We start from the raw sequence: 72,089 nt of genomic DNA, 5'->3' as shown, positions 1-72,089 counted from the left end.
CATTTCAAAGGCCCTCGGGTTCTCAGATAGATGCCATCTGACACCTCAAAAAGCTGAGGTATCCCCTAGGTTCTTCCAGTCCCATTAGGATGCTTTGAGTATCCCAGGGCATTTCAGATGACCCTCACTTAGAGTCTTAAAAGATGGAAAAAGTGTGGGGTTTTTTGTTTGGTTTGTGGGGGGGTTTTTTGTTTGTTTTTTTTTTGTTTGTTTGTTTTTTTTAAATCTAGCATTTCCAGCTTATTTGGTAAGTTGTGTAGTACAACTATAATGTGAAGGGAGACAACGAAAGGAAATAATTGCAGTAATCCAGCCTTACTTTCCCATGAACTGGGGCAAGTCTAATAACTGTCATAAGTTATTAGCATCTTACGGCTGTTTTTTTTAAATTCCAGTGGTCTGTGTTCTGATTCATGGGATATCTACTCTATTCCAGAAAATAATTTATTAAAAAAAAAAAAAAAAAGTTTTGGAGCAACATAGCAGCTTGATGACACCTGAGAATTTATTTCAGAAGGATTTACAAATCCTGTTTTTATAGCTGCTTCATGCCTTTGGGCATATCAAAACAGTTAGGAACATGCAAAGTATCTGGCCCTTACAGTTCAAAGATGTTTATTTTAGCCTTGCTTATTTTAACCTTAGGAAGTTCTACTATTGTGGTACTAACTGTTGTTGCAAAAGGCACTCTTATATTATTCTAGGCTCATTTAAAAATAAATGATAGTGATTCACTGAATGAATTATTCATACTTTGCTGAAGTGGCAACATGTTACTGTACCAAGATACAGGAAAATATAAAATTATATTTGTTCTTTAGCTTTGGACACAATGGTAGTTTTCAAAAAATCAAATACTAATGTGTACTTTGGCACAAGATCTTTAGCATTTGTGCCTCCGTCTGATAAAAGGTGATGCAAGAGCGTTCATCCAGCCTCTGTGCATACAAGGACATTGCTTCAGAGGAATGCCAGACAATGTAGTAGCTCTTCTGTAGTAGCCAGGAAAAACATTGCTTACAGTTAGCTGCTAAGTAACCTTGTTTTTATTCTCTTTCCTTTTTAAGTACCCAATTCTGCTCTCATCAAGGTAAATGAGAGCTTTTGCAGGAAATTTGCTTTTGTTTCATAGAAATTTACGGGAAGGAAATGGTCCTTCAGGAAGACTTCAGTCCTGAGCCTTTATGAATTTTCTATAGCAAGGTTCACAGCAACAGCATTTCCACCACATCTACCTGCAACTCAGAAATAACCTTAAACTCGCATTGCTGTCAACTATGTATATGTGTGATTAGCTGTCTAAAAATCAAGACTGACATTTATAAGATCCTCCTATGGCCTTACAAAACTAACTTTATGTGCTTTCATAAAATCCAAAAAACCTTCTGTCTTTTTGTATCCATTGCCACTCCTTGATGAAATACCTGGTGCTGAGGTGCTGTACATCAGATGCCTCTTCTAGTTTGCTCTCATAAAGGGAAACTGGACAGTTTGTATCATTGTGATTGTGTGCTACTATGAGAGAAAATTAGATTACACCTTGCACTTTGAAACAAAAACAGGAGAGAGTTGTAGCAGATTTTACATTCTACAAGAGATAGGAGTTGTGGAGGGATTACTCAAAAAATGCAAGCAATCATTACACTCACTTTTGCTTGCTTTGTTTTGTGAAAACAGCAGAGAGCAGTTGTGGTTCTGCATCTTTTCTTGGTTATCGTGGACGTAATCAATCACAGATTTGGAGGCAGGTATTCCAAATCTTGAACTCTGCATGACATTCAATACAAACTAAACATATAGTGGTTTATTGTTCTGAAAACCCAACTTTGAGCACTTGCCTATGAATATTCTAGCTGTGGTGCACATAGTGCACATATTCTAGTTAGCAATGTCTGTTGGGATTGTGTTTGTGTCCTGAATATTGCCAGACTTCTGTACAGAAGACACGAAGAATGAAAGAAGTCTAGTCACCACTTAGTGGGGTTTTTTCCTATTCATGCTGTTGGGAACTAAGCCGGTCATTTAGTATTGGGGCCATCGATAGACTCTGACCCACTGACATTATTGCCCTAATCATTTGGTTTTGCACAGAAAGTTTTGGTTTTGTTTTGTTTTTTTTTTTTCTCCTTCTAGTATAGGTATTTAATCTAAGTCTTTCAGATTTAAGAGCTCTTAGAGTGCGGCTTTGAGAAATGATCACAGAAACCAATTCGAACGGTGTTTACAAACACAGGCACTAAATATAATTACTCGCCTTTAGTGGCAACAGTACTAATAGTGAAATGAATTAGCAACTTGACCTATTGGATATATTAATTTGCCAGCTAGATTTGGACGAAAGTAGTGTAAGAGCGTGTGGTATCAGCCTCTTTATTCTAAAAGAGGATACCAGCACTGATTTCCTGAGTACTGACTGATTCACTATTATTCTCTTTCACATATGAATCACTACATTTTGCAGTAATAAATGTCAGGTATAATATTTAGAAACAGCAGACTAACAAGTTACAGCAAAGATCCATACTGCTTTTTCCTTTGCTAAATCTGAACTTTGTATCGGTTATCTCTACCCTGGTGATAAGTAGCCTTCTCAGAATTAGTAGAGGCTGATTCTGTGACATATCCCTAGACTCCCATTACAAAAATATCTCTCCTATTTAAGCAGTACCTTTGTTTCTGATTCAGAAAAAAAAAAAAAAGACTGAAAAGCCATCTTTTTTCCTCTCAGCTCTGTTCTTGTAGGCATCTGGTTCGGATGGAGTTAAGGGTTTTCTAGTTCATTCAAACATCTGGTGCTATAAATATTCATGCCTTGGTAGGATTCCAGATTTTTTGTGTCCATTGGCTTCTTTTTCTAAAAATATATATGAGGAGTTTATATGAGGGGAGCTTTCCTACATCTGAGTACTTGCTCAGAGTTATGACTGTATTTCAAAAAACTGCTGAAGGAGAAAGAAAACTGAGGTTGTATAAAAGCAGTATAACTATACTGAGTCAGACCAAAAAACCCACAGACATTTAGACCAGCATCTCTCTGACACCGATCAACAACACATGACACCGATCAACAACACATGACACATTCAACAGTGATTATACACTGAGTTCCTCAACACTTCATTAAGCCTTGTCTAAAGTTAGCAGAGAAGGCCTTCTTACAGCCAACAGAAAGAATGGAGTAAATGTGGACTCCAGTTGAAACAGATCCTCCATCTTTGGAGATACAGCCAGGTTGGATGGGGCTTTGGGCAACCTAGTGGAGGGTGTCCCTGCCCATGGTAGGGGGGGGTGGAACTAGATGATCTTTGAGATCCCTTCCAACCCAAACCATTCTATGATTCTATGGTTATACCCAAAATTTGACCGGGAAAGGCCTGAGTAACCTGATCTAACTAGGCCAGCTGGGAGCAGAGAGTTGGACTAGCTGACCTCCGCATCTCCCTTGCAACCTACATGATTCTGTGACTCTTGTATTTAGCATCCATGAATCCACTGCTAATCCCTTGGTAGGAGAAAAGCAAATCCTTCTTATGCTTATCTGGGATCTTTTCAGTTAAAACTAAACACACATTTGGTAGCTTTTTGAAGGCACACAGGGTATAGCTAGATGCCCACATATGAGCTAGATGCCCAAGCTTCCATTACAGTCAGTGGAAATCAAATCAATAAAGCCGATAGTTGCACTAAATTTTAAGAATCTGGGGTGCCCACACTCTCCACAAACTTGTTGCTAATTTGTTGCATTTAAATTACAGCTTAGGTCACCCCTGCCAATTTGGTACACTACAGCTTGTGCAGTTTATGTGGGTCACACAAGTTTTATGCAGAACTGGGAATTGACTGGTAGTCTAATTAAAGTCTTGACAGTCTAATCAAAGAATTATTATTAGTCTGGGTACAATGGTACTAACAATTGTAATTCAAATTATCCAAACATTATGGCTCATCCCAATAATGATACAGTGAAAAATAAGATATCCAAACTTTATAGTAATTTTCCCTTTCTCTGGTATTATTCTCATCCTTCCACTGTCACTGGTGACACAGAGATCATGTCCTAAGGTTGATGGCTTCTATCTAGGGGGAGGGTGTCATGGCGAGCCATCCATGGAAGAGGTATGATGTTGGGGGGGGGGCGGGTTTCTTCCTTCTCTTTTCTGGAAATATGATGTTGGTGTTGATGGTTTCTTCCTCCTTACTCTTGGGTCTGCTTAGTGTCGTTACTATGTACTTGCTAAGGCAGTCCACTTGCTCCTTATTCATTGGTTCGCAATTCCGTATTACATCCAAATCTACTATGTACTATGTACGGTATGTTTTACATGTATCAGATACTTGTTGTTTGCTCTTTTTATTACCCCTAAATTGTTTTACCCAGCTCCCAAGGTTGCATTCCTTTGGCAGCCAGTAACTGACTACTGCTGAGTTGTTTATGACCCAGGGCCCTCTGTTATCATCCCATGTCTGCACTTTCAAGGCTCCAGTTATCATCCTACGCCTGTACTTCTCTACACTGCATTTTTATTCTAGCGTCATAGATAGATCACTAGAGAAAGAAAAACTACATGTTGTGTCTACTACTTATAAAAACGTATATTACTATAAGCCTTACACCATTCAAACCAAGGCTGAAACAAATCAGGTAGCAGTCACTTGGTTATCAGACAACTGCTGTTAGAACTAAACAAACTAAACCCAACCTCCAGGCGGGTCAAGACAAGTGCAGATGAATCCTGACCTGTCCTAATGACTCTGTTGTCAGCTTAATGCAGAGCCTGCAGCCCGCTATTCGCAATGATAGCACTGTATGCGCTGGGTTGTAAGGCTGAAGAGTCTGGAGAGCTATTGAGCTCACCCTGTAACAGCTGCCTCCATTTGGAGAACTCAGTCCCACTTATAGTGTCCTGAATGTGTTTTGAATCCTGGTGATGCATTCCTTGATTTTCAAGGAGAGTAAATTATTAACATTTTCTTTACCTAGTTCTGATAGTGCTAAGATCAAATAATGTTTTTAAAAGTCATCCTGAAAAGCACATGCTTGGCAAAATTGTTTGGAAATGCAAATACCATGGTCTTATCTACACATGCTTTACCTCTTTGAGAGCTCATACATCAGCAACTGGTACATTACACATTTGGAACCAGCTTTTCTATCACTCTGATGTCCGAATGAGCCCAACAAAGACCACGCTTCCTTCACGACTGGGACATTTGCTTTAGAGTAGAAATAGCCGAGATCAGCATGTCCTTCCAAGTGGACATTTGTGTGCTGAGTTGATCAACAATCTGTGTTGCTTTTTGACACCTGAGTTGCAGTCATATTCCTGTAGTACTTGCTGACTTGTCACTATACCTGCTACACGTAGATTCACTTTTGTTGGGATTCTTGCACAAGACCCAGATCTTTATCTCCAGTTGTAGATGTCAGAAAAAATTGCTGGAAAACACTATGGGTCCAATTCAGCCTGCAACTCTGGGCTTTGTTTCTGCTGAAACTTGCTATGGTATATATCAAAGGCTTGGAAATTTAAAATGATGCATGTCTGAGTCTGTTCTTCAAATGGAGTTGGCATATGGTCAGTAGAAACAGGACCTAAGAAAGCAATTTTAGATCCATAAGTATAGGGAGCAAAGGACTATTTCTTGTTCCAGTCAAACTCGAAAGTATCAGCCAGCATCTTAGGCAATATGATTTCTCACATCTGTTGGTTCCTAAGTTTGCAAAGGTTCTTGCAAATCTTTTTTCACCTATCTCCCCTCCTGTTGGGTGCCTTCTGTTCTTTCTGAGATTTAACATTGCCTGCAGATTTTACAGAGGTTCCCGTTTTCAATTCCTACTATCTTGCTTCTTATTATATTTGTCAGTGCAAACAGCTTAATAGCAGTATTGTCAGCACATGATTCGGCACTCCTGGAAGCTCTCACTGCACTGTATTCCAAATGACAAGGAAATAAACTTACTTAATTCTTACTCAATGTAATTATTAAGTTATAGACTTATGGATGGAACATGCCATGGTTCTGATCCTCAGTCACTCATTCTCCTTTCTGAGATAGGCATCTGTTGGGTTTTTTTCTCTTATGGCCACATTGCGGAACTAGCACGGTGGTTGATGCCCACGTGGTTTTCACCTCCAAAAGAACATGGCTGGCATGTGAACACAGTTCCAGAAGTACAGGAGACTAGTCTCCTATGCCTGGAATTAACCTCTTCAATATCCTTTCCCTCTTTTGTCTTCTCCCCCTTATTCTGTAATGAGCAAAATTAGCCCTTAAGTGGCCTTTCCCTCAACTTTTCAGTGAGAAAAGGGCTAATCAATGAGATATCCTAAAAAAAAAAAAAAAAAAAGCTCCAACACTGAGATTAAGTACCTTCAGATTAAGTACCTTCTGCTATTCTTCTGAGAAGCACACCCTTATTAAAGATACACTGCACATGCCATGGGTCACCTGCCAGCTTCCTCATCTCGTGTATTTCTTTTTTATGTCTGAATTCATTTAGGACCTCCTCGCTCACCCAGGCAGGACTCCTGCTGCCTTTAATTTCCTACTTGGTGGGATGGACCTTTCTTGAGCTTGGAGGAGGTGATCTTTGACTATCAACCAGCTCTCCTGGACCCCTCTTCTTTCCATGGTCATATCCTATGGGATTCTTCCAAGCAGATCTCTGAAGAGGTTGAAGTCTGCTCTCCTGAAATGTAGGCTTGTGGACCTGCTTTTTGCCTTGCTTCCTCCTCTTAGGATCCTCCTGGATCCTCACACGGCCACTGCAGCCAAGGCTGCCTCCAACTTTCATATCCCTGACCAGTTCTTCCTTGTTTGTAAGTATCAAGTCCAGGAAAGCACCTTTCCTTGTTGACTCCTCAAGGCCAAGAGAGCTGGGATTGTTCGGCATGGAGAAGAGAAGGCTGAGGGTGATTCCACACATGTGTATAAATAGGTGAAGGAGGGAATGAAGAAAAGGCAGACAGACGTTTTTCAGTGGTGCCCAGTGACAGGACTATCTATCTTAGAATGAGATGAATTGCATCATGGAAGTGCCCTTTTTTCTCCACTCACTATAAAAAACATCCAGATATCTAGATCTGATGCAGACATCTGTAACAGAAACATCTAAATTTAGGTAAGCCAACCACACTGTAGTGGAATAAATCTGGGCAACACAGCTGACGAATATTTCAAGGTCAGTGTTCTTCCTTCTGTTTAGCTGAACTCACATAACGACGTGCAGGATCAAACCCTTACTGCACTGCTGAGTTTAAAGCACTTCTGTACATTCCCAGCAGCATATAAGACACTCAAGCACAGCGCTGTCTTTTTTGCCTCTAAACTGATATGAATGCTGAAATATCATGCCTGAAGCTATATACATGCACCGCACAACTGAACAAAAGCCACCTTCAATGGAAATTGTCACTGAAGACTATTCTCAAAAATCATCTTTATTTTCATCCACTGCAGTTCTAGGTCAGCTCAGATGTTAATGGATACTCCCACTCAAGTCCAGCAAACTAGGCATTTTTTCCAGAAAGCTACATGCTTTTGAAAACAAGAGTATGGAAAAGACTTGAGCAACTTTAATTACAGTTGTGACTATGTGTTTGCATATTACTAGTTCCTGAGGTGTGTCTGGATAAAATTTGGGTGACTGCCTCTATTTAGCCGAAATAGTACAGTGTATTCTGACAGAGGGATACATGTTGTTTGACCGTTACCATGCTAGTCCGGTGAAAAAGAATATTCTTCTCCATGTTTAACAAGTTATCTTTTGAGGAAAGCAGTCATATTCAAATCGTTTTAACTGCCACCTAAGCTCATGCGTTTAGCTAATAGGTAAAAACTGTGCATGTCAGAAATCCTCTGAAAGTTATTTGAAGGGCTTTGCAAGATACAGAATGCTGACTCAACAGGAAACTTGAGGCATGGGGCCTTAGACAGAATTTAGGCTGAGTTAGCGTTGCAGCTGGCTAGGTTTGGTTGACGATATGGTGGTTAATGGCATGGCAATGCTCTATTTTTGTTTATATTAGACTTAGCTTCAAAGGGGACTAAGCTAGCATTACAAGGAGCCACTTTAACAGCGCAGCACTATGTGGTTTTTAATGCAGTTGTATTACAAACACAGAATAAAAGGGTAGTTCCTAATCCAAGAGGTTTATAATTTCTGCAGAGCTCTATTTTAGAAGAGAAGAAAATCAATTTGGGCATAAAGCCTGCTCAAGAGCTGTAGATGTGGGAAACACATAATGATGAACAGACTGAAAGTTATTTAGAACAAAACTATCATCAGTACTGTGCAGAACAGCGTGTCACAGCACATCTAAATTGAATGATCATTTTGATACTGAAAAGATCATTTTCACTTTATAGCTTTTTCAAATAGATTCTTATATTGTGTTATAAGTGCTAGCAGAAATTCCAATACATTAGACTTACTGACCTAGCAGTAACTTACTCAGCTTCCCTCTGTTCCTGTAGGACTTTGCATTCATTCTTCATAGCAACATCCAGTTTGTGCCACATTATGTGGAAATAAAACTTTCTAAGAATAATCCTCTCTCAGAGACAAGCACACACTGCCTCAGCCTTTATTTATGGCCTTGATACCATTTCCTCTGGATTCATAACTTACTCCACAAAAGTGGCTAAGCAACTGTGTTGGGTTTGCGTGGCAAGGTTTTGGTAGTGGGTGAGGGCTACAGGGGTGGCTTCTGTGAGAAGCTGCTAGAAGCTTCCCCTGTGTCTGACAGAGCCAATGCCAGCCGGCTCCAAGACGGACCCGCCGCTGGCCAAGGCCAAGCCAATCAGCGCCTCTGTGATAACATAGTTAAGAAGAAAAAAAAGCAGTTGGGGGAAACTTTTGCAGCCAGAGAGAGAAGTGTGAAGATGTAAGAAACTCTGCAGACACCAAGGTCAGTGCAGAAGGAGGGGCAGGAGGTGCTCCAGGCACCAGAGCAGAGATTCCCCTGCAGCCCGTGGTGAAGACCATGGTGAAGCAGGCTGTCCCCCTGCAGCCCATGGAGGGAGGATGAGGGGGTGTAGAGATTCCACCTGCAGCCCGTGGAGGACCCCACGCCGGAGCAGGTGGAGACACCTGAAGGAGGCTGTGGCCCTGTGGGAAGCCCAGGCTGGAGCAAGTTCCTGGCTGGACCTGTGGACCCGTGGAGAGGGGAGCCCATGCCAGAGCAGGTTTGCTGACAGGACTTGTGACCCCGTGGGGGACCCACGCTGCAGCAGTCTGCTCCTGAAGGTCTGCACCCCATGGAAGAGACCATGCTGGAGCAGTTCATGAAGGACTGTAGCCTGTGGGAGAGACTCACGTTGGAGAAGGTCATGAAGGACTGTCTCCCGTGAGAGGGACCCCATGCTGGAGGAGGGGAACGATGAGAGGAGTCCTCCCCCTGAGGGTGAAGAAGCAGCAGAAACAACGTGTGATGAACTGACCACAACCCCCATTCCCCGTCCCCCTGTGCCGCTGTGGGCGGGGAGGAGGTTGAAGCGGGGAGTGAAGTTGAGCCCGGGAAGATGGGAGGGGTGGGGGGAGGTGTTTTAAGACTTGATGTTATTTTTCTCATTCCTCTACTCTGTTTTGCTTAGTAATAAATTAGATGAATTTCCTCTCTAAGTTCAGTCTGTTTTGCTCGTGATGATAATTAGTGAGTGATCTCTCCCTGTCCTTATCTCGACTCAAGCCTTTGTTACACTTCTCCCCATCATGCTGGGGGAGGCGTGAGCGAGCGGCTGCGTTGTACCCTGCTGCCGGCTGGGCCTAAACCACAACAGCAACCATCTCGCAGCGGCAGCTTGCTACAATTTTTTTTTTTCTGCAAACACACCAAGCTATACTGAAGAAGCTGTACAGCTGCTAATGCGAGCATTATCTCCCTGAATTTGTCTGAAGTGTAGCTATGTCTGTTTGGCAAATAATGTTCCTTTACTTCTATGGTCTCCTTTAACCGTGCTTGTGGCCAGCAAAGGTAATTACTGTAAGTTGTAACAGAGACAACAGAAATAGGGATCTGACCATAGTACCAATTTAGACAAAGTACAGCTATGCACAGGTATAAAAAAATGTTTTTATAAATACATTAACAACAAAAGGATGACTAAGGAGAATCTCCATCCTTTATGGGATGCAAGGAAAAACATAGTCACAAAGGATGAGGAAATGGCTGAGGTACTTAATGCCTTCTTTGCCTCAATCTTTAGTAATAAGACCAGTTGTTCTCTGGGTATCCAGCCCCCTGAGCTGGAAGACAGGGATGGGGAGCAAGATGAAGCCCCCATAATCCAAGGGGAAATGGTTAGTGACCTGCTACATCACTTAAATACACACAAGTCTATGGGGCTGGATGGAATCCACCCAAGGGTACTGAGGGAGCTGGCGGAAGTGCTCACCAAGGCACTTTCCATCATTTATCAGCAGTCCTGGCTAACTGGGGAGATCCCAGTTGGCTGGACGTTGGCCAACGTAATGCCCATCTACAAGAAGGGCCAAAAGGAGGATCTGGGGAAGTACAGGCCTGTCAGTTTGACCTTGGTGCCGGGGAAGGTTATGGAGCAGATCATCTTGACTGCCATCATGTGGCACATACAGGACAACCAGGTGATAAGGCCCAGTCAGCATGGCTTCATGAAAGGCAGGTCCTGCTTGACCAACCTGATCTCCTTCTAGGACAAGATGACCGGCTTAGTGGATGAGAGAAAGGATGTACATGTTGTCTGCTTGAACTTTAGTAAAGCCTTTGACGCCATCTCCCACAGCAATGTCCTGAAGAAACTGGCTGCTCAGGGCTTGGACAGGTATACTTTTCACTGGGTAAAATCCTGGGTGGATGGCCAGACCCACACAGTTGTGGTGAATGGAATGAAATCCAGCTGGTGGCCAGTCACAAGTGGTGTTCCCCAGGGCTTTGTACTGGGGCCAGTTGTCTTTAATATCTTTATCAATGATCTGGATGAGGGGATTGAGTGCACCTTCAATAAGTTTGCAGATGACACCAAGTTGGGCAGGAGTGTTGATCTGCTTAAGGTAGGAAGGCTCTACAGAGGGATCTGGACAAGCTGGATCGATGGGCTGAGGCCACTTGTATGAGGTTCAGCAAGACCAAGTGCCAGGTCCTGCACTTGGGTCACAACAACCCCAGGCAATGCCGCTACAGGCTTGGGGAAGCGTGGCTGGAAAGCTGCCTGGCAGAAAAGGACCTGGGGGTGTTGGTTGACAGCCAGCTGAATAGGAGCCAGCAGCATGCCCAGGTGGCCAAGAAGGCCAACAGCATCCTGGCTTGTATCGGAAATAGTGTGGCCAGCAGGACGAGGGAAGTGATTGTCCCCCTGTACTCAGCACTGGTGAGGCTGCACCATGAGTCCTGTGTTCAGTTTTGGGTCCCTCACTACAAGAAGGACATTGAGGTGCTGGACCGTGTCCAGAGAAGGGCAATGAAGCTGGTGAAGGGTCTAGAGCACAAGTCTTAGGAGGACCAGTGGCTGAGGGAACTGGGGTTGTTTAGTCTGGAGAAAAGGAGGCTGAAGGGAGACCTTATCAGTCTCTACAACTACCTGAAAGGAGGTTGTAGCCAGGTGGGTGTTGGTCTCTTCTCCCAAGTAACAAGTGATAGTGCAAGAGGAAATGGCCTCAAGTTGTGCCAGGGGAGGTTTAGATTAGATATCAGGAAAAATTTCTTCACTGAAAGGGTTGTCAATCATTGACACAGGCTGCCCAGGGAAGTGGTTGACTCACCATCCCTGGAGGTATTTAAAAGGCATGCAGATGTGGTACTTAGGGAAATGATTTAGTGGTGGACTTGGCAGTGCTATGTTAACAGTTGGACTTGATGATCTTAAAGGTCTTTTCCAAAATGATTCTATGATTCCATAAGCTTGTCAGAATATACCTGAACTAGTTTAAAACTGCCTCTGTGACTAACAGGAAATAGCTGTGGCAGCATAGAGATCTGTGCAAACTGCAAAATCCATCCTAGACCAAGGCAAACATTTGACATGTTTCCCACCCTGAGCTCTGTGTTGCAGTAATGACAGTTAAAGCTGGTTCCACATGGTATTTGCACATATCCAAGGACCAGATTCACAAGAATATACACATGTATATACACAGTAAACAAAGATGACGACAATGTAATTGAAAATCTGTATTCGGCTGCAAAATCTCGAAAGTAGCTGAGTGTTCCTACTAATGATGGGTCTGGCACTGTCTGTGTTGCCTAAAAAAGAAGAAAAGATGAAGAAAACCAAGCCAACCTCCTGCTGTTTCTTTCTGAGAAATTCAGTCCCAGTTGTTTCTTTAAGCCAACTTCCTCCTTAAAGCAGCTATCTAAACTCATATAGAGATCAGAAAATTTGTGCAGTTTACATAACCAAGAACTTGGAATCAAAACTAAATAGTTTATCAACAGAGTTTGAAAACTGTTTTCAGGCAGTGAATTCACAGCCTGGTTTCAGGTCGGTCCATGAATACATTATGTGCATTATTTTAATTAGATTTACATTTGGAAAAATCTACTTATTTCTCTACTGACGTTATCTGTATGAGAGGTTTGAAAATCATTGCTTAAGATGCAAAATGATGCTACAAAAACAACTTTTTTTTTTTTTAGTTTTTTGATAGATATGTACAGCTTTTATTCTAAATTCTTGATGTGGCACAACAAGCAAAATAGGATAGCAAGCGTAATATTTACTTAAAATATTACAAAATTGTAGAGTAATACAAATATGCAATATTGGGTTTATGTATGTTTGTTAAGATAAAATTAACCTAGTTCTGAAATCTACCTATTCTCTAAGTTCTATCAAAACCCTTAAAAATTTGAATAGGCTTATACAGGTGAAGAAGTGTAAAGTTAAATATAGTGCTTCCTTATTTGCTGGCTATTGATTGATTGAATAATTAATGAAAAACAAATTAACAATTCCTAACAGTCTTGTAGTGCTTGCTTTTTTGCAATTAAGTTCAGAGTTGTCTGAATTCAGATCACATCCTTCAAGTTAACTTTTCACAGAACTGAGCTTGCAACAGTTATTACTACCAAGAAGATTCTTTTCTTGGCTCATTTTCATGGTGGAGCAAAGTTTAAACTGTTGTAAACTTGCCGACTAACAGCAATTAAGTTTCTTTGTCCCTAAAACAAATCTGAAGCAATACTTTCTTTTAAATGTCATTTTGACAGTATTTTGTTTACATGCTATTTAGAACACTATTTATGTTTCCTTAAATACAGATCTTTTACAATAAACAATTTACTGCAGGATCCAGAAAAGAGTGATAACCATTACTGTCACTGTAGACCCTTAATGTTCAAGAAGGTCAAACTGAAAAAGTAAATCTTAAAGCTAATACTAAATTGGTTTATTCAACATGATTTGTTCATTTAAGTAAAAAGGTCCTAACAGTTCTGATATACACATTTCTGACATTCAGTATATATTTTGTACAAGAGAGATGTGGACATATTGGCAAGAGTCCAACAAAGGGCCGTGAAGATGATGAAGGGACTGGAGCATGTACCCTGTGAGGGCAGTCTCCAAGACTGGAGAAGAGAAGGCTCTGGGAGGATCTCATCAATGTATATAAATACCTGAAGGGAGAGCGCAAAGAGGACAGAGCCAGGCTCTTTTCAGTGGTGCCCATTGACAGGACCAGAGGCAATGGGTACAAACTGAAATGCAGGAGGTTCCATGTGAACATCAGGAAACACTTTCTTTTTTTTTTTTTTTTACTGTGAGATTGACAGAGCACTGGCACAGGTTACCCAGAGAGGTTGTGGAGTCTCCGTTCTTGGAGATATTCAAAAGCCATCTGGACATGGGCCTGGGCAGCTGGCTCTAGGTGGCCCTGCTTGAGCAGGACGGGTGGACCAGGCGACCTCCAGAGGTCCCTTCTGACCTCAGCCCTTCTGTGGTTCTGTGATTTAAAGGTGTCTTAGTGCTTGCCCATTACTTTGCATTATAGACTAATATTACACCATAGTCAAAACCTCTGGAACCACTCAGTTAAATTAAAATATACAGATAACATTATTTTGAAAATACAAAGATCTGACAGAAATGCATGACCTTGCTTTTTTAGCCTTCTACCAGCACAATGAGATAGCCTCCTGTCCTGGTTTCAGCTGAGAGGGTTAATTTTCTTCCTAGTAGCTAGTATGGGGCTATGTTTTGGATTTGTGCTGGAAACAGTGTTGATAATATAGAGATGGTTTTGTTCTATGGACCTATTGTTGAGCAGTACTTACACAGAGCCAAGGCCTTTTCTGCTTCTCGCACTGCCCTGCCAGCGGGATGGCTGGGGGTGCACAAGGAGTTGGGAGGGGACACAGGACAGGTGACCCCAATTTAACAAAGGGATATTCTGTACCATATGACGTCATGCTCAGTTTATAAGGAGCTTGGGGGAAGAGGACAGGGAAGAGGATGGGGGGGGGCGGCAGCGTTCGGAGTGATGGCATTTGTCTTCCCAAGTAACTGTTAGACGTGATGGAGCCCTGCTTTCCTGGAGATGGCTGAACACCTGCCTGCCCATGGGAAGTGGTGAATGAATTCCTTGTCTTGCTTTGCTTGTGTGCGCAGCTTTTGATTTCCTTATTAAACTGTCTTTATCTCAACCCATGAGTTTTCTCACTTTAACTTTTCCAATTCTCTCCCCCATCCCGAGAGGGAGGAGTGAGCAAGCGGCTGCGTGGTGCTCAGCTGCCGGCTGGGGTAAAACCACCGCACCTCCTATCCAGTTACATAGCTTTAACAAAGAGTTACAAAGTTCCAGAAAGAGTAAGAACTCAAAGATAAACATATTTAAAGCCTAAATTAGTCACATCATCTGTTTTGAGGATAAGTCCCATAGGTACACTGATAATATTCCTGAAGAAGCTGGGTCTCTGTATATCTCATAAGTTGTATCACCCATCCAAAATTTGTCTCTAACTCCCTCCCCACACACATCTTTAGTACCTCTACTGAATCTACCCCTGCCTCTACTGACTCTTTTCCCAAGCTTCTATGGAATATTTTCTAATTTTCCTATTAAAGATATTCTGATTCTTGCCTATTGTCCTTTCTTTGCTTAAAAGAAGTGATTTGCACAAGTTCAAAACCGGAAGTTACATTTTAATAAATTCTTACTCAATTGTATTCTAACATTTAGAGACTGAAATGCTATTTGGCAGCTATTAACTAGTGCCCAGGTTGGTGTTTCTAAGACAATGTATTCCACGGAGCTGAGATGATACAAAAAAACCCCCACACTTAAAAAACCTGTGGAGGTCAGGTGACATTTTCAAAATTTCAGATCAACACTCCATTTCTGTTTTATACACTTTTCAGGAAACATCTTCCTGGGCTGAGATGTCCCATGCAACACTGCAGAAACAGTTTACTTTGGGGAAAGTTGTTTCTAAAAATATTTAAGACACTAGAAGTTAAACCTGTTACATGAACGGTCCAAACTCCATTTCCCATGAAATCTGTTAATATAATTAAGAGATTTTCCTTCAATTTGGTAACAGAAGCACAGTGCAGTACTTTGTACAGACTATTCTTAAACTCAACGTGACCTTTACTAATAACTGTTCCTTTTAAGACAGAATAATTAAAGAGAAACTGTCATTATGTATAGAGGTAAAGAGGAAAAAGGAGGAACTCCTGTTAGGAAAATAATAACATTAATCAATTTCTAACCTATATTTCTCTGCCAACTTTGTTTCTTAACTGTTAGGGCTTTTGGCGTGCAACAGAGTTCTTGCACAAGAAACATAACAAATGCAATGAACAATAGATCAGGCCCGCACTTCCCAAACTTGTTTTGTTTGGGTAGCTTTAGTGAACGTTGCATTAGCCAGATACAGGCTGCAAGCAAAGTCCTGGGCGCACGCAGAAAGCCTCACGCTTCCACCCCCTCCTCCCTTGTAATCCTGCATATCTTTACTCCCTCCCACCCCCATCTAGAAACAAAACTCTGAGCTCGCTCTCCACTTCTCTGCCCTCCTACATGCACAAACTGGGACTTAACTCCACTCCCTCAAGTCCTCACCTGCCTGCGCTGGTCAGCCCCCGCACAACCAAGCAGCCTAGATAAAGGCAATGATCTGGGCTGCAGGACAAAGCTCTGCGTGCAAGCCATCAGTGACAGCAAGAAGCTGCTTTCGTGAGAGCATTTACCTTGCAGACCAGTTATACTCTGCCTCATGTACAGATGCTCCTCTCCACTGCAGCTAGGAGCTGTAGCTACAGCTATTTTGAAATAGCTTCGTACCACAGCTACATCTCTGACAGTTTGGGAAGCCAGGAATGAGTCATCCTCATCTGATATGCCACTACGGGTGACGGTGTTTTTCACTGTTTTTTACGCTAGGAGGTCAAAAACGTATAAATACATAAACATTTACAGTTTTAGGAGTAAGAGAGGAGGAGAAAGTAACATTTTCTTGTCCGAGAATGGTGCTTTGCCTTGAATTTTCAAAGGTACCAAAGGCTCAAAATACTCACGACTCAAAATTGTTACAGGGACATGCCTATTTAAGATCATTCTCCAGGTCTGAAGTATTTCTTCAGTGCCATATCCTACATCTTCTCGCCCCATGGAGATAAGTAGCTAAGCAACGTATGGTTTTGGGACAGAACAGCTTCACATAATAGTACTGCAGAGAAAGGAGCGGGGAAAGGGCTGAGATGCAGACATCTGGCCATGAGCTGGGCACTGCACATGCACAGCCACTCACGAAGCCTACAGAGGGTGGAAGCAAGGGCAGGTAGCCTGGGAAGAATACAGAGAAACTGTCCAAGTAGCCAGGGATCAGGTTAGGAAAGCCAAAGCCCTCATGGAAATTAGTCTGGCCAGGGATGTCAAGGACAACAAGAAAATCTTCTATAGGTATGTTAGTGAGAAAAGAAGGACGAGGGAAAATGTGGGTCCCCTCCGGAATGAAACGGGTGACCTGGTGACCCAGGATCTGGAGAAGGCTGAGGTGCTCAATGACTTCTTTGCCTCAGTCTTCACTGGCAAATGCTTGAGCCACAGTGCCCAGGTCACAGAAAGCAAGGACTGGGAGAATGCAGAACCGCCCACTGTAGGAGAAGATCAGGTTCGAGAATATCAAAGGAACCTGCAGGTGCACAAGTCCATGGGACCTGATGGGATGCATCCGCGGGTCTTGAGGGAACCGGCGGATGAAATGGCCAGGCCACTCTCTATCATATGTGAGAAGTCCTGGCAGTCCGGCGAAGTTCCCACCGACTGGAAAAGGGGAAACATAACCCCCATTTTTAAGAAGGGGAAAAAAGGAAGACCCAGGGAACTACAGGCCAGTCAGTTTCACCTCCGTGCCTGGCAAGATTATGGAGCAGACCCTCCTGGAGACTATGCTCAGGCACATGGAAAATAAGGAGGTGATTGGTGACAGCCAACATGGCTTCACTAAGGACAAATCATGCCTGACAAACTTGGTGGCCTTCTATGATGGGGTTACAGTGTTGGTGGATAAGGGAAGGGCAACTGACATCATCTACCTGGACTTGTGCAAGGCATTTGACACTGTCCTGCACGACATCCTTGTCTCTAAATTGGAGAGACTTGGATTCGATGGATGGACCACTCGGTGGATAAGGAATTGGCTGGATGGTTGCACTCAAAGAGTTGTGGTCAACGACTCAATGTCCAAGTGGAGAACGGTGACGAGTGGTGTTCCTCAGGGGTCAGTACTGGGACCAGCACTGTTCAACATCTTTGTCAGCAACATGGACAGTGGGATCGAGTGCACCCTCAACAAGTTTGCCGATGACACCAAGCTGTGTGGTGTGGTTGACACACTGGAGGGAAGGGATGCCATCCAGAGGGACCTTGACAGGCTGGAGAGGTGGGCCTGTGCAAACCACATGAAGTTCAACAAGGCCAAGTGCAAGGTCCTGCACATGGATCAGTGCAATGCTAAGGACAAATACAGGCTGGGCGGAGAATGGATTGAAAGCAGCCCTGAGGAGAAGGACTTGGGGGTGTTGGTTGATGAAAAGCTCAACATGAGCTGGCAGTGTGCGCTTGCAGCCCAGAAAGCCAACCGTGTCCTGGGCTGCATCAAGAGAGGCGTGACCAGCAGGTTGAGGGAGGTGATCCTGCCCCTCTACTCTGCTCTTGTGAGACCCCACTCCAGTACCTGGAGTACTGCGTCCAGCTCTGGGCGCCCCAGTACAGGAGAGACATGGAGCTGTTGGAGAGAGTCCAGAGGAGGGCCACGAAGCTGATCAGAGGGCTGGAGCACCTCTCCTATGAGGACAGGCTGAGAGAGTTGGGGTTGTTCAGCCTGGAGAAGAGAAGGCTCTGGGGAGATCTAATTGTGGCTTACCAGTACCTGAAGGGGCCTACAGGAAAGATGGAGAGGGACTGTTTATCAGGGAGTGTAGTGACAGGACAAGGGGTAATGGGTTTAAGCTGAAGGAGGGTTGATTTAGATGAGATATTAGGAAGAAATTCTTTCCTGTTAAGAGTGGTGAGGTGCTGGAACAGGTTGCCCAGAGAAGCTGTGGAGGCCCCATCCCTGGCAGTGTTCAAGGCCAGGTTGGATGGGGCTTTGGGCAACGTGGTCTAGTGGAGGGTGTCCCTGCCCGTGGCAGGGGGGTTGGAACTAGATGATCTTTAAGGTCCCTTCCAACTCAAACCGTTCTGTGATTCTACGACTCTGGGTGGCCGCCAGCACGGCCAGTGGGCTCAGCTCAGCACAGCACAAGGTGCAGGCCTGCAGCAGGGCCAGGGCCTCTAACAGCCCTCGGCCTAGTGGGTGGTGGCAGGCAGCAACCCTCAGCGCCTTCGGCAGCGGCACAGACGGCAAAGCCCGTAGACGGGAGGTCGCAGGCTAGACCGTGGGCTCAGCAGCCCCGAGTGAAAGACGAGAAGAGGAGCGAGAGCGGGGCGGCGGGCCGAGCAGCAAGGCGACACAGCCCTGCCCAGGCGCAGCAGCCACGCAGGCCGCAGCCCCCGGGCCCGGGGACAACACGTCCCCCGCCCCTGCAGCCATCCCAGCAGCAGCTGCGCGCATGCGCGCCCGGCACCGTCGGCGTGCTGGGCTGCAGGGACACGCGCGTCGCGGTGTGTCACGAGGAGGGGGCGGTGACTCCCCGCCCTACGCCCCGCCCCACCGCCGTACGTGCGGCGTGGCTCTGCCGGCACCGCCCCTGGCGGGGGCGGTGCGCGGGGTGTAGGGCGGTGCCTGGGCCGGCTCCGCCCCCCAGGTCGGCGGGGGGGGGGCGGGCGCAGCGGGGGAGGGCCGGGGCGGCGGCGGCTCCGGTCGAGCGGGCGGGGGGAAGGGCCGACGGACGCGGGGCAGGTCGGAGTATCTGCGGCCGCGCTTGTGCGTGTCCGCGGGCGGCTAGGATGGATCACCACCAGCCCGCCAGCCGCTACCGAGTGGTAAGTGCAGCGACCCCAAGTCGGCCCCGCTCGCCTCTCCCCGCCTCCTCCGGTCGGGACGGCGCGGCGGGGGAGGGGGCAGCGGCCGGGGCGCCCTTCCCCCTCCACCCCTCGGTTCTCGGCTGCTACGCGCGGGGCTCCGGCAGGGACCCCCTGGCGCTTCTCCAGCGCCGATACGGGCCCGAGCACGGCCCCGTCCCCTCCCCTGCCCCGGCGGCGGGGCTCTGACAGCCGGGCCTTGCCCGGGCAGCGCGGCCCCGGCGGGACCTGCTCCAACCCCTCCTCCCACCCCGGCAGCCTTAGCGCCCGGCCTCTGAGGGGGCAGCTGGCCGGTCTCGGCCGCGCTTCCCTGCACGGGAAGCCGCCCCCCTTCCCCTCCCTCCGGCTCCCCCTCGGCGGTTGCTCCCGGTGTGGGGGCGGTGGGTTTTCCCGAGTGCGTCCCCAGCCGGTGAGGGGGTGGCGGGTGTCTCCGGAGAGCGGAGTCGGTTCACGCCTGCCTCGCTGCGGAATTAGGGAAGGGGTAGGGTTAGTTACCTCCGGTTAGTACGTGTCTGGGAGTGGAGCGGCGTTTCTGCTCTAAAACCTTATTTTTAATAGTTCATAGCCGTCTGGCACGGGGATAGAGGGTAATGTGTGTGTGTGTGTGGTATCCTTAAGCCAGTGTGCGTGTACACACACGCACACACACGTGTGCGCTGGCTTACTGAAGATTAGATGCAGGGGACTGTAAAACGCCGAAGACTGACCTTCAGTAAACCTCTGTGCGTGTGTGTGTGTGTGTGTGCGCACGCACAAACACACATGGGCATCCTCTCTTACTAAAGCTCGGTCTTCAGCACTTTTCAGTTCATGGAGTCCAATTTAATTGTCCTAAAATGTTCCTAAACTTCACCACAGAAATAGTCGTTTAGGATGCAAAAATCTTCCTCCTGCCCGAAGTGCTTGTACTGCTTGTTTCTTGCAGGCATCAGTTTAATGTCAGTTATATTAATCTTGCAGTCATTAGCTTAATGTCTATTATACTCAAAATGTATAAGCTTTTCTGATGATTGGTTGCAAAAATTACTTAGGCGCGTCAAAAGTTTTAATTTTATCCTGCAGTTCCTTGTACTCCATGGCTTTGCTGTGTATGTAAGTTTGTACCTTAGAAGTCTGAAATCTTTGTAATTCAAATTTCTACTACAATATTTTAGCTAAATCCTTAATTACTTATCTTACTGTTTGTGTTTTACAGTTTGAGCAGTGAAAACAATGTCCACAGAAGTAATCACATTTACTTCTGTGCGTATGTAGAACTGGATGCTGATACTTACATTCAGATTGGTTCTAGGGTATGATCTAAAACGAAGTAATATGAGAGCCCTTGTAATAGGTTTGGAATATGTATTTCAATAGTCTTCAGCGTGGGAGATTTCTGTGTGCTCTTGGACGATCGTCATATAGCTGACAAACATATAGAGATTTCTCAGGAGTGACGTATGCCTTTAGGATGCTTGTGAGTCGCCAAGTGCTTTATGGGTCAGTGCTTTCCAGCACGGTTCTTTTCCTGCACCACACTATCATAACTTGGAATCAGCAGAAGTCCTAAAGTCATTCCTTCTTCTTTGCAAGGGAGGATGAAAATGCTGGGAGAGCATTTTGTTAAGAGCCTGCAAACGCTAGCTTCCCTGAGGCGTGAAGTAGCCTGGTTATGTTTTAAAAGGCCTTAAAAGTATATGCTATTAAACTTCAGATAAATGTAAGGGAAATTTTAATTCCATTACTTAAAGGAGTAGGAAAAAACTGCGATAAGATGGAATGAAGAAATAATTTGCCTGTCTAATATTTTTGTTATGTTTGATTAGGAACTTCTAGCGATGGTGCTGGTGTTCAACTTTGGGTAAACGCTCTTTGGTGCAGCCTTCCAAAAGGGCTAATTTTAATATTTGGCAGCAGGAGTTGGCCTAGTCAGTTCCCTGTGTATATTAAACTTTGTGGTCAGTTTGTTTCGCTGAATTTTGTTACAGAGGTGTTCTCTGAAGCCTTCGCAATTACAGCATATTAAGTTCCATTGAATTTGTTGTAAGTCACAGTGAAAGCGCTATCTTAATCTCTGATGTCCTCAGGAGTTTAAAATTACTGATTACTGTCCCATAGGAAAGAGCGTGTTATCTTCTCTCTGTTCCATCAGACCTCTAGACATTGAGATTTTTGCATTGTTATTTACTTACTGTGTTGGGTCAGAGAATGGAAGGAACAAGGCAATTGCAGATACACTTAATTAGCACCTGATTATTCAAGCATGTGATCTTAAGTGTTATGATGTATTTGCTTATGTAAAAGCTATGATAGGTAGTAAGCAATAGAATATTGCAGATTTTATGATTGTGTCCTAATTTTTAAGGACAAAATATAGAAGAGAAATGCGATTTAACATGGCTGATACCGCATTAGTTTTGTGAATGTCCCGCTCCCTGGTGCTAAGCTTATGAAATCTGACCAGTTCTGCTATGCTCACTGTGTGGTTTTTTTTCTTCCTTCATGAATAATAGGAAACACTTTTTTTTTTGTTATTGTACCCATTCTGCCTTTACTTCTAACTGATCTGTTTTGCTCTATTCAGGGCAAGTTCTCTTCTAAATAGAAAGAATTATAAGCATATGTTATCGAAAGAATTACTGACTGTCATTTCTGTTCCTGGCAGTGACAGTAGCACTTCAGTGAAGTTGAAGGAGCTATCTGACTGCTGCCTCTTTTTATTTGTGGTTTCTTCAAGTAAGTTAAACTAAAAGACTTCAAGAATGGCAGGCAATTTAGTTTTGAGCTTGAGCACAACAAGCCAATTTTATGACTTCTTATGAAACAGCAAATGTCTGATCATAAAGCTAACCCTCAGCTTCTCTTGTTTTTTTTATCTCTGTCAGAAATAGCACTAAAGCTTCATTCTGCATCTTATTCTTTCTTGTGCATCTGCGTTTTATTTAAAAAGCAGTTTAAAAATGTTCAAACCAGGCAACTGTTAAAAAGCTGGTACTTGGAATTGCAGCAAAGTAAGCATAGTGAGCAAAGAGCAGGCAGTACATCAGCATTACGTAACTATCTGCCGCGGGCATGTGTGATTTGTATTGCTTTCTGCTCCTCCTTTTATGTCCTCTCTTCATAGGGCAAAAAGACAACTAATTGATGGGCAAGAATTTGTCATGCTTCCCTGCAGGAATATGACATCAGAAGTAAATTAGCCAATGTTTGTTGTCTTGCTTTACTTCCTTTTTTTTTTTTTTTTCCCTTAGTCATTTGCTTGCTGCAATCCTGTTGGTAAATGTGTCTTAAATTTTACGTTCATTACAGGTATAGTCAGTTCAGTTGTGTCGTTTCCTTATTGTTGTATTTTTTTCTTTCGTTTTCCTCCTATTCTGCTTGTTGTTGGATAAGGGGACCGAGACATCAACTTTAGGGAAATTATAATAAAAATTCTTCAGTGATCATTGTCCTGATTCTTTTTACCTTCTACCTCTTTGTCATCTGACCTTAATTTGTGCATTACTGTCTTGTCTGAAATGTCCGTTCCTAGTCCAGCTTGTTTGCAGAAAAAGTGATTTGAAGGATGCTTTGTGAATCAATACTGAAACAAAGAAAAAGAAATGCAGCCGTTTTCTGCAGTGCGTAGAACTGGGTGAGCAACTAAGTATTAAAGCTTGAGATTGCTCCCCCTCCCCCCCCCCCCGCCCTTACTGTGAAATGTGGTTTTCCAGATAACCGAGTCATAAGGGAAGACTTCATGTGTGTATGAGTGATTTAAGCACAGAAATTCCATTGAAGGCTGCAGGACTTACATGCTGAACTGCTTAGGAGCTATAATCAACTCACCGTTCCGCCAGTCTTTCTTGATTAAAGCTTTGGGTTATCAGTCTGAGGTCAGGTAGTCACCAGTCTTTGACTTGCGAGGTGGTCAGAGCTAGATAGGTAAGTGGTAAAATGGGACAGTAGCAAACTGGGACAGATGGAACCAAAGGCAGCAGTTCACATGGATGTCAGCTGAGCTGTCACTGAACTTGCTGTGCCAAACCACTGTAGCACCTGGTTTGATGGGGTTTTGTAATGTGTGATGCAAGACACTGAGACAGCAGCCTGCTGTTGTACAGCACTATGTAGGGATAAAGAAATGGTGATTTTTAAAAGGTATGTGAATCTCGTATGAATGTAAGTTGTGTGAGCTTTTTAGAAATAGGGTTAAGAGATGAAAATTGCTACTGTAAACACTTTATTCCAATGCATTTGCCTGCATAATGTTATGTGTTGTGAATAGTTTTACAATTATCTCAAAATAAGGCTTAATTTTCTGTATCTCTTAACTCCATTGTCATTGACTCTTTACTCTCACAATGTTATCTGGTTAAACACCTTAACTGAAGTCAAGTTGTCTTTGTAGGTCTCAAACACATGAAAATCAACCTACACAGGAAATGTGCACAAAGAAAAATATCTTCCTCCTTCCTTTCTGTTCACGGGACCGAGCCTAATACTGACTGGCAAATAAAACCACAAATATTGTGCATATACAATATGCATCTTGGATATAAGATCCCTAGCTTATATCTAGCATATCTTCTGTAGTATTTATTATCTTTGGGGAACTCTTACGTAATTGGTGTTACTGAACATATCGAGGGAGCTTATGTCAGGGAAATTCTGTTGCTTTCCACAGATCTGGTGGTGATGTCGTAACTGGAAGATAAAATACTGCATTTAGGGGCCTATGTTTGTAGTACTGAAAAATATCGAGTAGAGATGCATTAAATGATGAGCTTTGCTGTTGCTTGCCTGAGGCAGTTACACTGATATTTTTAGTGATATGAGCCTCTTAATCACTGAAGATAGAATTTTTCAGTGTGCTGACTTTTTGCATGTGAAACAACTAGCATAGACCTTTAATAGTTTAGAAGGGCAAATGAGAATCTTCTGAAATGAGGTAAATGACACTTTCAAAGAATGTGCTGTCCTTGCATCTTATTGTGGTTTGTTTTTTTTTAAAATTTAATAATAAACATTTTAAATTTTGGGTTAATTTCTGTAACATTTTTTACTGTGGCAAATTTGTCTGTTAAATTTAGTGTTCTTCTCTTGGAAGAGTAGCTTTAGTATTTTTATAAACATTTTTCCCTATTTTTTTGTGAAGAATCCTGCCACAAATGAAGAAGAAAAATTATAAATGTTGAGGTATGTTTGCAGATACAGTACTGATGCAGTTAATGCTTAAAAAGCAATACATTTAACACTTTTTCACTTTTAAGTTTTTAAGTACTTTTGTGTTTCTATGAACAAGGAAATAAACCTCATATCTCTTTATGTGTTCCCTCTAAATCAAGGTAATGAGGCACCAGACAGGTACAATCCTTTCTGGCTATTTCCCTTTGTAAATTTAAGCAAGGTGGTCTAACTTTGTGTGTTGCCATCGCTGTCTGTTTTTTGGATCTCTCTTTTGGAGGGTCACAGATGAAACATCCAGCTCTGCATCTGATTCACAGGAAGAAATGCTGGCTCACCAGTACAACAGGAGTAACAGTGGTTGCAATTGCTTTCTGGTTCTTTATGTGGGCACAGGTTGTGGCATGTGGGCAGTTTCCTTTCTTTTTGGCGTGGGCACAGAGGGACATAAAGTGGTTTTTATCAGCCCTGCGCACAAATTGGTTTAGTTATGTAGGGCACCATTTTTACCATACTGAACAAAATGAGTAGTAAAAACCAGCAAGACTTACTTGGATTGTTCTGCTCTGGTTTTTCTCCAGAGGTTTTGGTTGAGTCTGCATGAGGATGGTGCAAGAGATAGCAGGAACAGGACTGTCCTTTCCGGTGGCAGCAAGCTCTTGGCATGGCTGAGCCTATTGTGTGAAACTGTGGGATTTTAAGGTTCTTAAAAGACACACAAAGCCAAAAGAAAGATGTACCTGATACATGCAGTGACACTAAGTCATATAATGTAAAAAGACAGCTTCAGACTGTGGTGTGCATGCATGCCACATCTAGCAAGTCTTCTAATCCTATTAAAAAAGGTGGAAGTTCAGTAGCAGGAATAAAATGCCTTCAAATAGCAGGGTTCATAGCAGAAGTCAGCTGTGATGTGACCAGACTAGATATTCTTTTTATGCTACTTTAAAAAAGTACTCTAAGCACTCTCTCAGCTTGTTTGTATCTGGAAAATGTGGTAAGAACCACATCAGGATAATCTCAGAAATTAAGCGCTAGGTTAGTACAAAACGTTAGTAGCAGTCTTCTAGATGGGGAAAATGAGGTACTTTTGACAAATGGCTAATTCTAGGCTTATTTTGAAACTTTCTTCCCAGTGATAGTGTTGACAAAACAAGGAAGATGTGGCAACTGGTAATGTCATCACACCAAACTTTGTGAGACCTCTGTGCTCAGTTTACAGTCCTAGATTTGACTGTGGTGTTGAGTTTCATAGCCTCAGACCTCCTAGACTTCAGGTGCGTCAGCTACTTTGAAAAGGGGAACGAACAAATGGACGTATGCTAGTGCACCCACGTTAGGCAAGCCGTTTTCAAACGGAGAAGGAAAGTAATGCTAAGAGATTATGAGCAAAAAAAAAAAAAAGAATGAAAAAATTTGGCAGCTTGTTAGGTTGGAGAGGCACTGCCAACTTTGACTGAAATGGAGCTATTGCACAGCCAAGACTGTGGGTTTGAGCTGCCTGAGGCTTAGGTCTCCCACTTCCTGAACAAGTACTGTCGCAGCTAGCCGGTTTTAGTAAAACGGGCACCCCCTTCGCCAGCTGTGTTTTTAATGAAAATGACTAACTTCTTCTGTTTTGTGCTGAAGTCATTTCAGACTTGCACAGCTGAGGCTCACAGCACATGTCAGGATGTGGATGCCTTACGGTTTTGAGATTTACAGTGAAAGTGGAAAATATATTTCCATTTTAACATTTAACTGTATATTCCGCTTAAGCATCATTTCCATTATCAGAGGCTAAGATTAGCCTAAACCCAATATAGTCTAATTTACTTCTCAGTCAGTCTATAGCCAAAACATTAGATATTGAGTCACCCCCCAAACCTATCCCTGGCTGTGCCTCCTCGAACTGTATTTGGGATGGACAGAATGATTTAGAAAACAAGCCTCCAAACTTTGAGGGGTGTAGACACAACAAAATCTGGCCAATACCCTGTATGTTAGTTTATTTCTGATTGTAATCCCATTTTTCTTTTTCTTGAGTTAGTGTTCAAGGTGCTTGGCAGAAATTTGTCATCTTTCTTCTTGTAAAACATGGCTTTTCAGTAAAAACTAGAATAAAAATCTTGGTCTCTAACTGTTGTATGGTGACTTAAAATGGACAAACTGTTTGTGAATATATTAGCTTTGAATAAAATTTTACCTTTGACAGTAATCCTATTACTGTTGACTGATTATTGTTGTAAGAGAGGTCAGAATCATGTCCTTGGTAAAGCTGTATATATAGCTTGAGTTATTGAACGTGTTTTTGCTTTTCCCTGATTAATCTGAAAAGGTTATGTAGAACAGCCTTGAGGAAAAGTTATTGACAAGAAGATGCTTACAGTATCAGTTATGTCCTTATTGCAGAAAATAAAGATTTTTGGGTTTTTTTGGGGTGGGGTTGTTTTTTTTTTTGGTAAAGGAGCACAAGCTCATGTTTAAGCATTGCTTTGTTAATGGTTAGTGTAGTTAACCCTTGTCATCTTTGAGGAGTAAGTGATGCCTTTGGTAAAGCATGAGACAATTGGGGTAAGAGTCCTGGGTGAGGCCAATTGTCCATTTTGATCATGGTACTTTGAATCAATTGTCATATTTTGGAATTTAAGGGAAACAGTACTTAAGATACTTTTAAAGAATGTACTGAAGCATTAAGACTCTTAATTGAAACTCTAAAGTTGTGGTCACAAAATAGACTTGTATCAAATGGATAGAATAAATGATTAGGCAAAAGATTTGCACAAGCTGTTGACTCTTAAAAACCTGTTCCAAATTCTAGAATGAGAGTGGTACGAACGAGCAGGCCACTAAAACCCTGCAGTACTGCTGATGAAGCATAGTGTGGCCCGTCTTCTGTCCTCATGTACCTTAATGTCTGCTACTCTTTAGATTTTATTTTTTTATTTTTTAAATACTCCCTATGGTTTAGAGGTAGCACTGATTTGGTCATCCAAAGAAGTGAGCTTGCTGGACTGCTGCTTTTTTTGTTCTTTTGTTTTTATTTAGCTGCCTTATAATTAAACAACCTGCTGGAAAGTGCCTGCTTCCAGATGTGCGCATCATCTATCTGGCAACTGAGAGGTCCAGAGCATTATCCTTTGCGCCACATATTTTGTAGGTTTTCTTTAAAATGCTTAGTCAGTGCTCTTTAGCTCTGATGGGTTGAAAAAACTTGATACTATTTGTTGAGACATAAACATGCATTCTTCAAAGAAAAGCCCTTTAACATTCATTACTGTTGCAGAAGTTACGTTTGTCTTTGCTACTAAACTTTATTAAAGATGTGTGTCCCATAGTGGATGGAGGAGAAAGAAGGCCACAAATCTAAATGAGAATCTTTTCAGTAGAGCCTGTTCTTCTGTGTGCAACGTACAAAAAATGTGTTCAGCTGGTGTTGTGTATGTCTGTGGGTTTTTTAAGCCGTTGAAATGTCTGTGTTATCTCTAAATTGAGGAGCTTGAGTACTCCGTTGCCAGTTACTAAGAAAATGAGTTTTGCTGAAAATGTCAGACACGATTGACATGCTAATGCGAACATAGAGTGTTTGCTCTTATTGATTAATAATATCCCCTGATTTATCTTCTAATTAATGATTTACTTTTGGGCTACTCTGTTGAGTAGGAAAATGTTCTGCTCGACTAGCTTTATTCAAATACACAAGCAATAAAACCTCTGTATTGTCAATAAAGTTGAGACATTTGAAGTTTTTCTGAGAGTTTTCCTGTGGAATTTTCAACGACACTTACCTGTGATATAGGAGACACAAACTCCAGTCCTTTTTTTTTCCCTGCTTCTTTCAAATCAGGGACTTGAGGTGATATTGTATGCTCCTTCTGCAGTTCAGTTTCCATGATAGTTCTTCAGGAAGAAGCCCCTCTTTTCATTAACCCGCCCCTTGTAAAATCAATTTGCCATTTTTAGGGTCCTCCTGCCTTGTCTTCATTAGGAAGCCTTGTGCGCGAGCCTTCCTACTGTACTTGGGCCTTCAAGTGAAACATGCATAATATATTTGGAGAAATATTCAGCTTTTTCAATCAACCTTGAATTTTTCAGCCCAGATGAATGTAGGCTAAAATGGAAGGTGGAACTAACTGTTGAATATTGAGTTTGCTCTTGGTGAGAGTACTTTTGCAGGCTTTCCTATTCCCTCTACTCTTACAGTTTACATGTTTTATATGTTGTGTGCAACTTTAGAGTGACCAAGTTCCACTTTCTGTACTGATTCTATAAAGCTGCTGGTAAGTAAAAACATGACCTTTCGGCTTGCAGTTCTTGGAGCTGTGACTAATGATTTGCTGAAGCTCTTGATTAGTGGCAGTTGCCAGCAAATCCTGATGAAACATAGTCCATCACCAGGGAAGATAGTGAGAATGAACAGGAAGCATCATTGCATGAAACCTGGGACCTGCCTCCATGTTGGGTTTCGGGGTCTCACAAGAAGAGCCTAGAGGAACTATGGAAGGTAAAGGTAAAGAGCTGCCTTAAAAGTGGTGTCTGCAATGGTTGGTGGCGGTTGGAAGTAATCAGCGCTTACAGTGTCAACAAGGCAGTTGCGGAGCTGTTATTCACCAAATTGTGCAATATTAAAACTGGAGAGCACTCATTGAAATTTGCATTGAATCACAGAAAAGACGAGGAGAAGCAAACATATGCAGTTTATTAATACACGAGATGGTTGAGGCAGATGGTCCTAGCAGATTCAGGATCACAAATTCACACACATCAAATCCTTAGTAGATGTAAGTGGAATAAACAGAGATGTACACTTCACCAGCCATAACAACAGTTGTGAATGTCCAGAGAACCTGAGGAAAATGGATGGCAAAGGTGGCTTGTGTGCTCTCCGTGTATCTCCTGCTGATTGTGTTGGAGACACAACACTTCCTCAGCTTGTGTCAATAACATGCTTCTGGTTTATTAATGGGTCTGTATTGTACACTATTACTTCCAACTCGGAAGTCTTCAGTAAGGACAAGCCTTGTTTTTTAATTTATTTATAGAATTTAAACCAGTTCCTCAAGCTGTTCTCCAGTTACTGTTTGATAAACAGAAGGCTACGTGGTACATGGTAATATTTTTAGTTACATCTAAATTTTAGAGTAACTCACAGTTGCGATAGTTTATAGTGTACAAGCTCTAGAGTAAGCTTTTTAACAACTTTTTTTGTGGAAATATTTTTATACTGGTGCTTGAAGATTTGAAAAATGTTGGTCTCAACCATAATCTTTATTAGTATAAGAGACTTCAGGTTTTTGTTGACAAATTTCACAATTAATTCCTATAACCATGCGATGGGAAACTCTTGGAAGCTATGCTTGATTTATAATAAATATGAAGCATAGATCTGTTTGGATCATACCAAAATTCCACTATTCAGAATTATTTCTGAATAATTCTTTAGAAGAAAAGAAACCTAAAAAAAAAAAAAGTGGAGAGAAATGGAAGTATTTTAAAAGACAACTCTGAGCATTAGTCTCAGAATATTTACTTTTCTAAGAAGAGTTCTCATATTGGCACATGGTATGTTACTGTCCTTTACTAATAGCTCCATTTTTGCTGTTAATATGGGGGATGGGAAGGGACAGATGTCTTAGAAGCTGTAGGGCATGAATGCAAATGTGTATGTTGTGCTGTTAAATGTGTAATTAATTGTTTTAATCTGGATTATAATCCATAAAACATGAAAGAGCAAGTAAAATGTTATATGCAAAGTAGCCATTGGGATGGAGAGAGATATGTCTATATATGTCTACACACACATATTATATATATATAAAATATATTTCATTTTTTTCCTTCACAGAGTCCTGATCACCGTTTTTTTATTTTTTGTTGTTTTTTTTTCCTGACATGCCTGTAAGCTTCTTTAAAAAAAACCACTTGAAAAATCTGATAGATTAAAGATCCCTAGTTAAAGAGAACTGACTAAAATGATTTAACTATCACTTAAGTGAAGTGCCTGTAAAACACTTTCAACTGCTTTGGATCACTTCATTTTTACACGAGGAGTCTCACTTTGGCACAAAAGCCATTCTGTTGCAACGTACTTTTCAACAACATTCAATATAAATCTCTTTGGATTCTTTTCGGTAGAAGTTTGCCTCCAGAGGTTGTGGGTTTCCATGGTACCTAATCCTTATTTAGCAGACACACTTGGTATTTCTGCACAGCTGTGGAATGGCAGCAATGGACTTCTGTTCTGCTTTCCTGCTTCTAGTGCAGATTTCACACCTTTGACCTTCTAACGTATTGACTGCTGTTGAAAACTTTCTGCAGAGATGCATCAAGGAAAAAAAAAAACCAAACCCACTCCACTGTCATGAATGGCTATTGCTAAATCTGGATATGTCGTAGTTGATGCTTGCAAGTGATGAGGTGGTGGGAAAAAAACGACGTGGAACTGTTCCGTGCAGTCAGGAATTCTCATCAAATTTGATCACTTAATTTTAAATACACGAAGGTGACAAGTAGCTGAAAGTTGCTCGGCTTTTGTGTTTTACTAGTATGTACTGAAGTGCCTTATAAGCTTAATTGCTTAGTACTCTACTAGAGTGTTTATTAATGTGAAGGCTCCCCAGTTTCTGGAGGAGGATGTTTCTCTGGAGTGTGGTGGCTGTGGCCAGGACTGTTTCAGGAGAGAGATTGGTGCTGAACTGCAAATAGCTGCCTTCCTACTAGCTGCTCTGCATGGGTTCGTGGTAGGTTGGTGTTGCAACAGGAATTTGAAGAAAAAGGCATGATTTTGTTGTAAACTACCTTATTGGTAGAAGATAAAAACTGATACTGAGGAGAAAGCTAGTAAGTTAAAATACAATATGGTTTGTGCTTGGTTTTGGTTTTTTTTCCCCTCTCAAGAATTCTTATATTTTACAAAATTGTGAAGTATTTCTTTCAAAGGCCATTGTGGATTTCTTTTTTTTTTCCTGATAAACCGGAAAATTATAACATGTATTTTGCAGGATTTATTTATGTCTTCCACTTTTATAATTCTTATCTGAGTGTAATTACAGATTATTGGGTTTAGTTTTGATTGTTCAGTGGCTACTAGAGACCTAAATTAGGGCTAATCGATCTTAGCACTTGAATGACATTTATGGGTTAATGGTATAGGTTTTATGGGTTTTTGTAAAAATAAAAAGGTAATATTTGATAGCATGAGCTGTTTGAGACTATTAGGTGTCATTCAGAAACAGTAGAGATGGGTAAACAGAGGTCATGTCTCCAACATGAAGTATTTTTATAACAGGTTCAGAATTAAATTTTATTTCAAGATTTCCTTTTGTTTTTTTCCCTTGCAAATGCCAATCTTTTGCTATTATGAGGTGGATAAACCTATTTTTAGACTATTAAAGCTGAAAAAATGCAAAATGTCATTACAAACCAAGCATTTAATACACAGCCTGTATTTGTTTAAGTGAAATTATTTTTATGTAGGTAGAGAATTCTGCTTCCAGGCCTCAGTCTCAAGCCTCACTTGTAGTGAACAGTTTAGTAGAGATTTACAAATTGCTACCAGCAGTAGGCAGATGTAAAAGGCCTTTTGAATTTTTCAGCAAATGAAAATACCAGGTGTAACACAGAGAGGTGAGAAGCTTCCTGAAAAGTTAATGAAGATAATAGCAGTTTTCTTTTTAACCTATTGTTGGTTACACCGCTCATATTTTTACTATAGTAGAATTTCAGTGGAATAAATACCTGTGTACCAGTATGGAAGATGTCATGAATCTAATGCAGAAATATTGGAATACTTTTTGTGCACTGCACAGGCCATCTTGAGATGAGTCTTTCATGCCCTTCCCTCCAGCGCTAGAAGCCGCAGTAAATGGATATTTTTGGTTGACCTTTTGGCATAGTCTGAAAAACTGACTCTAGAAGACCAAAGTGTTAACTTCTACAAAGTGAAGATGATGAACTTCTGTTGCTAAGAATGTTGCTTTTTGTGGAGGAAGTGTACTGACTGGTTTGCATACGAAGTTTGAACTTGCATCATCTAGTTAGTTGTCTCTGCAGTTTTATTTAAAGCAGAATATTAGGTCCAGCGTTACAAGGTTTCTATGCATTGTATTTGTTTTAATGCAGTTTGAAAGAATGCATGAACTGGTCAGTGTGAGGTCAAAACTGGAGGAGCCAAGCTTCTTCAAAAATGTAATATCACTTGAAAGACTAGAAAGGAGGAGGACGTGTTAAAAGTGCTTGTAATTTACGATTGCTAGTGAGAATGCTGTGAAGCTCCGTGGTGCCCCAGCCAGAATCATCACTACTAAAACTTACACAAAAGCTTACCTGAAAGTCAGGCTTTGCCAAGATAAGCTGATAATAAAGGTATAAAAGGAAGCAGGAAAAGAAAGCTGGCTAGTTGTCTGAGGTTTTGTCCCTGTGTGGCAGTATCTTCTGCATAATTTTATGCTACATTAAAGGAATGATATAAATAGCATGAGAATAGTGTGTATAAAGAAGGTCTTTTAAAATGTTTGCAATGTGCTGTTGAAGTTAGCCATGTTGCAATAATTTTATAACGTACTGATTTCTGTAAATCATTCCATGAAATGGGAAAACAGCTTTTGAAATATGGATAAAATCAGGTAACAGAAATAGTACTGTTTGTGTTACACTATGAGTATGACTCGAGCTAGCGTGTGCTACTTTAATGGACTTTATCAGAAAACATTGTTCTAAACTTGTATATGTACGGTACAGGTGACATAAGACATCTTATTATATCCTTTTCCCCTGATACTCTTCAAAATTTGGCATATATTAATATCTCGCCTACATTGCCACTCTTACACAATCAGTCAGTTAATCACAAATAAAGCAAGCTCTGTTTATGCAGGCAAGTAAACTTTTGTAGGTCAGACAAAATTACTATCTGCAGGTAAATGAAAAGTGTTAAGTAGAGAATGAGATTTTCCTCCAAGCTTTTATTTTGAAAAGCCTAAAGAGTAAAAGCATCTGCATCAGTCCCCTCAGCAAAGGCTTCTGTACTAAGCACTTTCGTGCCGTTTATGTTCTTTGTAGGGTGTCAGCTGACTTCAGGCATTGCATCTGATTACTTTGGATATAATTACATAAACAAAATAACAGGCTTCAAAGAAATTACAGGAGGAGATGCAGTACTTCTTTAAAGACATTATTTATTAAGAAATAAATAAATTACAAAGGTAGCTGTATTTTCCACAATATTTTGGTGCTGAAAGGTCTGACATTGATTTTAACTTCTTCTGAATTAACTAGTGAATCATTGTTTTATAGAGCTTTTCTGGGAAAGAAACTGAAGATAATATAGGGTAAAAATCATATGAAACAAAGTAATATTTTTTTCCTGTACTGTAAACTCTTCAATAGTTACCATCAGATTTTGAGTCACTGGTGGCAGAAAAGCCATTTCTCCTTGATTGAACTTTGAATTTTGAGTAACATGGATATATCTTGAGAATATGAACATCATGACTTTTGAGCCTGTAATGTACTGTAGTTTGAGGACTGCAAAAGCACGAATTGAAATACTTGTATAAACAGTTTAGGAGTAATACGTCCAATAACAGAGTATTCCTTTTTTTTTATTTATTATAAACCTCCATATAGTCTGTACGCAGGGTATCTGGCTGACTAAGATGTGAAGGAAAAAAAAAGTCTTTTGCCCTGCTTTTAAAATGTGAGGATGAGAGGTGGGGGAAGATACTAATGTACAGTTGTCTGTAGTTTAATAGAATCATAGAATGGTTTGGGTTGGAAGGGACCTTAAAGATCATCTAGTTCCAACTCCCCTGCCATGGGCAGGGACACCCTCCACTACACCAGGTTGCCCAAAGCCCCATCCAACCTGGCCTTGAACACTTCCAGGGAGGGGGCCTCAGCACCTTCACAGTAAAGAATTGTTCTGATCTAAATCAACTGTCTTTCAGTTTAAACTCATTACCCCTTGTCCTATCACTGCACTCCCTGACAAATAGTCCCTCACCATCTTTCCTGTAGGCCCCCTTCAGGTATTGGAAGGCTGCTATAAGGTCTCTCCAGAGCCTTGTCGTCTTCAGGCTGATCAGCTCCAACTCTCTCAGCCTGTCCTCACAGGAGAGGTGCTCCAGCCCTCTGATCATCTTCATGGCCATCCTCTGGACTTGCTCCAGGCAGCTGAATGTCCTTCTTATGTTGGGGCCCCCAGAGCTGGATGTGAGACCCCACTCCAGGTGGGGTCTCACAAGAGCAGAGTAGAGGGGCAGAATCACTGCCCTTGACCTGCTGGTCACGCTTCTTGTGATGTAGCCCGGGACACGGTTGGCTTTCTGGGCTGCAAATGCACGTTGTTGGGTCATGCTGAGCTTTTCATCAACCAACACCCCCAAGTCCTTCTCCTTAGGGCTGCTCTCAATCCATTCTCCGCCCAGCCTGTATTTGTCCTTGGGATTGCACTGACCTACGTGCAGGACCTTGCACTTGGCCGTGTTGAACTTCATGTGGTTTGCACAGGCCCACCTCTCCAGCCTGTCAAGGTCCCTCTGGATGGCATCTCTTCCCTCCAGCATGTCGACCCCACCACACAGCTTGGTGTCATCAGCAAACTTGCTGAGGGTGCACTTGATCCCACTGTCCGTGTTGCTGGCAAAAGTGTTTAAACAGGGCCAGTGTTGCTAGTGCACGTCCTGGTGAAGACTAAGGCAAAAAATTTGAGTCACTGAGGTAGCCTTCGACATATCCTGGGTAACCAGATCTTTTTTTTTTAATTCTGGAGGGGGCCCACATTTTCCCTAGTCTTCCTTTTATCACTGAGGTACCTATAGGAGCTTTTCTTCTTGCCCTTGACACCCCTGGCTGGATTTAATTCTATTAGGGCTTTAGCTTTCCTAACCTGATCCCTAACTGCTGGGACAATTTCTCTGTATTCCTCCCAGGCTACCTGCCCTTGCTTCTAGCCTCTGTAGGCTTCCTTTTTGTGTTTGAGTTTGCCCAGGAGCTCCTTGTTCATCCATGCAGGCCTCTGGGTGTTTTTGCCTGACTTCCTCTTTGTTGGGATGCATTGCTCCTGAGCTTGGAGGAGGTGATCCTTAAATACTAATCAGCTGTCTTGGGCCCCTGTTACTTCCAAGGGTTTATCTCATGGTACTCTACCAAGCAGATCCCTGAAGAGGCCAAAGTCTGCTCTCTTGAAGTCCAGGGTAGTGAGCTTGCTGTGTGCCCTCCTCGCTGCCCTGAGGATCTTGAACTCCACCATTTCGTGGTCACTGCAGCCAAGGCTGCCATTGAGCTTCACATTCCCCATGAGCCCCTCCATGTTGGTGAGAACAAGGTCCAGCATGGCACATTTCCTCGTTGGCTCCTCTGTCACTTGGAGAAGGAAGTCATCATCAACTCATTCCAGGAACCTCCTGGATTGCTTATGCCCCGCTGTGTTGTCCCTCCAACAGAGAAGTCCCCCATGAGGAGTCCCCCATGAGGACTAGGGCTTGTGAACATGAGGTTGCTCCTATATCTGCTCGGTCTTCCTGGTCGGGTGGCCTGTAGCAGACTCCTATTGTAATGTCCCCCTGACCCATAGGCTCTCGGTCGGCTCCTCATCCATCCCCAGGCAGAGCTCCACACACTCCAGCTGATCATTGACATGGAGGGTGACAACCCCTCCTCGTGCCTCCTGGGTGTCCATTCTAAAGAGCCTGTATCCTTCTATTCCAACACTCCAGTCATAGGAGCCATCCCACCGCGTCTCGATGATGCCGATGAGATCACAGCCCTGCAGGTGTGCACATGTGTCCAACTCCTCTTGTTTATTCCCCATGCTACGTGCGTTTGCATAGACGCACTTAGGTCCTGACAATTGTTTTGACCATAATCTTGGTAAAAGAAGCTGTATTGCTTACTTCCATATAGTGGTTCACTGGGGGCTTGGGAAGGGGCTGGAATGATGAACTGTGAGTTCTCCTGAATCCTTTAATTAAAAAAGCAGGCAAAATAATCTTACTATTGAAAAAAAAAAAATCTTCAATATAATTTCTATCTTTTAATGCTAAATGCTCTTTCAGGTAACATTTAAGTACATAGCATATATAAGTAATGCCTTGAAACAGACGTTTTATGTTCCCTTCTGAATGTTTTTAGCTTGGTTTCTATGGCAATGAAACCTATGCAGAGTGTCAGGCCTCTTCTTCCCCTGTCTCCAAAAATAACTTCTAAATTTACCAGCCAGTATAAGCCAAAATTAAACAGGAAGAGGGAGGCTCAAAGGTAGTCAAATTCTTACTGGTTTCAAGCAAACTGGTGACTCCACAGAGGAGAATCAGTGCTCTGTGAAGGTAAGGCAGAGTTGCTGCAAGTCAAAACCGTATAATCACCCTGCTGGCATGGGCAAATTTTCCAGATTGTTGGGGCAAGTTCTGCTGCAGTTGTGGGGTTTTATTCTTTTGTTTTGTTTTTTACCCCAGAGTCCCCCAAGAGGAGCTGACATTACTGCCTTGAGGAGAGACTAGGAGACAGGACACTTGAACGAGAACTAACAAAAGCTGGTTTCTGTTCATGGAGCAACTTGTGTTTATTATTCAAGCTGTAAACACTCAAGCTGCTTCTTGTGATTTTTTATGATGGAGTATTCTGTAAGGAGTCTTATGATTTTTCTTTAAGTTGCTGCTTTAGAATAACCTTGATGCTTTTCAGAATTTCCAAAAGGCCTGTATCATAGAAGACAGGGTAAATAGAAATGCTTGATCCCTGAATATGAGTCCTACAAAATAAAGACCTTTTGAATGCGCTAAAGGGCGTAATGAGACTCTTTTGTATGGAGCCCTTAGGATGGAATTTTTCTGTTTCCTAATTGCAGTTGCTGTAACAATTGAATGACTTGTTAACTGGGTCATCGAAGGGAAGAAGTCTCATGTGCGTGTTCTTCTCCCATCCTCGCGTTACCTCCATCGTTTGTAACCGTTATTAAATTACACATAACTTGTACAAAGGTAACGTTCAAGAAAGCATGTAGAGGACACAAAATTAATTTCCTCTGTGATGGCAAAGTGGGTTTTGAGCAGCAATGTGCTCTTTGACCAATGAGCTGCTGTGGATCTCTCTGTGTCTTCGGGATAGGGACAGTATGTGCTATGGTTTGGTAGGGAAAAAAGTTGCAGTGATTGAAGTGGAGGGTGAAAGGAGAGGAAGAATAGAGGTAACAAACAGAAATCCATTAACTAGGCTTTACTACTTCCCCTGCTTGTACACCAGGTTGTTGTGGTGGGGTAGTGAGAACCACACGCATACATCCCAAATGAGGGTGGGTGTACCACTCATTAGGGTACAAGTATGTCAGTAATGTTCTGTTATTTGTCTCATTGCTAATTAAATGACAGTTTTATTTTAAAATGGTTTTATTTTAGCTACATCTATTGCAATACTAGATTTTTTTTGTGAATGATTGTACTTAATTTAGAACCTGAACATTTATAGGTCTCAGGCTGTTTTTCTGACCTGCTTGACATTTTTAGAATTGAGTGTTTTGACTTCTTGCTTGGTTTCTGTATCCCTAATTATATTAGGTTGCTTTGAAGTGGTTTTGTTTTCTTTGGCCTTAACTACTCTAAATGACTGTACATATTTCTCAGGTTACTACTTCTTCTGGATCTCTGATTAACCATTAAATGACCTGACTGCTCTGTACCCAAAAACCTTCAGTAACCCCTATCAGTCCATTGAGGGTGTCTTCTCAATAGTATGTGCTCATGTGTGTATTGTGCCTGTGTGTATATATATACTTACATGTGTGTATATCTATGTAATTTGTATTTATAGATAAACCCTTTAAGCTGTAGTTCTTTGAATACAGTATTTGGAGGCACCCCTGAAAAACAAATGCTTTAGCAAATGACAAATGCTTTAGCAAGTACCTGTATCACTTTTTCTAATGTGACACATTTAAAGAGAAGAGTGTGGTATATACATCAATGTATAGAAATACCTGAAGGGAGGGTGCAAAGAGGATGGAACCAGGCTCTTTGCGGTGACAGGACCAGAGACAATGGGCACAACCTGAAACACAGGAGGTTCCCAGGTTCCCTCTGAACATCAGGAAACACTCTTTTTATTTAATCTTCTTTTTTCCCCTCTTTTATTTTTTTTATAGTGTGAGAGTGACAGCACTGGCACACTTTGCCCAAGGAGGTTGTGGACTCTCTACCCTTGGAGGTACTCAAAAGCCATCTGGACGTGGTCCTGGGTAACCGACTGTAGAATGCCCTGCTTAATACAGAGGGTTGGACCAGATGGCCTCCAGGGGTCCCTTCCGACCTTGACAATTCTGTGAACTTTGATATACTTTGGATATAAAACAATTTTGGTGTGAATTTTACATTACTTAACAGGGAATTTAATGCTCATTCTTCTCAGAATGTGCTTTTTGCAATAATCTGTTTGTACTTTGCCTAATATGAAATTAATGTAGTTGTATTCTTAATATTTTTGTTACTGAAATTAAAATTATATTTTTCTGTAGGATGTTCATAGAAACTATCAATTTGAAGTTACAGAATTCTTTTTTCAGATATGTTTAATTTACTAATCTTATTTTCTGGGTTTTAAATATGGTGCCTCAGTAGTTGCCTTCTAGGCATGTTATCTGGTAGTTTACGCTAGTGGAAACTAGCACTTTTTTGTTTAATGCTCGTACTCTTTCTTCGTACAGTTGGATTCATATTCTAAACACTATCGAGTTAGCTAAAATAATCAAAAATACCTTCTCTAAGAAGGTACCAGTTGCTGGATCCAAATTCCACAGTTTTCTTGCTTATCCAGATTCTTTTTTCTGTATATGCTTAACTGGACATGTCCGTTAAAAACTGCATTCAAAACCAAACCACAAGCAACCAAAGAAAGCAGCAACTTTTTTAGCAGCAAGTTTTATAGAGAAAGGATTCTTTCCAGGCTGTAAAGAAAAGCAGAATGTTTTTAAAAGTCTTAGAATTTGAGTGGAGAAGCTCTCTGACAAGATGCAAGAGTGTAAAAATCCCAGTTACAGAAGTAGAAATGTGTCTCACTTTTTTATTTGTTCTAGATTAACACAATAAAATTGTGTTGCTCACCTTTTGTATTATAAAATGGGTTAATACTTTTTTATGAATGTATTTAAGGAAAAAAATTGTAATAGTGTTAAAATATTCATCTAATAGAAAGTATTTTATATCCAGCATTTTCCCATATAGTAAACATTAAAAAAACCCTCAAGATTTTTAAGACTCTGTGAACATCACTGATGAGAAACAACCCTTTTTTTTTTGGAGGGGGGGGGGGGGAGGCAGTTTGCTTAAAAAGGATTTAACTGGACTATATGCTGTTTTGTAAATAATTTTTGTTTTGTTGATGAGTAATCTTCTCTCTCTTTGAAGATGGTTTGGCAAGTACTAGGTTATCATGGAAAGTATTCCCTGAATGCATCTGAAATTTGTGTGTTTTCCTTCTAAGCTTCACAATGAGGATGACCCCCCAGAACCTTCAGCAGCTGAGCAGCCTTCCACGGCCACAGAGACTACGCCGACTCCCCAGACAGCAGCAGCCTTATCTGAAGCAGATACTTCCCCACCACCTTACTGTAGCATAGCTGTAGAAGCAGCTGCAACCTCAGGTATTTTTCTTACCTAACAGCTTGTCAGGGAGGAGCGTGTATGAATCAGCACTTGGTGTTGTGTTGTGGGTTTGGTTTTTTTCTACGCATGCAATTGCAGTAAAAAGTTAAGCTTTCACGCACAGCCCTTTGTCTGGTTCAGAAGAAGTGCGCCTCTAAATTACACTGATTGTTCCAAATTTCTAGACTAAATGGGTGTTCATTAATTAGTGTAATAGGTTTTATTTAAGTCTGCATGTAGTTCTAAATTTTGATCTACATCTTTGAGTAGTGCTCTATTATTAGACCTCATTAGCAATTTTAATTGCCTCTTTAAGAAAAAACACAAAGCACTGATTTGTCTAACTCAAACTTCTTATACGTGTGCCACTGTTTTGTGAAAATATTTCCATGAAAAGGTTCTTTTTGCTTTAAAGGCTCTTGTTAAAACTTCTTGTGGAGAATGAGAAACGGGTATTTTTCTCCACTTATTCACTGCTCCCTTTCTCATGAGGTTGTGAGTTTTCTTTGGGCTATGGGAGACTTAACAGCAGGCAACATCAAAGTCCCTGTTTAAGCAAAGTTGCTTGGATTTGCGTTTGCCATGTGGCAAATGTTTTAGAAGTAATCTCCAACCTAGTTTTTTTTTTAATATTGATTAAAGGAGCCATTTCCTGTCCTTGCTCTTTGGGGCAGTGTTTACAAGTATAATACATAGCTATGCAGAATTATCCTTATATATAACATCTTTGTGTTGGTGTGCTGACAAATCTTTTTACCACGTGACCTGTGCTGACAGATCTTTACTACGTAAGCAATCTTGTTACAAACTACTGCTGGCTGTAGGAGGAAGCTTGAGCTGTATTTTAAGGAATCTTTATTCATTTTGTTAATAATTCTACTCTATATGATGATGCTTTACTATTTCAATATTAAGAATGAAGTCTGTGTTCCATTTTGATAGAAGGAAATTTTTAAAAGAATGTGGTGAAAATGAAATCTTGGAATAACTGATTTTTCATGGACCCACTGGAGTTAGCAACAAGGCCATACTAATAAAAACACAGAATGATTATTACTGGACTTAAGTAATAAATTGATTCTTATAATTAAAAGCTTTACTTAGGATGTTTCTATGCATGTCTTTGTTACGATTTGATAAAAAGCCTTTGGTTGGAACACCTAGAGATGTAACTCAGCAAATACGATTTCTTGTACATAAAATTTTTGGCTTCTTGCAACGTCTAGTTTTAGGTTTCTGCCTTGACTAGCAACCAAAACCACTATCAAGCCATTCACTATTTTATTTTATAAAAATTTTTTTTTAAACTGATAACTTCAACTACAGATATCATCCATTTTGGCCTCTGTTGAAAAATATACTTTAAAGCTCAGTAGTTACGTGCATGTAAAATTTAATATTCTTGACATTGTTCTGGCTTAAAAATGCATAACCTCTTTATTTTGAACAGAAACACAGAATGAATTTTATCCTGTACCACCTCCATACAGTGTAGCTACCTCTCTTCCTACTTACGATGAAGCAGAGAAGGCCAAAGCTGCAGCAATGGCAGCTGCTGCAGCAGAAGTTGCCCAACGAGTAAGTGATATACTTCTGCTTTATTTCAATTTTGTGAAACATGTTAGGCTAATCTAATTATTTATAATAATTGGGCCCACGTTATGGGCTATTTATTGGAATATTAGGGAGTTGGTGATTTAAATATTTTGGATGCTTAGGTTTTGTACAGATAGTGTAAGTTAGTTGTAAAGTACTATGAAAAGTGTATCATATTCACTTGTTTCTGAGACATAGCTGCTGTCTAAACAGCTTTAATAGCCAAATTTTGCTGTTTTAATAGTTTATCCAGTATTTTGTCATCTTTTAATTAGGTATCCACAACTACTGTTAATTTCTAGAGTTATTGCTGATGTTTAGTGTTTCAGATGGTAAAAAAAATATAATGAATAAAGTAGACCTTTAGAGAAAAGAGGAATTCCAACAGTCTGGAAGGGGCAAAACCCCAAATAATGTAGGTCTTTTAAAAGGAAAAGTCCCTGTTGTTTGTTCCATGAAAACTTTAATACTGAAGTTCAAAGAAGTAATCCATGTACTTAAACCAAACAAAAAACCCCAGACCACAAGTTATGGTAAACAGTAAATTAAGTAAAAGATATATATTCAGTGCTTATAGTTTTGTAAGAATTAACACTATAAAAAATACAGTCTTCAAAATAGAAAATTGATACATTCAATGAGTGTCAAATGTTAGTTTTGTAAGCAAAGTTCTTCTTTTATTTTCTTCCAAATTTTGGAATGTGGAAATTCTGCAGTTTGGTAGTATTTGCCATAATATACTATACACAAATTAGGTTTTCCAGTGCTTTCACTAAAAATCACCACCTTGAGATCAAATGTGATCGCATTTGAGATGCGTTTAAAATGCAAAAGTGACTGCAGTGTGCTTGTGACTGGAAAAAGAATTGTGTTCACCCAGCTGTTCTTTCCTTGACTGCTGTGCAGTAATCACAGCGCACAACACTCACTTTAAGGTATGCACAGCTAAAGTTAAAGTGGACTTGTGCAGCATCACCAGTGAAGGTGTTACACAAATCTGTTATACTAAATGGAGCAGGGAACCAGGAACATTTGCCTGGTTACCTGCCAAGTTTCTGCTATGAGGTGATGATCTCTGGTTGTAACCTTTTAACTGATTTAGCAGGAGCATGGATTCTATGTAGTCAGTCCTTACTGCTTGTCATAGAAGTAAAACTTTTGCTGAAATACTGGTCTGAACGAAACCCTCAATCTGAAATTATAAACCTTTAAACTTCCTTGGAACATTAGTAACCCAAACCTTAATTTTCTGGGTACCATTACCAGTCCTGTGACACTTCAGACAGGACATGTGCAACTCTTGCAAGATTCTTGTTGCTTTTAGCTTTGTATGTGTAGAACCCTGTGGGGTTAAAGTTTCAGACATACAAGCAATCTTCCTTGACCTGAATTTTACAGGGAAAACCTCAGGCTGATTTCAGCCAATTTCAAGAATAAAGCTAAGGAAAAAAAATTAAAATCAGTGTTTCTGCCTTGTCATTTTAAGCTTTGGAGAACACTCTCTCACGTGTTCAGGTCACTACATCAGAAACATCTTTTGCCCTTTCTCAGAAAATCTGCCTGGTTTTGGCCAAATTACAAGTTTTTGAAAAATGAGTTTCTGCAGTTGATGCTGCAGCTTCAAATTTAGTAAATGTGTGGAGACTGTCTTGCATGAACAAGTTGAGACTGCTCACAGCTCTGAAGAGGATGGGATTGCAAGTGTGCTGTTGCCAGAGAACATTCTCAAATGTTCTGTCTCAGAGTAGGATTAAGGGACTAAAAGTAGATACACCTTATGACTGCTCTTGGTGAAAACACTGGAACTGAGAAATAGGAATTTCTGATGTGCCCTGAAGTAGGTTTATTATTATTGGCCTTCAGTTAGAAGGGGAGAGGAAAGACACTTGATTCAAGTGCAAGGGCATCAATGGTAGGTGGAGGGAAGAAGGACAATGATTCTGAGCCTCTGAAGCTTACGTCTTGTAGGAGAAATCTAGTTTTGGTTGGGCAAGGAGGTAACTGGCTCAAAGTGAACACAGGCAAGGTTCAGAGAGGATGGGTCTAAGTCAAAATGAGAAAAGGCAAAGGTGAATGGAGAGCAGTGGTATGGAGGGAATACAGAGAGATTTAAATGAGAAGCAGGATGGAGAAGGATAAACTGGGATTGGTGGAGAAAGGAACTGAAGTGGGACAACATGTGGTACTGAGAAAGGAGCTGAAGCTGGTGACAAAGTGAGAAATAAACTTTTAAATAGTCTGCTTTTCCAAAACATACAGTAGAACTTGACATTCAAGAACTAGGTGCTGACACCACAAGAATTTCACTTATGAAAAATCAGTAGGAACACACTATCATTCCCCAAAGCAGAGATTGGCTAAAAAGTTGTATGCATTTATGGCAGTATTAAGGTAGTATCAGAAGTTTACTCAGTGTACCTAAAATCCACAGTCCTGTTGATTACTAAAGATCTCAAATTTGATAGAATTTCTGCTCAGTTTCCTTCTGTGTTTTTTGGTTTTTTGTTTTGGTTGTTTTTTTCTTTTAAAAAGCACACACATGCAAACGCTATGTTAAAGAAACAGTATTAAGGTTGCAAAGTTGAGATTTGGGGAAAAAGTAAGAAATGCTGAAGTTCCAGTTTTGTAGATGATAATAATTATGTGCTAACACAATTTTAATTAATGCCAAGTTAATTACCTTACCACGTGATACTGTCACAAAATCCCTGCCTTATTTAATACCTCTAATGGACTCACACTGGGGTGGACTAAGACTGTGTAATAAAACTGTCTTAGTCTGGCAGATGACTGGAATAAGAAAAAAAGGTCATGTTATGGTTATAGAGGGGTGGTTTGCCACCTTGAGGGGAAGGATTTTGATCCTTAGTTCTGAATACCCATGGAAGAACAGATAAGTCACTTCACGACATACCAATAGCACAAAGCTTAATTGTTTTCTCACTTTCACTGTCTTGGAGATCACAAGCAATGACAGCTGCAGACAGTATCTGACTTGTATATTACATGCTTTGCTCAACATACACAAATGATATAATGTGTAGCTTTTTCAGTTTTTATTTTCAGCTTTGTGAAATTAGTGCTCTTACGAATGTGAACTCTGCTATGATCTGTGCTTCTAGTTTCTTCCTTGTAAAATCAGGATACATTGCCTTTTCGCTACAATAACGTGAACAGTTGGGAAAAGTTAAATGTCCTTGTGTTACTTTGAATGATATGTGAAGCAGATAATTGGTTCATGGTATAGTCCAAAATGTGCAGTAAAGAAGGCAACCAACTTACTCATTGAGCAAAAGAGAGGAAAACGGTATAAAAAGGCAGCACACTTAATAAACAGCTTTCATATTTTTTCCCCTGAATTGTGTAGGGATCTTACAAAAAACACTAGTGTCATCATTTTAAAGACCTCATCATAGACCCTGCATCCACAGATTGTACGAACAATCTGAACTTAACATTTAGTGAAGCTTTTAGTACTTGCTTTTGTAGTCCTTTGCCTAGTTTGTCTTAAAAGAATACGTTGTGCATAAACATATATTTCTTTCAAATGCTCCCAGATGGCTCAATGTATCAAAGAAATTGTAGCAGCCCTATGTCATCATTAGTGATAGCATTAGTTACCCTGGCTTTTGATGTTTTCCTTTTCAAATTCTTGAGGTCAGTTTTGTTTAAATGGACAAAAATATTGCTAACAGTTAAATGACTTGTTTGTATGTTGCAATGAATGGCTTTTACTTAATGCTTTTCAGTTGCATTTGTCTTACATTTTTCTGTTTTTACATGCTTAGCACGCCCAGTTTAGGGAGTCTAGGAGTCTGTTTGATGAAATATTCCTCAGTCGTCCAGAGGTATGGTATAGTTCTCTCTAGTTTAGACTTTAACTATGAATTTTCCTGCTGACAAACAAATGCTTCTGGGATTCGTTGTGCATTTTCTCCCCCACCATTATCTTCTCCATATTGTTTTGTATGCTGAAGGTGTCATTTATGGGGTTCATTAAGTAATTTGACCCTTTCCTCAGAAGTTTTTCTCGGTAAACCCAGTGCATTGAGAACAGTTACATCAGTTTAGTTATCCATGGGGTTCCTGAAAACTCTGGTTATTTACTTGATTAAAGGTGGTTGTCTTCCTATACACCATGCTAGGTTTAATTTGAAAGAAGCTAAAAAGCACTGGGAGGAAAAAACAGTCCTCTCTTTGCAGAATACTACAGTTTCAGAGGAGTTAATAGATTTGACTTCAATAGATGCTGTGTACCTTTTGGTGTTCTTTCGCTTAGAGAAATTACTCTGTGTGACATGCCATTTATGTTGATAATATATTTTGTTCTTTAGCTGTTTCTCTGGTCATAGGAACAGTAAGTTTTCTGTTTATACAGATCTCAGCATATTTAGCAAACAAGAAATATTGTCCATGATCCTTAACGTGGCTAAATTTGTCAAAAATCACTATGAGATACTGGAAGTGTATTGTATATTTTATAGATCTGTGTGTGTTGTTATATGACATTCTTCTCATTAAAAAAAAAAGTATTCTCATTGATAAAAATATCAATATTTAATGGAAGTACTACTATGAAATTACATGTAGTTCTAAGCATCAGCAGAGAGGGCAGTCATTCTTTGTTGTCCGTTTTCATTCCTGAATGAGTGGTGGCAAACAATTATATTTTGAAGACAGATTGGGACAATTGACATTGACTAGATCAAATGAGAGCACTGTGAAAGACAGACAATATTAGTGGGACTTGAGCAGTGGCCAATTAGTGTCTTCCGTCCGCAGGACTGATCATAAACCCACACAATACTAAATGATGTAGTTACATGCTGAACGTGATTTTAGCACAGAAAGCTATTTCATTTCTTAAACAACCTGATAATTTTCATATGCCAATTTTTGGAGACAGGAAGTAGAACTTAGTTTAATATAATTCCCTTTTGACTTGCAGTGTGATGAATTAGAACTTGTTCACCCGTATTGCAACAATGTCTACTTGCAAATATCTGCTCTCATGTCCATGGGTTATATATTGACCTGTGTTTCTCACATGTGTAAGCCTTAGAGAAACCTATTAAACTTATTATTTTACTTGAGCAAAATTTTCTTTTTCTGAAGCAATATTTTACATAGAGTGTAATTCACCAATTGGTTTGGAAATGCTAGTATGAAGTACGGTAGTTAGCAGACAGTTTAAAAAAAAATCCTAAAATTATTTTACATTGGCTTTTATATACCTTTTGAAATTGAAATTGAAAATATTTTTTGTTGTCCTGACTTGAAAAAGGAGCTCTCATGGCACACTTTTCAGAGATAAGCACATTCAAATGTAGCTCTTTGTTAAATGCATTTCCAACCCTACCTTGCCTTCTCCCTGCCCCATCAGACTTGTAGCTGCAGCAAAGCTGGGCTGAATAAACTAATATTTTCATAGTCACTTAAGATGACCATTTAGGGACATCTGAAATAATGTAGAGTTGAATTATAGCCTCTTAAGATTGTTGTTCAGCTAGCTTTTTGTGCTTTTCTTAGTATTGTCAATGTGAATAGCAGTGTTTATAAAGTAATACAGAGTCCTGGTTAATTAACCTGAAATGAAATAGTGCAGCTGGAATTTCATGGCAGTGTTACCAAGAGTAATGCTGGCTGCCTTGAGTTGGTACAGTTCATTTTAGCACATTTTTAACCATAATCGCTATACCCTGGTAAATTATTTTGCTGTGTTGACAATGGTGAACATGTCAATCACATGACAGAGCTGTAGATCACTGAGATTGTTTAATGCCCTTTTAGTTATGAACTTACTATACAAAATAACGTTTGGTACAGCGACTGAGTAGTACGTTAAAATCAGAGGTACATTATTTCAGTAGTAAGTGTTTGCTGTGGGTGAAACAGCTAAGTAAATGCCACTTGAACTCATTTTTTATAGGTCATTTCTTATTTCAATTCTAATACATTATGATTAATTGGAGAAAAAGGAAAAGAATGTTACTCATGCTTATGTCTAGACCATATTACTGCTGCTACTGACAGCATTATTTAACTTGTATCATCCTGCATTGTTTTGATGTCAGTCATTTAGGTATAAAATTGATGTGTTTAACTGGTTTGACAGTTTTCATCAGGCTCTCTTTAGTAACTGCTGTCATCATGAAAACTTTTGTTTCCCAGTCTACAGTTGCAGCAATGTTTTAACTTGCGCACAGAACTGCATACCTAAGATCTGCCAAGTTCTGTTGAAAATCAAGTACTGATAAACAAAACAAACATACTTTCAGTATCTTAAGATCTGTAGTATTTTGACACGATGGGAGAAATCTTTGGATTGTTTTGAGTGACGCCTCTGTTTACTTGTGTTTGACTTAAAAGTACTATGCTTTTTTGAGTTTAGAAGACTTTTAAACATTTTTAATGTGCTCGCGCCCTCTAGTGTCCCTAGAGGTTTTATTTGCTTTACGTATGTTTTTTCTGTAGCTTTTACATATGTTTTTTCTGTAGCTTATAGGATAGTAAGATTGGTTAGTGCAGTGCTGTTGCATCAATAATTTATTTTAAGATACTAACCTTATTCTAAAACTTCATTCTATATTTTGGGAAGCATTAAAAGACTATTCTAGCAGGGAAAAAAAATAGAACATACTATGTAATGATTTTTCCAGAAAATAATAGCTTGGCTGTATATCAAGATAGTTACAGTAAGACAAGAGACTTCTGTTGGTTTTGATTGTCAAAATACTTATCTGAAATAATTTCTAGCTTCATTTAAGGTGAATAGGCCATACGTACAGATCTTCTACAGAAACTTTCAGTTAAATTTGGACTCTGTCAATATAAGCAACAAATACGACTTGTTTTATAGATATGAATTATTTTTCTTTTAAATTTCCTTGATGTGGATGTGTTACAGAAATGTCAATTTTCTTCTAGCTTTAGAAACATAATTAATACTTTAATCCTACAGATAGTTATTATAAAATAAACTTTTCACTAAATTATCACTAACCTGTAAATCCAGGAAGAAGAGTATCCACCACGGGATGATTTCAGTGATGCAGATCAGCTTAGAGTGGGCAATGATGGCATCTTCATGTTGGCATTTTTCAGTAAGTTATCTTATATCCCAGACCTACTGAGGTATATCTTAATTGTACCTTTTTTCTATGGAATATAAAAGATAGCTGTGATAAACTGCATTAATGTACTGTAATGAATGGATTTTTTTACTTGTACACAGATATAAACAATTCCTGTTCCAGATATAGCAAATACATTGCACTTTTTTCTGTGGCATCTGTCACGGATAACGAGACAAAGCAAAATCATAGTAAATGTTTTGAGGTATAGCAAGGCTTCACTGTTACCTGTGAATTGGGAAATTCTGTCATCTCCTAGCTGGACTACCTACTTGAATTCAAAGCTGGGTCATAGAAATCTGGCAATCGATTTTTAAGTAGAAAAAATTGAGGGAGAGATGATGTGCCAAAAGTTGCTGATGTTAGCATAGTGAATTAAAGAGCTGTGGGTGGATTTTTGGAACAAATCCAACCACACTTACTTTCAGGTTGAACTAACCACTAGCATATCAAAAAAATGTACCGTCTTCAGGTAACAACCAGCACTACTATAGCACTTTTTCAGGTACTGTGTGTGCGCACTGTGCATGTTCTATCTTGTTAATTATGTACTGCATTGAGCAAAATTGGGTTTAGCCACTATAAGTTACTTCCAGAACAAAGCTGCTTCTGTTTTGCCAATTGCATATTTCTTTCTAATTTCTGAGGATATTTTCCCTGTCTGAAATACACGTGTTTGGCAACCTGGATGGAAGCTTGGTGTCAGGGATGTAGCTGTTCTTTTTAGCATTTATAAGTATGAAAGCTGCTTGATTATTCACCTAAATCTCCTTTATGTCTTTCAACCTAGATCTCATCTTAGTTCTTTTTTCTTTATTGTCTTTCACAGTCTCTTTATTTAACTGTTACAGATGCAGGTTACAGAACTTTCACAAGAGCTTTTTTTCCATGTTGGTGTACAGTGTACTAGGACAATGTGGTGTTTGCATCTTGGGATAAAAATATATGTGTCTACCTCACATAGCAAATATATACATACACATACAGGGGAATGAAATGGGTTTTGTAGTCTGACCTCTTTCTGTATTTGGACCATAGAAAGGATATACATTCTTGGGGGCAAAGGAGGGTATGGCTTCATTTTTCTTTTTCCCTTTTTTCCTTTTCCCAATGTGCTACAGCTTTTTGTATTTAACCTATTTAGCTTCTGTATCATGTGAACTTGTTCTTGGTTTTAAATCCTGGTTCAGGCCTTCGTTAGCACTGCACTTGGAGGTCAAGTGGATTGTTGGCTCTAGTATGTTTTAAGTCCTTAAAATCACAGCTGAAAACAGACTTGTTAGCTTGCAGCTAAGAGCACAGTAGTAGTAAAAATCCTGCTATGCAGAAGCTGAACTGGAATCAAAGGCTGCAGGAGGGCTCCAGTGGCACTCACGTGCAGTTGGCCAAAACTGTGTGCCCCGAACCTTTTGTGCACCTTCAAGAACACAGATGTTTACTTGGATAAACTGGCAACTTTCTTTTCAAATAGCTGTTTAGCTGAGATTGACTGCACAGAGCACTACTTTTACACATTTGACAAACATACTCCGTAGATCATAATTTTTCTTGATTATTCTGAGACTGTGTTACTGCCAACTTTGCTCGCCTGTGAATGAAATGCGTAAAATGAGTGCTTACACATTGCAAGATGTTTATGTAAGTGTGTGTTAATTTGGGATCTGTGTTGGCTGTTATGGATACTGGTTACATATGGAAATTGATAAAGTTTATTTGTTGTTTGTGTTCATAGTATGAGGAATTCACAAAAACTTAGAGCATTTATAGACCTGTAATAGTAATTTTCAGTAGTTTTTCTTAGGGAAATTGAAGAACCAAATGAAAAATGAGCTTAACTTAATAAGGTTAGATCATAAATAACAGGTGGTGTATTTCTATCCCTTTAATAGGGAGATAGAAGTGTCCGTAAAGTTGATGTATGTAGATTTAGGAGAGCAGGAGTTAAAATGAAATTTACAGTATGGCTAGCTTCAGTTTTTTTTCAGGATGGGATGTGTTTAAACACTGCAAGTAGAGGTGGCAGATCTCAGAGAGTCTAGAATAAGTTCCCTCAGTTAAAATGCAGGAGAACAGTGTCAGGAACTGTGCTGTGGTGAGAGCAGCATGGGAAGAATGGCTTGTTCCAGATGTGCTCTCCACCTCCTCCTATGACTGTTATGCACAGCGTGGGGAGAAAGATCTTGGGGGGGGGCGACGGCAGGCTGCCTTTGTTTTAACTATAAAACAGTGAAGTTAGCACTTTTAATTTCCTTTTATTCAACTGAAGTATAATAAAATGAACTTTTCACTGAGTTTACCTGCATATTGCAATCAACTAGTGATATGTAGATACCATCTAGTGGTAGCTGCCCAAGTTGCATAAAATCCCTGTCTCGAGTCCATCTAGTGGCCAGATCTGTTTGTTTGGGGTTTTTCTTTGTTTTAGGAGCTCAGTGCATGCAAGTTACAAACCTGTTTCTGATCTAAGTTGTAAAATACTGTTCTGTTTAGTGTAATTAGATAGAATGAGACGATATACTCTAAAGAGTAAAAGTCCTTTGTGTGAACAGGTAGGTTTTTTGCTTTAGCACTTGATTCAGAAACTTAGTGGAAAGATTTGGAAAACAACCTGTTTTATTTCTAATATGTGGTAAAATCATATGTTTTAAGAAATTGGTGTTACTCTTGAAATCTGTGATTATGTTGGTGAGCAAAGAATCTGCTCTCTAATGGTCAGGGCTGATGTTTGTCAGGTTCTGATGATTTTGAGGTAAATGAATATGTTAGTGAATATATTAATTTTGCTATGAATGCAAAATGCAGCAGATTTTGCTATCAGACCACTTAATTTTTTTTTATTACGTATTTTTAAGTCAGTTGTGCCTTATACAGCATAATGTAAACTTTTCAGAATGCCAGAGGAAATTGTTCTAGGTGAGTTTGTCAGAGTGATTTTTGTTTGTTTGTTTGTTTGTTTTTGTATGCACAACAAAAAGGAGGAATTTCTGAGTTATTTCTTTTCATTTTGAATGCAGCTGTAACAGTGGTAGAACAAGTAACTGTCACGACCCAAAGGATTTGGTTTTCATGCTTAATCTGCCCATAGTGGAAGTTTTTTGAGTCGTGTCTGATTGGCTTATCCTGGTTCATTATCGAAGGAGGTCGTTTTGGGCAGTAATAAAAGGCTTATATGGTTTTCCCTTATGTTTAAGGAGTGCTTTAGAAATACCAGACAGCCTTTTCACCTGAGGGCCCCAGAGGGAATTGTGGAGCTCATCTGGATTCTTTGAAACCATGGACGGGAGTTTTGGGTTGTCCCTATAATCTAGGAAAAATTAATAGTAATTTGAACCTCACAGACAGGTTAATAAAAAGGAAGAAACAAAATTTTACAGCCAAAATTTAAGTTCTCATATGGAGATCTGATTTGTTCTTTTGAACATCTGGGCAATGTAAACACTGTGTACAACTCACACCAATAAAATCTGTTGTTGTGGAGAAATGTAAAGGTACATATTGTCCCAGATGCTATATTGGAACAGATAATTACCATACCAAAACTTTGTAAACTAAATTTTATGCAGTTTTCAAAGCTATTAGATGCTTCAAACAGTCAATAATCAGCACACAGGCTGGGAGATACACTCAGGGGGTTTCAGGCGGCATGAGTTGGAAAGCAGAGTTGTAGCAGAAGCTCAGGGTTAGCACAGCCTTCTGTTGTACGCTTCCCCAGGAGTGGTAAGCATGGTCTGAGTTTCCAGTGGGAGGATTCCTCTGGGTGAATTTAGGAAACCTGACTTCTGTGTGTCTGCGTCATGAATGTTATGCGGGTTTCCCTTAGTCATGCAAGAGAAGCTGAGGGGAAGTCATTTGACTGAAATTGGTAATGTTGCAAGAAGATAAGGGAACTGTTTTGGGAGTGCTTGTGTTCCTCTGATTGTCAGAGGAGCTCGGCTGACCTTCATACACAATCACCTAACTTCTTTATGCAGAAAGAATTTGACTTGCATGGTTTCTCCATACATGCTGGATGTAATACAAAATAATTGGAATGAGGAAGCTTCCAGTTGGGCGTTAAGAAAATGTACTAACAAGGGTAATGAAGCAGTACAAATAAATTGCCTAGGGAGGTTTTTGAGCATTCATCACCGAGTAGAAAAAAAATAATAATTGTCTGTTGAAGTTGATAGCAAATGCTTCTTAGTGATCATCATCAGACTTCAGGTGAGCCCTTCAGGAAGGAGCAAAAATGTATCCCGGTTCACAAGTGGAATAAATTCTATGCAGGAAGTGGGAAGAATAATTTCTAGTGGTGCATGAAGATCTGGAAAGTGTTATTTATTGGAGTATGCTAAGTAAACCTAGGCAAAGTACAAAACATTAAGCTCTTTGGTGTGTGTTGTGCATTAAAATAAGTCCTTGAACAACCAAGTTGAGGAATAAAGGATATAACTGAGCATGATTGCTTTTTGTATATATAGTTGCTATTATAATCTTGTCACAGGCTTGAGCCATGGTTAAAACTTAGAACCCACATAGGTCTTCAGTTTTACGAGCTTCTTTTCATGATACTGAATAAAAACTTAAGACAAGTGATTCATGTGTAGCTGTGGAAAGCTATGTAAAAAAGATCAGCAAGTGAAGTGCAAGAACAATTTAGAAAAAAAGCAGATTTGTTCTAGTGTGCTTGTCATTGCATCTTCTGATGTCTTGCAATATGTACAACTCAAAACCTGACAGTTGGAGTAGAATTAAAAGATGTGTCAATATTGCTTTTCAACTTAATGAGCAATGACAAAAAGCAAGCATGGATTAATAAATTATTAATGACAAAGTACAGCTGCATACATATCTTTGCCTTGCCTCTGTAGTTATTGGAGAATGAAGAACGGCGATGTATACAAGCTTGTTTGTCAAAACCAAGCTGAATTATTTTACTCCAGCTTCTTTGGAATTGCTGATAGATAAAAGACTTCTAATTTTAATTTTTGATATGAAAAATCCTATGCTGACCACTTCTCCTCAGAAGAGGGTTTTGGGTGTGGAAATAGCTGATTGATAGCCTTATTTTGTATGTGAGATTCTAAGACTTTTACAACATTTAGAACATCCTGTGCTTTGTATTTCAACTGGGATTATCTTATTGCAAACCATAAAGAGAAATAAAAGTACATAATCATTGTTGTAAGTGTGCTGCATTGGATATCAAGAAGACTTTTTGTTAAAAAAGACTATTAGTCCAGCCCTCCTCCTCCCAAAAAGCAACTTCTTACCTGTTTTTCATTATGAGTTTTGTTGTCATAAGGAAATAACGCTAATGAGTCTATTCTTTTTATGTGAATTAGATTAGTGCAGACTTACTTTCTCATCTTCTTGTCACTTCAGGAATGTATAAAACCCCAAAATCTTGCTTTTATCAGTCTCACTTGTCTGTATGGTGTTAGAGTAGCAAAGAAAGAGACTGAAATTGTGATGCCAGCGCAGTTAGTGTGAGTTTCATCTTAAATGTCTGAAATTTATTAAAAGAAAGGACAACAGCTGAAAGCCGGGCTCAAGAATTAATCTAAACACTAGCAATGTCTGGGATGGGAAACAATTGTTGCTGCAGAGTGGTTAGTCTTGCAGTGCAAGTCTATAAGGTGAAGGCACAACGTGATTGCATGAAGAGGATGGGTAAACAGTAGTTAAGAACGCTTTTTCAGTTAAAACCATAATGTGGTTGTAGCAGCTTGTTAGACTTTCTATCTCATTTTTAGCAATGGCTTTCTTCTGATTGTGTGTATTAGTGTCAGACCAGGAACATTGTCTGTATGAGAATGCCATGGGAAACTGAAGGAGTATGAAGGTCATCTCTTTAACTGCTGGGCAGTGTCATTTACGTTTCACAAAGTGAGTGGATGCAGGCAAATAGTGGAGGATTGCATTTATTGCAGCAAGAAGCTTACACAATGACTTAGTCGTCTCTAGTAGATAGAGAAGGAAGTAGATACACCTAGAGAAAATAGTAGATGTTTCCTTTTACTAGTCTCTCCCCTCACCATTGTATCGAAACTTGTGCTGTGGCTTCTCTGTGGCAATATAGGGATGAAAATCATAGGCGACTTTTATTGCAATAATTAGGTGAGACAGGAATTATACAGAAAATAATGTTAGTAACTCTTAACCAGACGCAGCGTAGGCTGCAAAGCTCAGACAACTTGCATGACTGGCAGAGGGTATACATGGAAATCATCATGGGAAAAGATACCAACAGGTAGATGAGGCTAATCTTGATGTGAAGAGAAACACTTGGAAGATAGATAAAAATCTCATTTGTTGCAGTTTGCTCAGAAGCTGGAGATGCATTTCTGAAATGAAAGAATGGATTTCGCAACCAGAATGAGACAGTGAAGATGATTTTTGGAGTAGCAATAGAACATGGGAGGTGAGAGAAACGATGGGAAAGATTGAAAACATGTAGACATTGTTGTTGCCCATCTTAACTTTGTTAAAATGACGCAACACCAAGGCATTGTTGGGGGAATTTCCCCTACGTGTTACCTAGGTTTTACAGAGGTGGAAGTAATATGTTCCTCATACAGCTAAGGACAGGGAATTTTGATTAGGTCCTCTATGCAGAATTTTTCTAGTGGATGTTACAGATCCAAACTTAAATAGTGAGATTTTTCTTCTCTATATAGTCCACTTTTATTGGGGTATGTGAACTTTCATAGTTTACAATTTTTGTATAGTTTATCCCTTTTCTTTCCCACTTACATAAACTGATGGAACAGCACATTGGTTAAAGGGGAGAAAAGGTACTGTGAACAACATTGGAATATGCTCATGATGCCTGTGCTCTGAGGAGCTGGGCAAACAACTTAGCACTAAATGTTCACCTAATACTCATCCAGGGACTGTGGGTTCTATTTTGAATATTCCTTTAGGTCAATTGAAAGGAGGGTAAAATTATCACTGTGTTCAAGTTTAATTATAACAACTAATTTTTTTCTTGCTCCTATATTTATGATTGGGAAATCTGTAATTTTTATAATGCATGTACAAATTTGTTCAGGTATTATAAAAATCCTTATTTTTAAAAAAATACATCTATTAAAATTGTAGGTATTCTGGGAAATCCTCTAGTCTGCATAGTCTGTTAGAAACATGTCTTCTGTCCTATTTAGCATACCTATCTTTGGAGCCACAATTACAGTCACCCTTTGCAGCTTGAGTAGTGAGGAGAAAGGGAGAGAGCAGTAAGCTGTTACGTTGAGACAGGAAGAGAGACGCGTCAGAAGAACTAGCTTTCTGAAATCTGTGACTGTTAAGAGTGTGGTGGATTTGGAGAGCTTGCTTAAAATAGAGAAATCCTGTTTTCAAAGCAACGTATCTGAGCTTTCTCAAATGTAAATGCTTTTCTTGTGTTTTGGAAAGATAGTTAAATGTTAGGGTCACAGTGTTCTGTAGTTCTTATGTAACAGAAATTATCTTTTTTTTTCTCCTTCTCTGCATATACCAATTTGTATCAGCATTTATTCAAAGTTGTTGTGGTTTTGTTTTGTTTTTTTTTTTGTTTGTTTGTTTTTTTTAAGATTAGTGATTAGCATAAAAGTAAGCTTTCTCATTGCCACCATCTGTTACCTATGGCTCTGCCCGAAGCAAGATGTTTTCTCACTTGCACGAAATGACTGTGTTGATGTAAAGTCTTCCAAAATTGGAACTTCAATTTCTTTACAGTTCATGGAATACCACTGCAGTAGAACAGACTAGTTTTGCATTTGTGGGCAAATCATTGCATCTTCGTGTGGATTGTTGGAGAAGTAGTAACAAAGTTTTAAATTACAGAAAAAGTGGTTGTTTATAGATAATCCTCCCAAATTGACTTTTAAGAAAACTATTGACCATTTTCTGTTCCTAATTTTTGCTGTAAATGTTCAAACTTTTCAGTAAAAGACAGACCTTTTTTTTTCTGTGGTGATTTAATGTCTGAATTTTATGTGGTTTTTGTTTTTCCCCTAAGTTTGGGGATTTAAAACATTAAGGATCTGTATGCAGAGTTTTGCTTCTCTCTACTCCCCTTCCATTCCTGCTTGTCTCTTCAGTGGTTTTTGTGTTTATTGTGGGTTTCTCAAATGTTTTGAATTTTCCACCATCCTGTCCTCTCCAGAACTCCTGAATTGTCATCTTCCGCCAGCTCCCCCAGCTCTTCTGTTTGGTGGTGGTGGTGGTTTTTTTTTTTTTTTTTTTAAGTTGCCCTCACTTACTCCCAAACCTGGGACATCACTTAATTGAGAATTCCCACACTTTGCCCTAATGCACACAAACTGAAGTCAATACAGATGATGATGTTGATTGCCAAGTACCTATGCAGATATGACACTTTAAATTGTGTGAAAGTGTTAATTGAAGTAGCAGTGGTAGTTATGCTCTATGTCCTTTTTGTTTCTTGATTTCTTAAGCTTCTATGTAAAACTTCCAAGGCTTTTTACGTCTTATGCTTGAATGTAGATCTAAAAGAGAAGAGAAGACAGTAACCAGTGAAACATCAGCTTCTCAACTTATCTTCATTTCTGTACTATGTTTACAGAGCAAGAGCGGATACTTTTATTCTGTTCGATCCAAACTGGATAAAGCTGAATATGCAGCCTTGATACATGCACGTATGTGTGCATATAACTATATTTTTTGGTTATAAAAGTGTAGCAAGGTTGTTTTTTTTCTTTGTTTTAATCCAAGTCTTGTATGTTATAGTCCTTTGTTTGCATTTACCCCTCCTGTCTAGTGTCATCTGGTTAGATTTCTGTAGCAATGTAATGCTTTCTTTTAAGTTGGAATTTTCTCTTGTTTAAAGTAGTAGGTTCCAGCCTGTTTACCATTTGCTTTGTTATTAAGTGACTATACCATGGGGAATGTCTGGGTTCAAAGTCAATCTCTGAAAGCCTGAATTACCGGAAGGGAATTACTGACTGTGTGAGCATGTCCTTATTAGTTTAAAAGTGAAATTAATGTTAAGTCTGTTTGCTTATCTATACAGATTAACAGAAGCTACTGTTTCTTTTATTTTATAGTGGCGTTTATTTTCAACTGGATTGGATTTTGTTTATCCTTCTGTATAACAAATACCATAGCTGGAAGGTATGGTGCAATCTGTGGATTTGGTCTCTCCCTGATCAAATGGATTCTCATTGTACGGGTATGTTTCTTGATTCACACTGTACAGACTCTGTTTATAGAACCAAACCATAACAACGTAGACAAGGATATATAATAATTGAATTAAAAATCAGTAAATTAAATTCCAGTGCTTAACACAATGCTTAGAATTTTCTCTAACTTCCCCTTTAGTAGAGAATTTACTTGCTATATCTTCATATATGCTTACTAATGACGAAGCTTAATCTATTTTTATCTGACATAGCATTTTATGTTCATCTTTCCAGTAAAATAAATGCAGAATGACTCATTTTTTGCACAGATATTTAAAAGCACACAGAAGAAGTGGAGCAAGTACCTAAAATGTCACTGGTATTATAGTGTCCTATATGAAAGATTTATAAATGGCTCAGCCTATCTGTGGAGGGGGGGATCAGAAAACATTTCTTCATTGTATATGATTCTTTCATTCCTTGTAAGATAAACAGTGAATCAAGTCAAAATTGAATATGTAGTCACATTTTATCCTCGTAGATGCTCAATTTCTTGATATTTTCACTGCAAGACTAGATACTTTTCAGAAAGGTATGTTAGCCAAATGGAAGTTACGTAGCTGACTAAGTGGATGCTAGATGAAATGTAATTCTTTCTGAACTTGAATTCTACATGTCTGAGAGACACAACATTTAAAATCTTATTAAAATTCTCTAATGAAGAAATAGATCTCGGATAACTTAGTTACCTTTTATGCCCTGCCAACTCTGAATTTCTTTTATTTTTTTTCTGTGTGTGTGCTAGTAACTTAACTTGATTTGCTCTTAGCACGATAGTACAAGGATTGTAGAGAGAAGAGATTGCATGATCCTTCCTGTATATTTTTTTTTTCTTCCCCAGGGCAGGGGAATGCTGCTGGACCAGATGTGATTCTGGTGTATTTAGTTGGAATTCAGGGTTTGGGATGGAATTTATCTTTAGGGAGTGAGAAGACATGAATTTTTTAACTATGGATTCATTTGGGATATTTTCAGCTTCCCTTGAGGCATGCTAAACAGAGGGCAGAACTTGCTCATTGTGTCAGTTTTATTATTCCTGTCCACTTGAAAATGCGCTCGTAACAAAAATTAATATATGCTAAACTTCCTTGAAGAATTACTGTGTCCTAGACCATATTTAAATTCTTGTATATAATCTGTTACTAATTCCAAAATATTAGAGCTGACTAATTCCAAGACCTCAGGGGTGGGGTTTTTTCGTAGTGACAATTATCTTCTTCTTATGTTGTCTCCCTTTCTAGAGGGAGCAGAAAATAAGCAGAAAGCTCGTAAGGTATATGCCAACAATTTTGCTTTAATGGTGACACACCAGCATGTGTCTGTGCACAAAATTGTTCTGTTCCTTTGTTTCCAGCTCCTCCGAAGGCTTGTGCTACCCTTCTTCACTCAGGGTCACGAGTGCAAAACTTTATAGTGTCTAAACAGTCCAAGTTCACGTGTACTCTCTCTGTATCAGTTTTTACTGGGGAGGGGGGAAAGATTAATAAAAGCACAATTTTGCTGTTGAGGAAATTCTACAGCCATGGCTGCCTCTGCCTAAAGGAAGTGTGAGAATAAGGCACGTAGGCCAGTATTTGATTACTGGTTTTAGTAAATCTTCTTTCCAATTAAATGAAATTGTAACTTTAAAAAAAATGTATTGGTATATATGTTTAGAGAATTGAAAATACTGACTATCGAGTGAGACGGGATTAATAATGCTGTCAGCTTCCTGGGAATTGACTATTCGTTTGATATTTTAATGAAGTGTCAAAATATGAAATGCTTACTCTGCCGAGTCATAGAGATGCTAGTATTTATATAATGATAGTATAAGTACCAATTCTTTAGTTCAACTTAGCATTTCTGTTTCTTGATTTTTTTTTTTTTTTTTTCTTGGATTGCCCATAGAAATGAATACAGTACAGGATTAAACTTTTAAAGAATTCACATGATCTGGCTTTATTCTGGAGAAAACATGTAGTTCTCAGTGCACAGTTACTTGAAGAAAAAAAAACCCCTATATCTAGAGTTCTTTAAATGTCTTGGATTTTTATCTGGTTGCATATGTGGCTCAGTATCTTCTCTTTTTTTCTTTTTTTTTCTTTCTTAAAAAAAACCTGAATTACCTGCTTGAATTACATGGTTTCTTGGTTGATACTACTGAAGTGTCCTAGAAGTGGCAAATGGGAAGCACTGTGGCAGGATGCAGTAAGCATTCTGAATGATAGTAGGATGGGAAGCGTATAAAAAGTGTGCAGAGCTACTAAATAGGTTATTTTATTCCTTCTGGCAACTTTTCACACATCTCCCCGTTCCTACTACTTATGTGAGTTTTGGAGATGTTTGATTAGCCTTTTTATCAGTGAAGCATGCAGTCTGGAGTCTGGTAAAGGCACAGATACCTGTCTCCAATACCATCACACCCTGCCCTCCAGCTGCCTCCCACATCACAGGGAGGACAAAACTGTCTACCGTGGTCACTAACAGGAACAGTTGAAATGCCACTTCAAGGTTCATTTAGTTGGTGTTCAGCTCGCTGCTGGGAACTGAATGCTGGTTTGAAAATGAAAAGACTTTAATGAGTTGGGGGTCTTTATGGGGCTGGTATTCTTGGCAGCGATTAACAGTAGGGGGTATACAGAAGGTCAAAAGCTCTTCTTTTGAGGGGTCAGCAGAACATCCCTGTCTGATAAGATTAAACTAATGTGGCTTTTGGTGTTAATATCTAAAGCAGCAGGCTGCTGTAATGTGTTTGGGATGGCAGGCATTGGGGGGGGAAAGGAAAATCCACAAGTGGTGATTCATTATGATAGAAAACATCAGATGATTCTGTGAGTAATACAAGGTTTTTTTAATACGTGTATATGTATTTAAATATATATACACATACACATTTTTTAGAGGTTTTAAAATAACTTTGCCACAGACCAGCTGACGCTGAAAGAGTTATTTGTATATTAAACCGCTGCACAAATATCAGTTTTTCATTTTAGTGGAATATATTACTTTTATTTAAATTTGCTTTTTCCTCTGTGTTTTCTGTGTTTGCATAGTGCGTTAAATATGTCTGTCATCTGTATTACTGCAGCTAAGCCTCATGTATGTATTTCAGTTTTCAGATTATTTTACTGGATATTTCAATGGACAGTACTGGCTTTGGTGGATATTTCTTGTACTTGGTAAGTGGCAATTGAAAACATTTCTGGTTTGATGTGGAAGTACTAAAGATGAATCATGTCATTGTAAGTAAGAGTTCTGTAACACGTTTAGCTATGTGTTTTTCTTTAGCTACTGATAGTTTTGTGTGTTGTTTTTATTTCCATAGTATTCGTGAGTTATTGCTTACCATAGTGGTGGTATTCCGTGAACTATTCAAATAACCTTCAACTCAGAAAATTTTGTTTTACATATGTAATTATGTACATACCTGAGACTTGTAATTTGTGCTTTTTAAGCTGCTTCTACTGATCTAGGGGTGCGGAACTGTGTAATAGAACTTTGGCTTTATGTAGAGAACATACTGAAAAGCAAGTGATACCTAGTACTTACCTGTAAACCTAGTACTTACCTATACAGGTATAAACCTGTATGTCAAGTATTAAATTCTAAGCAATGTGACTGATCCTGGGAAGGTGGAGTCTGCTGTCTTGTACATAGGTCATGAAATGTCCTTTTCAGTCCTTTGAAATGCATACTGCATCAGTAGTTTCTCAGTCAGACAAGAGAATGGCTTCATGCTTTCTGATCACAGTGTTCCCATGATGTCAGCTTTCTCTTAAGAGGTCTGTCTGCCCGTGTTCAAAGTCTTATTATATGCATTAAATTCTGCTCTTCTGTCTGTTTTTAAATAGGATATACCAAACCCCAACCACTACACCTTTTTTCCTGCTGTTGATTTTGTAATCTGAATATAGAATCTGGAATGATTTTGTCTTACAGAAGTGAATTCTACTATCCATTTTAATTTCTAGCTCTGGAAATATAGTAAACTGTTGCTGGTTCAGTAGGTGGCACTCTTCCCTTTGAGTCAATTGACTCCAATGGCTAACAGCAAATGTTAGAATGAAATGTTGAGTAAATCTTAAGAAAAAAACCAAAAACAACAAACCCAACACTGAGATTGTGACTGTTTGTGATTCGCTATTTATCTCACAGGAAATGCCAGAAATCTTAAATGAAGTTTCCTAAAACTTTCTCTGTCTGCCTTTTAGTAAACTTTGAGGGCGTTCATCAGACTTCTTAATACTCAGTTTGCTCTACTGTTGTGCACTTGGATGCTTGAGATATGTAGAAACTGCAAACGTTTAACACGTCACAGCATCGGTCCCTTGAATGCTTTCATATTCTCTTTGAGGTGATTGTATTTAAGTAGGAAGTGAAGTGACTCTTCATATGTACAGATATCTCCAGATAAATCTTTAATTAAAACACACCCTTGTGGTGTCTGAGATTTGACACTTTTTTCACTTGGATGAAAATAGTGTGTTCTTCCCCTAACATTTTCCCCCACCGTGTCTATAGAAAAAGCTGTGCATTTGTACTTTCTCTTTTTACTAGTCTTTTGCAGCACTTGTTCAGAAGTTAGCTCACTTAGACTTAGGAAGGAGCGCCTTATTTTCAGTCTTAATTGTTTCAAGATAATTTTTTTTTCTTTAACTCACAAAGTTTATAATATGCCTTGGAGTAAAAGGCACTGTGAGGCATGCAGTATGCATCCAGCAGTCAACGTTCCCTTGTCTTATGAATGTTTTGCATGAAATATGCCAAAAGTGTTTTTAAACTGGTAAAGTGGATATACCAAGATTGCTGGAACACCATAGAAGGATTTAACCCAACAGAGCTACTTAGCAGGACATGGAAGAGTATTATCAAGTCACGGGAGCAATGCCAACCAGATCTGCCTTTTATTGTTTTGGATAACTTTTCCATTAGAGCATGTGAAGTAGCATGTGCTGCGTCTCTCCAGAAGTGAATGGACTCAGTTGGATTATTTCTTTTGCATAGTCTTTTGAAATACTTGAGCCCACCTATTGCCGCCTTCTCCTCTCTTTTGGTGTTCACCTACTTGTTTTTGCTCCCTTCCCTTCTTTCAACGTCTGGAAAAATCTGCTCACGCTTCACGGAAAAGTGAAGTGGTCTACTTCCAAGGAGCTGTCATGTACAGTGAACAAATTGATGAGAGAGACAATTCTAATTTTTAAATTTAAACATTAGCCAATGTTTCTTTTTGAGGAACACAATGGAAAGTGATGGGGTTTTTTCCTTCCCTAAACAAAGAAATATAAAATATGGGTTGAACTTGGACTGGTTTTCCAACATGTGTAATGCAGAAAGTATGTTTTCAAGCAGCTTAAGAGCTGCCTGCCCACCTTTTGCTGTTTCAGCTGCTTTTCAGTTGAATGTGGGACTATCTCTGGTAACGTCTGGGTAGCAGCTTTTGTTGTAGACTTTGATCCAGATCTTAGTGCTTTCTTCTCTGTGTAGAATTCACCTTAATCACAGAAATGTGTTTGGCTTGGGTCAAAGTTCCAGTGGTTAACAGAGTATTCTCTGTGTTTGGGTTTTGTTTTGTCTCCTAATGAGGCTTTGGTTTTAAAAAAGCAAAAAGAAAGTATAATAAAAATTTACAAGCAAAAAGCATTTAGAGAAGAAATGAACAGAGGGAAAAAAAAATTAAAAAAAAAATCAAGAATCTTGACCTGGAGAGCAGGAAGAAAAAGTGCATCACATAGCAAAATATCAGTGTAACCATAGAGATTGTTTATTAACATGTAAGATGATGAAAAGGATTAAATCCTTTGCTGAATTTGTTAAGCTTCGATTTAGATTTTAATTTGAATCTTTATGTATATGTGTATGTATACACATAAGCTTATATCTTCAAGGTACCTACGTGTTCATTAAATGAGGAAGATTGCTCTCTAGGCTCATGTTTCTCTCCACTGGATGTGGAATTCATATTTCGGCCCTCCAACTTTTTGGGCAGATTGTTTTATCTCTTGTTGGATTCTCCCTGATCCAGCTGATGACTGGATTTATCTGTTGACGTTTACTTTAGTGGAGGAAAATGGACCAAAGAGCTGTGTCCACTATTCAACAATGTGTTTTTCTGGGTTGGTTTTTTCAGATGTCCAGCAAATCTCTGAATTCATAAAATGATGTTGACAACATCATGTTAGTGATTTCCATTGTTGCAATTGTACCTTCTGTGTGACTATTCTGTATCTCTTGTTCCTCTTACCAGAGCTGAAACAGTCTTTCGAATGCAGTTAAATTTAAATATTTAAAAATAATTGAAATGTGGAGTTGTAAATGTAATCATAACACATGTTGAGTAATTTTCTTTGAATTGACTGTTGTTCTTCCTCCTCTTGGACCACATGTATTTTCCTGGATGGTTAAATCTCAAGCCGTAATCTACTATAATTTGCTATTGGCTTGTTGCTAGAGCAATCTGTACTGTCTTTCTTTTTATTTTTTCCTTTTGTCTTTCTCCTCTTTTGACTTGCAATACATTTATCTTAGACATTTCTAAAGGTATATTTTGTGGTTCGAGTAGTCTTCTAAGACATTAGTAACTTATTTTAAGAATTCTACTTGAAAAGAATGTGCAGTATGTATTCTTTCTTTTTTCTTTTTTTTCATTCTTTCATGCAGTCATTTTAGCAGACAATACTTGAACCCAGAATGAGTGTAAAATTTCTGAAAAGCCTTCCGTAAGACTGAATCCTAATATTACAACATAAAAGCAGAAGACTTGCTTGTTGAATTTGTGAATGATGCATAAAGACCTCACTTTGTATATACAACCTCGATTGTAAAAAATTTATTTTAATAAGAATAACGTGGCATAGCGTGTACTTAGGTTGATACACCTCATTTTGTGCGTTTTCTACACTTTCAGGACTTCTCCTGTTCTTTCGAGGCTTTGTTAATTATCTTAAAGTCAGAAATATGTCTGAAAGCATGGCAGCTGCTCACAGAACAAGATTTTTTTTCTTGTACTGAAGGTAAGCAATTTTTAGTGATAAGATCTTCTCTCCTAGGAAGACTGAGAATAATTAAATTCTTAATTTAAAAATAAACAATCAAACTTCTATCACAAAACAGAGGTTGCATGGGTTTTGAACATCTGTCCTGAATGTTGTATATGCTCTACGTGGACTCAGAAATACTTGAAGTCTCCTAAGTCAGGAAATTTGAAAGCAAATAATGCATGCTTGTTGCCTCCAGTCCTCCCTAGAACTAACACTGAGTAATAAAACCAAAGAGGAACCTGTTGTTGTTCTGAAGCAAGAAACAGTATCTGCTGCCTGTCAGGATACCGTCCTTTGCGTTGGAAAACCAGCTTTAGTAGTCAACCTGTTGTCAGCAAGTTAGGAAGCACTGATCTGCCTGCATATTAAGTCTGATTGACCTGGGTCTGACCATGCAAACAGTAGATGAGTATTGTTTCTCTTTACATGACTGGAGTAAGACAGTCATGTACAAGTATGATTATTGTGTATGTGACAGTGTGCTTTATATATCCTTCAGGTAGCTGACTAATCGGTCTGGCACATATCCACCCTTTTTTAATACTTTTTATCCATTAGGTGGATCTATTGGACTTTACTGTGTAACTTAAACCAGGGATGTCCGTTTAACTTTTTGTACTTTAACTGCATGATGAGATAAATCTAAGCCTCAAAATAAGCACTGTAGCATTTTCTTTACTCTACATATTACTTAAAATGCCTAAACACTGTATTCTGGCTTAACTGAGAAGCTGTGTTTGCTGTAATAAAGCAGATTTTTGTAATTTTTTTGAGGGTTGGTCACAGGACCAGTGTGAAGTAACCAGCAACACATTATCTAAGCATGAAAAAAAATGAGACAGTATTTGCCTAGGGAAAAAAAAAAGTTTCCTTTTATAGAAGACAGTGGTATACATTTCAAAACAGCTAATAAATACTTGTGCTATACTATATAGTTCTTGATCATGGAAAAAAATCTGTTAATATAACTGTAACAATATTTCTTTTTAATGTGCCATTTTGTCAAAATTATGCGGTTAAACTTAAATAACTAAAGTGTATATTACCTTTTAGTAAACAACCTAAATTGGCATCTACATGGCAGCATTTCCTTTTTACAGTAGTTACATATCTCTCCTTTTCTTAGTAATATGGTAACCTCTTCAGAATACTGAAACTTGTAGAGATGAGACTGAAAATGAATGTTAGCTTTCAGTAAAATAAAGTGTAAAAATACTATTTTAAAAATGTTATTTAATTATATATATATAATTATATAATATTATTGTTAGGGTTAATTGTTATTTTGAAACTGTAACCTGAAGAGAATAATGAGAATGTATGTTAATGTGGTCTGGGATTCTTTGTTCTGCCACGGTTAAAATTCTGCTTTGGGACAAAACTCTGTTTAATTCAGCATTAACTGAAGTTAATGAGTTGTCCTGTCTGAGTTCAGTGGCTTTGAATTTTTCCTTTACCCATAAGCATCACTGAGATGTATGGGCTGATAAGATCTGTTAGAGCGCTGGACTTGTAAATATTATTTTTTCAAAGTATCTTAAGCATTGAAACAAGAAGTTCAAATTAATTGCTGTCACACTTAAATGTCCCTGTTCTTGCATGGACAGGTAATTTCCTCTACAGTGACTATTAGTTTTAATAAATAAAAATATTACCTCTACAGTTACAAAATATTCTCAGGTGTTCTTTTTAAATGATAACAAAATAAGTTTTTTCACTTATCCTGACATGGGGAGGGAAAGGCTGCTGTTTTGCTGCTTCTAGGTTTAACTTCAGCTAGCAATGCTACTTCTAGGGAATCACTGCGATGAACTGAAGTACAACTCTTTTCTTATCTCCAGACTGCATCGAACAGACATTCCTTTCCTATACCAGTGTGAAACTTTCAGATGATCTGTAACCCTTCGAGTTAATAGAAGACTACTAAAACCAGAAGACAAATTAGTGAAGAAATGGCTTCAAAAACTAATGACGGGATGGTTTATGCTCAAATGCCAGTCCTGGTCATTCTAGTAAATATTTATAATTGCTGCCTTTTGTTTTAGCACATTTGTTTATGTGCTTATTAAAAAGATAGTACTGAAGTAAGAATAAACCATCTGTTAGTATAGATTAGGTACAGTCAGACTTGGTTAATCTGTGCTTGTTCTATCTGAAAGATTGAAGTGGTAACCTGTTTCACAGTGCGTATGTACCACTGACTTGCTGATCTGAACTTCGAGTACAATGGAATGCATTAAATGATTCAGATTAACCAGTTCAGACAGTTTTTTTATATAATTTAGATTCATCTAATGATTGTGTAGAACATTTTTAAGTTTACTAAACCCCAAAGTCCCTTGTTGTCACAGACTTGTATTCACCAGTATTTTATCAAATTCAAACCAATATACTGGTTTGCTTAAAACTGATACTCCACTTTGAGTCCCCTGTAAATAACTCTGCATAAATGACTGTTTGAATTGCTTCTTAGGAAATATGTCAAAATATATTTTGTAACAGCATATTCTCTAAATTTTGTTTAATCTTAGAGCTATGTATGTATTTTTTGTTAATTGGCCATTAAGTTACTATTAGATGTAATTTTGGAGGTAAAGGCATTCAATTGTTTGTCTCATCCTAACCTTCCTCACATGAATTGTTATTAACTGGTTTGGGCTTGAGCCTGAAAGTCTGTTATTCATATGCATGATCCCATTAAAAGATAGAGTTTGTTCATGTTAGCAGGGATGGACAGCTGTACATTGTCAGTCCTCAGTTACACAGTTTGGTCCTCGTAGGTGCACCTTTGTTCCTGAAACAGAGTATTGCAAATGCATTCCCTGGGTTATAACACTGGCTCTGTTTAAGAAGTCTTGAGATCAGTATAAATACAACATCTGCCATAAGGGCTTCTCAAAAAAAATTTCATATAGCTACCTTGCAACGCTTGTTTAGAATAAATACTTTCCCATTTCCTCAGAATAAACTGATTTAAATGTAAGGTAATTTTGGAAATAATCTATGAAGAAAAAAACCCACAACAACTTATTTTTAAAGCTCTGAAAGTAGAAAACGTGTGTTGCACCTCTCCCAGTATTTATTTAAGGTATACCGTTACTTTCTTACAAATATCATCTCTTTAAGGGGTACTGTCTGCTGTTCATGCATGTGTGGTTTCCTTTAAAGTTTGTGAAATTTATGCTTCTCCTTAAGTAGGAGAATACATCTCTCAGTCCTTTGTACAACTGGAATCTCAGTTGCAAAAATACATTGGTTGTTGGTTGCACCTTTGAGGAAAAAAAATCCAAATTCTTTCCTCCAGTTTTTCTTTTTGTATTAGAATTCTGCCTTTTTATTACTAACATTAAAACCAGTGAGGTTTATGTTGTTTTAAGCTAGTGCTGTATTCAGTTTTGTATCTATAATGAATGTTTAAAATATACATATGTAAACTGGTCACGTTATTCGTTTTCTTAATCTTTCAGAGATACTGAAAGTGATTAAAACTTTATGGGCACCTCCACTTCCCAACTCTTTATGGAAAGAATAAAATTATTATGTTCAATATCCAATTGGGATTTCCTTCTAAACTTATCTGTTTGTTTCTGTGTTCTTTTGCATTCATTGTCCATACGAAAAAGAAGCAGATAATAAAACATTGCTTTGTTTTGCTAATTAAGACTTACGCTTTTTGGGGTTTTTTTGTACTTCATGTTGAAAAATGCACACTGCAATATTTGTGTCAACATGGAATTACAGACAAATTACTTGGCAAAATAGGTACTAACCAATCCTATTCTCCTTTTCATCCCGTGTTTTATGGCAACAAACTGTAAGGACATTTCTTGTAATGAGTTAACACAACTGTACAAAGCATGCAATATTGATTCATTTTCTATGTTTACCAATGTCAACTAGTACTATTTTCCAACTAATCAGTTTTCCCAAATTAAATAGCAGTCTTGTGATTGTTTTATTTCTGTTTGCTCCACTATTATAGAAAGCTTCATACAGATACTTGGGTTTTGGTTTGCTGTTGGTTTTTTGTTGGTATGTGGGTTTTTTTCCTGGACTAGCTTTGAAAAATTCTCATTTGGACAGAAAGAATACGTAGGGTTAAAAATGTACACGTTATCTAATCCTCTATAGTTGATGCAGCAGTTTGGTAGCCTGAAATCTCATCAGCAGGAGGAAGGGAATTGGGACACTGTTTTCAAAGACTCTGCAATCTATTCCAGATGTGTCAAATGCTGCATATTTTCCTTGCTATTTCCTGTGAGCTTGGTTAGGAGCAGCTGGCTCTGTGGTTTAGAGACACCTGGCCAGCTTTGCTTTGTGTCTTAGTCCGGGGGGAGGGAGGAAGCTCCAGTATCGCAGTAAAGTTGACTGTAAGCAGATTTTGTATGAATGTAAATAAGGCTTTGAAGTTTGGGGCAAAAACAGCTGGGGAAGGGGAGATGGGGAGAGAAAATTCCATTTTATTCAAGCAACTGGCACAAATGTAACTTCTTTACTTTTGTCATCTACTTTTATTAATATAGACACCACAGGAAGATGGACATCTTGAATATGATTCAAATACCCTGCAACTATTAATGCATTTCAGAAATGATCCATCACTCTTACTTCCAGTGCAGATGACTGATGAAACTGGACTTCTTGTAGAGAGGAGGTTCTCTCCAAGCTTTCACTTTGCTGTCTCACTTAAAGCACGGACATAGCCCTCATCCTGCAACACCTTTTAACCTGGTTTCAACACCCTACTCTTTCTGGGTCCACTTCCCTCCCTTTGAATGATGACAACAGATGCGGAAAAGTGGCTTTATTAATGTGCTGTCATAACATCAGAAAACTTTTAATCTCTTTTCCACTTTTTGAGAATATTTTCCGACAATACTCTGCATTAGTCCCTCCTGGGTGGTTGCTTGCGTTGTTCACTTGGAATAAGAAGTTCATCTTATTATCGGAGGGCTGGAGCACCTCTCCTGTGAGGACAAACTGAGAGAGTTGGGGTGGTTCAGCCTGGGGAAGAGAAGGCTTTGGGGAGACCTTGTAGCAGCCTTCCAGTACCTGAAGGGGCCTGCAGGAAAGGTGGTGAGGGACTGTTTATGAGGGAGTGTAGTGACAGGACAAGGGGTAATGGGTTTAAGCTGAAGGAGGGTCGATTTAGATTAGATGTTAGAAAGAAATTCTTTACTGTGAGGGTGGTGAGGCACTGGAACAGGTTGCCCAGAGAAGCTGTGGATGCCCCCTCTCTGGCAGTGTTCAAGGCCAGGTTGGATGGGGCTTTAAGCAACCCGTTCTTGTGGAAGGTGTCCCTGCCTGCAGCAGGGGGGCTGGAACTAGATGATCTTTGAGGTCCCTTCCAACCCAAACCATTCTATGATCTCATGAAATCACCATTGCTCCCTGGACTTTTCAAAGAGAAGGTCAGTAACCTCTGATACAGAAATAGGTTTCTCTCAATAAGAAAAAAAAGTTAATCATGTTAAAACGTGATTAGCCTATGTGCACAGCTACCCAGGAACACTAGAGTCCTGTGTATTGTTTGTCCTATTTATGTTGTTCTTTTCCACCCAAGAGGATAAGGATCCCAAGGTCCTCATAATTATAAAGAAAAAAGATAAGGATATCAAGATCTGTAAGCAATCACATATTTTAAGCATTAGATGCTTAAGGACCCTGGGATCCTTATCTTTTTTCTTGATAATTCTGAGGATCCTTTTACCATCTATATCTTCTCTACTTAGCATATCCTTTCCACTTCCATCTTCCTTCTTTCTCTGTGCACTTCTTAGGCACCCAGCAAGGACAGGCAGAAGGCTGCCCTACTGCATGTTTGCTGCAGTTCATAAATAAAACAGTATTTTTTTTTCTTGTCTGCAAGCATGGTTTGTATTTTCATAGGTCCATATTTTACAGATAAGCCAACTTTTTAAAATCAATGACTTTCAGACACTGAAAATGCTTAAAATTTGTGACTGCTCCATCCACCTGTTTCAAGCATTGCTTGTGCAAGTGGAATTAAAACAACGGCAGAATTTGGTTTAGGTTTTTTTTCCTGTATCTCCTGAAGTGTCTACGTAATCAACACTAAACATGTTTCTGATATGTAATTGCTTCCCACCCAAGTGAAAGAAAAGTCAGCTTTCCTGGATTTTTGTTTGAGGTATATTTGCTACTTGAGGAAACTTGCAAGCAGCAAACTTAAAAGTATTGCAAACAGATCAGCTTTCCAGCTGTTGTTCTTTTTTTGAGTGTAAAACAGGTATATAGTAAAAAAAACTTAGAATGTTTTGGTTTTTTCATGCTGAGGGTTGGTTACAGTTATCCCCATATTTTTACATCTGTTCTTGCAGTCTTCACTCTTAGTTTTTCTTGTGGTCAAAGAAACACTGTGTCTGTGGGGGTATCCTTGGTGTAATATGAGTTGTTGTTCATTGATTATTGTTTGTTATAGATGCCTGCACAGATGCCCATTCTTCTTCATTTCCCAGGTTGGTGTATTCCCGTGGCTTCCAAATGCACAGTTTCACATGGAACAGACTGCTGCTGCTGTAAATTGTTTCTTAGTAAAATAACTATAAAGCAAGCTTCACTTGCATGCGTTCATGAATTGAGCTTTGTAGTTTAATGTAATTGCAGTAGCATTGCTCGTCAGTCCACTTCGGCTGCTGTATGCAGCTAGTGAGAGCTCGCTCCTGGAGTCTGAAGTCTCAGGTGTACTTTTTCCATTAGTAGTGACCGGGTGTTTGAACGAAATCTGCGGGTCTCACTGGTGAGAGCATTATTGGAATAAAGCGAGTGCTAATTTTCACCTTAACTGGTAGCGTGAGCAACTGCAGGACCATTATTTAGCTGGTCTGCTCTTCTTTGAGTCTCTGATTTCTAATTAATGAATTAATTCAACAAGGTCCCTTCAACTTTCATAGAAATTCTGTGTGGATTTTTGTCTCAAAGGATGAGGAGTTGGTTTTGATGGATCAAAC

The 72,089-nt window shown here is 39.4% G+C and overlaps 1 protein-coding gene across 2 annotated transcripts; it reads left to right on the top strand.

The window, feature by feature from the left end:
• Nucleotides 1-19,248: 19,248 nt before the first annotated feature.
• NDFIP2 (Nedd4 family interacting protein 2) lies at nt 19,249-68,779 on the top strand. 2 transcript variants are annotated; one of them, XM_075741580.1, is made up of 9 exons: nt 19,249-19,408; nt 40,043-40,202; nt 41,654-41,781; nt 45,588-45,647; nt 48,815-48,902; nt 57,962-58,086; nt 61,194-61,260; nt 64,986-65,091; nt 66,960-68,779. In XM_075741580.1, exons 1-8 carry the CDS (start codon nt 19,373-19,375, stop codon nt 65,087-65,089), a joined length of 768 nt encoding a protein of 255 aa, XP_075597695.1. In that variant the 5' UTR covers nt 19,249-19,372; the 3' UTR covers nt 65,090-65,091; nt 66,960-68,779. The 2 variants fall into 2 exon arrangements, with proteins under 2 accessions (XP_075597695.1, XP_075597703.1); XM_075741588.1 differs by lacking the exon at nt 45,588-45,647.
• Nucleotides 68,780-72,089: the final 3,310 nt, after the last annotated feature.

Source organism: Balearica regulorum, chromosome 1, assembly GCF_011004875.1.
Source record: "Balearica regulorum gibbericeps isolate bBalReg1 chromosome 1, bBalReg1.pri, whole genome shotgun sequence".
In the NCBI taxonomy this organism is placed as follows: domain Eukaryota; kingdom Metazoa; phylum Chordata; class Aves; order Gruiformes; family Gruidae; genus Balearica; species Balearica regulorum.
The sequence above is the reverse complement of the archived record's forward strand: the minus strand, read 5'-3'. Positions and strand labels throughout refer to the sequence as shown.

Bases quoted from the DNA above. Each gene is read 5' to 3' on its own strand.
- NDFIP2 (XM_075741580.1), top strand. From the start codon at position 19,373: ATGGATCACCACCAGCCCGCCAGCCGCTACCGAGTG. The intron at 41,782-45,587 runs GTAAGTGATATA...TTACATGCTTAG, and splicing joins CAGCAGAAGTTGCCCAACGA to CACGCCCAGTTTAGGGAGTC. The intron at 45,648-48,814 runs GTATGGTATAGT...CTGTAAATCCAG, and splicing joins TATTCCTCAGTCGTCCAGAG to GAAGAAGAGTATCCACCACG.